This window comes from Solanum dulcamara, chromosome 8 (assembly GCF_947179165.1).
Source record: "Solanum dulcamara chromosome 8, daSolDulc1.2, whole genome shotgun sequence".
Taxonomy (NCBI): Eukaryota; Viridiplantae; Streptophyta; class Magnoliopsida; order Solanales; family Solanaceae; genus Solanum; species Solanum dulcamara.
This window is the reverse complement of record NC_077244.1, coordinates 49820168-49882009: the sequence shown is the minus strand read 5'-3', so window position 1 is coordinate 49882009 and position 61842 is coordinate 49820168. Positions and strand designations below refer to the sequence as shown.

The window sequence follows — 61842 nt, the reverse complement described above, 5'->3', positions numbered from 1 at the left end:
TTTAATTATTTCATATTATTTCATGTTTTATAGTTAGCTGATTTGTAGTCTTGTTTTTCTTAGTTAGTATGTATTAAAAATAGCTAGATTAGTGATAGAAATTCCTTATAGTTAGCATGTGTTAGGATTAATTAGCTAGCATGTGTTAGGATTATCTAATGAAAACACTTAGTTTTATTCATTATTTTTTCAAGTAGTTTTCCTTGACAATATAGGTTTTCATGTTTTCAAAATCTTCGTTTAACATAATGTAGATAATAAAATATGCTTAAGTTATATTTAGTTAGAACCTTCATGGTCTGATTGATTTGATTCTTTCTTTAAAATTGAGCTAGTTAGCATGTTGTTAGTCACTTCTAGGGTGTCCATCAATTTAATAACTCAAAATACCATGATATATTCCTTGAGTTAGTTTAAACTGAGTAAATGCTTATATAATTTTATTTTTGATATATGTGATATCAATTCGAGTCAATCTTTTGGATTTCATCCGTGCATATCATTGAGTTTTGAGTCTCCTATCATCTTGATCAAATGACTGAAAATTGATATATGGAAAAAAAGGTAATATCCATAATTTGAATATTGATATTGGGTTGTATACACAGAATACAAGCGGAAAACGGTGCCGTATACACTGATATACAGTGTGTATACAATTTTATGTAAAGAAATAATGTTATATACACTATATACAGTATATACGCAATGATATATAGTATGTGTAGGGGAAACAACACTGTATACAGTATTATATATACTTTATATACACTATATATAGTACGTATGTAGTGATATACAGTGGATACATGGGGTAAAACACTGTATACAATGTCATATACACTATATATATATACTATATACAGTATATATGCAGTGATATTCAGTAGATACAGGGGAAAAACACTATACATAGTGTATATACAGCAGCTACAAGGAATAAAAAATTGTATACAATATATATACAGTCTGATACACTGTGATATATAATGATATACAGTGATATACAGCATCTACAGGAAACAAACACGTGGTATATGGTGTATATATAATTCAATATAGTGTATATACAGCTGCGATTTATAATGGAATTGGGCTTAAGGCCCAAAATGTAGATGGCCCAATAACTTAGTCCAGGCGTACAGAAACTAAGTGTTGGACCAAATTTTCATACTTTATTCATTTATATTTAATTCGGGTTGTAATAATTTATTTATTTATTTATGTTTGTTTATACTAACGTAGAAGTTGATTAGTTTGATTTAACTTAATTGAATTCCCCTAAGGATAAACCAATTCATGTTAATTTATTCTTAAAATGATTTTCTACATTTACTTAGTCATTGATAAATTTTTACTTTTTTTATATATATGTACATGTATATTATAATCAAATGTTTAAGTTTTATCATTTTTTTTCTAAAATATAATTTCAAAGTCTTCATTTCCTTTTAAATTAATATTTTTCAAAGTTAGTCAAATAATTTTCAAATCGTTGGATAACTACATGTTAGCGGCTATTTTAGTACCCTTTTTCTCTAAATTTTTAAGACTTAATTCTGTTAGAGTCTTTTAAATTAAGTTTTCTTAATTTCTCTAAAAAATTAAGTGGCGACTCTTCTTTTACTAAAATTATTTTGTTTTTCTAAAGAGATGAAATTAATTTTAAACCACGTCCATTTTTCGACATAACAGAAATGACGACTCCGCTGGGGACTAATTAGGTTCTAATCATTAGATTTGACTAACCTACTTGACTAACTATTCGGGAATGTAATAACTAGTAATTTACTTTCTCTATTTGCTCCTTAAATGATTAAATCATAATTTGCTTTCTTTATTTGCACCTTATATGTTTATAATTACGAATATTGAACTGTCATCGCATACATAGCATAATTCCGCCACTTGACATTTTTTATTTTTTACTTAAACGATGGTTATGCGGGTCGCAACTATTGAATCCAAATGTTCTTAGGGGGTACCCTGGCGAAATGAGTTGGCCACTGGATGGTCAACGGTCGCTAACTTCCCCCAGCCCGAGTTGTCCGCTTGGATCACCAGTATACTGAAATAAAGCCCACTCTTAGTCCACCTAGCGTAGAGCGGAATCAAATCCTAATTTAGTGCATTTGCCTAAGACGACCCAATATCCAAGGCGTATTGGGCCAATTAGAAAGACCACCTTGAGTCCAAAATGGCCTTCGGCTTAAACGGACTATCATTCTTATGTGATTTATTTTGAAGGATGTATACGTCATTTGATAAACATTGTCCCTCGGGTTGGAAGTTTATTTTATTAGCTTAGTCAGAAAAAAAATCTTCACAAGTTGTTATTCTATCCAAAAGAGGTTGATTTTTGGAGATGTCAAGAAGTCAAAAATGAAAGATTTTTCACGAAGGCTTAGTTAGGAATGTACCCATGTGTGAGACTTATTATTTGTATCCCTTTTTCCCCCATTATGTATTCCCATTCAATTTATTTATAATATTTGTATAAATATAACTTTTGGGGAAATGAAATATTTCAAATGGTGTTATGCATCCTTCAAATCGTTAGGCCTACCCTTGGCACAAAAATGTTACATATCTGTTTAGGACACGCAATAATTGTTTACCTGTTATATGCTATAACTGTTTGAATGAATGTATCGCTTTACTTGAAGACATTCTATCCCACTCTTTTATATATATATATATATATATATATATACACATATATTTATTTATATTCCCAAAGCTCAAATATCAAGTCACTATCCAAAGTGCGGCCAAATTCTCTTAGAGTCTTTAGTTTTTCTACAAAATTTAAATTTCACTTTTAAGTCCTAAACTTACTCTCTCCTCTCAAAAATGATTGATTTGTCGGAGCTAGTCAAACTACATAGGGCCTGACATCTCTTTCTTAGGATACGTAGGCAACCTTTCGAGGTTTGACTTCTATCTTTAAAAGCTTGCTTTCTCCCTTCATATTTTACAAAGAGATACTGTCACGCCCCGGAAGGGTACCCTAGACGTAACCGGCACCCGAAGGCCATTTCTGACCTCCGAGCGACCCACTTGGTCCAGTCACACATTCATTCAATCACATTCTCTTAGCGGAAACTCAATTAATGAAATACTATTCGCAATATGAGGGCCGAAGGCCAAGTATTCATCAACTCAACAACAAATATAATAAGACTCCTCGAATTAACCGTTCAACCTCCCCACACTCCAGTCTATGAAGCCTCTATCCAAGTCTAAAAGGTGTCAATGAATGTACGAGTATGTAAAATGGCCGGATGAAACACATCAAACAAACATCGATATCAACTCAGGGACTCAACTCATACATGCATGACAACTCACTCAAGTGCCCTAAGTCTAACGAGATTAGTTTAGACGGGACTGACTCATAGGCATATAGCAACTTCACTCCAATGCCCTAAGTCTATCAAGAGATAGTTTAGATAGGACAACTCACAAGCCACTCAACTCAACTGACTCGGAGCACTATCAAGACCTAAATGAGAGTTTCTCTTATCTGACAACCATCACTCATGAGCCCGTGATAGTACAACAATCAGACACCGTTGCCACGTCCGTCCATACCTTGCCAGGGCATGACCGCCTCCCTAATCATGGATACCATCGATTAGTCAAGTCCTATCATTTCAGGACAATAAAATGGGAAACATCCGACTTTAACGGTTCAATCCCATGGGAAGCATCCGACATTAACGGTTCCATCCCTACCTATGTTGGCGGCGTAGTTTTTGGGGTTCGAGTATGGACTGTACTCTCACCCGCCTCGGTGCTCGATACTCCTCCCATGACTCCATGCTCATAAAACTCCTCCAGTCATCTCGAACAAGCCCTCACGGCTAGTTTCATGTGGTACATTGCCACCTCATCAACTCGGTTCTCATTTTAACTCAATTAAGCCTTATTTAGATAAGCATCTATGACATCTCCAAAAGACTCATCACAACTCTATGACTTTATCTCAACAACTTAAATAGAATAACATATTTAAGGAAATTGACTTAAGCAACATAATCATATGGCTAAAGAGATCAACAAAACATAATAACAAGTCATCTCCATCAACTCATACTAACCTTTGGGTTTTAGGAGTTTCTTAGCTCAACAACATCAACATGGATAACATCAACTAAATAGGGAACAAAACTCATTCAGGCATAAACCATACCAAGAAACTCTATTTTCATGAACATCTAACCTCAAATCAAGAGTAGGGCACATGGGTGTACTCAACCCATGTTTTAGATAGCCTTACATACCTTAGGGAAGACTTGAAGAAAACCTTGGTGTTGGGTCTTCAATGGAGGACTCAAATCTTGAAGCTCTTAGAACTCTTCTTGTTAGAAATGGAGAAGAAGAAGAAGAGAGAGAGAGAGAGAGGAACTCCTAGGGCTTTTTTCTAGAGAGAGAGTGGGGGCTGAAAAATGTGTTCCCAAATGACCAAGGGGAATACATATATAACTTGGGTAAGTTCCCAAATTACCCCTCGTCAAAAGTTCTGAAAATAGGCAAAAATGCACCTGGCGCGATAGTGGCGCGTCGCGCCATTGCAGCGCCAGGATGATTACGCCTAAAAACTGCACACCTCGTAGTGGCGCGCCGCGCCAAGGACCAAACAACTGAGGCACATTCTTGGCGCGATAGTGGCGCGTCGCGCCCTTACGGCGCCAAGGCCAATATTTTTTGGGTTCTGGAAATTGGCTTGAAAAACCCTGCACATCTTATAGTGGCGCGCCGCGCCAGAGCCCAAACTACTGAGGCATGTTTCTGGCGCGATAGGGGCGTGTCGCGCCACTGCGGCGCCAAGCCCAGTTTTCCAGAAATTGCAACCCAAGCCTGAAAATCTCTGCTGTGCTAGTTCATCTTAGGATCGCCATATCTTTCGACTCCAAACTCCAAAATTTACATTTTTGGTTGCGTTGGAAAGAAGACTCGATGACCTTTAATTTGATAGGTCGTGGGCCACCCAGATTGACGTCTCTCAAAAGATAGGGCCGTTAAAAGTCGACCCTTGTACGAACTTATCCTAAACTTAGCCACGACGGATCTTTTGGACCTAGCTTGGTCTTAGGGGTTCTTCATGACCCCACATCACCTCCAACACTCTTCAATTTCTCAGGGATTCATCTTAACTCAAGCACATACTTTGAAATAAATACGATTGACCCTACACGTGTACATGAAAGGTCTGAATCTTAGGGAAAATTTTTGAGGGGTATTACATTATCTCCCCCTTGGGATCATTCATCCTCGAATGACGAGAATTAAGAATAAACTCGGGGTGCGAATCACAATCAAAACTCAATCATCTAATCAATCCAATTCTCTATCAATTATCAAACAATACTCAAAATGCACAAATGAATTCAATGCCAAGGAAGTGGACATTACCTTCAACATTCTCCTCGGTAGGCACGAATAGATGTGGGTATTTCGATTTCATGGCTTCCTCCGCTTCCCATGTGGCCTCCTCAACAAATTGATTTCTCCATAGGACCTTGACTGAGGCGACCTCTTTGTTCCTCAATTTGCGAATTTGGCGATCAAAAATTTAGACCGGAACCTCTTCATAAGATAAACTATCCTTAATTCCAATGCTATCAATAGGGACCACCAACGAGGGATCACCCAAACACTTCTTCAACATCGAGACGTGGAATACCAGATGAATAGAGTCTAGCTCTGAGGGTAACTCCAACTCATAGGCAACACTCCCAATCCGCCTCAAAATTTGGTAAGGACCAATATATCGAGGACTAAGTTTCCCCTTCCTTCCAAACCTCATGACACCCTTCATGGGCGATACTTTCAAATACACCCAATCATGCACCTCGAACTCTAAGTCTCTCCTCCTCATGTCGGTGTAAGAATTTTGGCGGCTTTGGGCTGTCTTTAGCCTATCTTGAATAATTCTCACTTTCTCCATGGCTTGATGAACAAGGTCAGGCCCAATCAACTCGGTTTCACCAACTTCAAACCACTCAATGGGAGATCTACACCTCCTCCCATACAAAGCTTCATAAGGATCCATTTGAATGCTTTCATGATAGCTATCGTTGTATGCAAACTCTATGAGAGGTAAGTGATCATACCAATTTCCCTTGAAGTCAAGCACATATGCCCTCAACATATCTTCCAATGTCTGGATGGTGCGCTCTGCTTGGCCATCTGTCTGGGGATAGAAGGCTGTACTTAAGTTCACCTTCGAACCTAATCCCTTCTAAAAGGATTTCCAAAATTGGGAAGTGAATTGAGCTCCTCTGTCTGAGATGATAGACAAAGGGACCCCATGTAGTCTGACGATCTCTTGAATGTACAACTTTGCATAATCCTCTGCGGTGTCAATAGTCTTAACCGCCAAAAAGTGAGCTGATTTCGTCATTCTATCTACAATTACCCAAATGGAATCGTGTTGCTTTCGGGATTTCGGCAAGCCTGTGATAAAATCCATGTTGATCATCTCCCACTTCCACTCCGGAATTTCTATGGTTTGGGCTAAACCACATGGCCTTTGATGCTCAACCTTCACCTGTTGGCAATTCGGGCACTTGGAAACGAATTCTGTAATGTCTCTCTTCATCCCACTCCACCAATAGATTTCCCTCAAGTCATGATACATTTTTGTGGAGCCGGGATGGATAGAGTACCTGGAACTATGCGCTTCGGCCATAATCCTCTCTCGAACATTATCGACATCAGGTACACACAATCTATTTTGGTACCTCAACACACCATCTCCCCCTTTGGTGAAAACCATCACCCCTTGTTTGTGAACAACTTCCTTCAACCGGAGGAGGATGGTATCCTGATCTTGTTTCTCCTTTACCTCCTCTACAAGTGAGGATGTAGCCCCATCTCAAACGTTTACTCCACCTTCATTATTCTCTTTGATTCGAACTCCCAATCGGGCTAATCGATGTACCTCCTTCGCCAATTCCCTCGTCCCCTTCCCCACATGGGCAGTGCTACCCATGGACAACCTGCTAAGAGCATCAGCAACAATATTAGCTTTACCTAGATGGTAGATGATGCTCATGTAGTAGTCCTTGAGTAGCTCGAGCCATCGTCTTTGCCTAAGGTTGAGTTCCTTCTAGCTGAAGACATATTGTAAGCTCTTGTGATCGGTGAATATGTCAACATGCACTCCATACAAGTAGTGGCGCCAGATTTTAAGCGCAAACACCACAGCTGCCAGCTCAATGTCATGAATTGGATAATTTCGTTCATGAATCTTAAGTTGTCTCGAAGCATAGGCTATCACCTTCCCCCTCTGCATCAACACACAACCCAAGCCAATTCTGGATGCATCACAGTAGACCACAAAGCCATCTGTTCCATCGGGCAATGCTAAAATAGGAGCAGTGGTTAGCTTGGCCTTCAATTTCTAGAAACTCTCCTCACAAGCATCGGACCATTGGAACTTAGCCTTCTTTTGAGTCAGCCTAGTCAATGGTGATGATATGGATGAGAATCCCTCTACAAACCTTCGATAATAGCTGGCCAGACCCAAGAAGCTTCTTATCTCCGTCGGGGATGTGGGTCTGGGCCAATCCTTCACAACTTCAATCTTTTGAGCGTTAACCTGTATACCATCTCCAGATACAATGTGGTCTAGGAAGGCCACTGATGCAAGCCAAAATTCATATTTAGAGAACTTTGCATACAATACATGGCCTCTCAAAGTTTGTAAAACAACTCTAAGATGATAGGCGTGCTCCTCTTCATTCTTGGAGTAGACCAGAATATCATCTATGAATACAATCACAAACATGTCAAGATATGGTTTAAACACTCGGTTCATGAGATCTATAAAAGCTGCGGGGGCATTTGTCAACCCGAAGGACATGACCAAAAATTCAAAGTGGCCATAACGGGTCCGAAAAGCGGTTTTTAGAATATCATATTCCCTCACCTTCAACTGATGGTAGCCAGATCTCAAGTCTATCTTTGAGAAACACGTGGCACCCTGAAGTTGATCAAATAAGTCATCTATTCTGGGGAGAGGGTATTTGTTCTTTATGGTGACCTTATTCAGCTGCCTGTAGTCAATACACATCCTAAGGGACCCATCATTCTTTCGCACAAACAGGACCGGAGCACCCCATGGTGAGACACTTGGCCTAATAAACCCTTTATCTAACAAGTCTTTCAACTGTTCTTCTAACTTCTTCAGCTCGGCCGGAGCTATTCTATATGGAGGGATTGAGATAGGCTGGGTCTCAGGAAGAACATCAATCCCGAAGTCGATCTCCCTATCAGGAGGGACTCCAGGCAGGTCCTCAGGAAAAACGTCGAGAAACTCATTGACAATTGGAACCGACTCAAAGGATGGAGAGTCAACATTGCCATCTTTCACTCGGACAAGGTGATAGATACACCCTTTTGAGATTAGCTTCCTGGCCCTAAGGTAAGAAATAAACTTACCCTTAGGCATAACAAGACTACCCCTCCACTCTATGACAGCTTCATTCGGGAATTTGAACTTGACAACCTGAGTTCTACAATCAATAGAGGCGTAACAGACATAAAGCCAGTCCATGCCAAGGATCACGTCAAAATCAACCATGTCTAACTCAACTAGGTCGGCCAAGGTATCCCTGTGATAGATTGACATAGTGCAATCTCTATAGACTCTCTCAGCAAAGACAGAATCACCGATAGGAGTAGCTATACTAAAAGGCTCAAGGAGACATTCGGGAATTTTATTGAATTTACTAGCCACGTAAGGAGTCACAAAAGATAGTGTGGCACCCGGATCCATCAAAACATAGCAATCAAGAGAAGAGACTCGAATCATACCCGTCACGACGTTTGGAGAGTTCTTTTGATCTTGGCGACTACCCATGGCATATAAACGACTTATACCTCCGCTGGTGCCTGAAGTAGTGCCCCTCTGATTGCCTCTAGCCGACGGTACGGTGCAGAATGTTGGACTCTATTCCCCCCTATTGGACACTCCCTCTGAAAATGGTCCATTTAGCGGCATTTATAGCAACCAACCATTCCCGCTCTGCATTCTCCCAAGTGGAGCCTACCACACTTGCCACATGGTGGCTTCCCCCTCGAACCTTGACTTACACTGGCCTGGGATTGAGAACCCTGGGGTCTGAAATTCTGATGACTCTGTCCCTGCCGATCATACCTGTTCTGTGGCATAGGTGCGCTGGCGGTAGATGAGGCATAATTGGGAGGCCTCTTCTGGAAGAAGGACCTGTTGCCCTTGTTTTGCCTTTGTTCATTCTCATGGCCCGCTGATTTTGCCTTCTTGCTCAGGTGCTCTTCTCTGTCTTTTCTTTTCTCCTCCTCTACCTGCTGAGCATACACCATTAATCTGGAAAGATCCATATCCGAGATCAACAATGCTGCCTTACACTTCTTCTTCACGTGCCTCCCTAATCCGGAGACGAACTTTCTCATCTTTGACCTCACATCTGGAATAATTTCTGGAGCATACCTGGACAGCTGGATGAAATTCAGGCCATACTCCTTAACTGTCATACCCTCCTGCTTCAGATTCACAAATTCCTCCACTTTCGCTTCCCTCAACTCTCGAGGAAAGAAGTGGTCAAGAAAGGCTCCCTCAAATTCATCTCACCTGGCAGGTTTAGCATTCTCACCTGTACCTTGCTCCCATTGGTTATACCAGATATTTGCCACATCTTTGAGTTGATAAGACACCAACTCAACCCCCTCAATTTCCGTAGCATGCATAGCTTTCAGAATTTTCCACATCTCATCAATAAAATTTTGGGGATCTTTATCAACCTTAGAACCCGTGAATGCCGGCGGATTCATTCTCAGAAAGTCTCGAATTTTGGCGGCAGCAGACGGCTCTTGGGAACTAGAGCTAAGAGTCGGCGAACTCTGGTTACCATTTCGGGCAACCATTAATTGCGTGAGCATTGCAATCGCTCCTCTGAATTCTGCCTCTGATGTGGGTGCAGGCGGAGTAGCAAGCACTTGGGTTGCCTCCGCATACCTCGTAGGTCGGCCTCTAGCCCTTGCTGGGCGTACCTCCGACTGGGGAATCTCGGCGTTGTCAACGTTTCTCTGGCTAGCAGTGCGTTTAGGAGGCATTATCTGTAACGTACAAACGCACGAATTAGAAAGGAGTTTTATAGAGTTAAACTCTATCGCACGAAGTCAGAGTATGAAAGAAGTGAAATAATTCCTAATGTCCTATAGCCTCCTACTTATAAATGTGGTGCACAACACACCCATAAACAAGACTCTATTGGACACAGCTTCATAGACTCCCTAGGACACTTGAACTCTGGGCTCTGATACCATGTTTGTAACGCCCCGGGAAGGTACCCTGGACGTAACCGTCACCCGAAGGCCATTTCTGACCTCCGAGCGAACCACCTGGTCCAGTCACACATTCATTCAATCACATTCTCTTAGCGGAAACTCAATTAATGAAATACTATTCGCAATATGAGGGCCGAAGGCCAAGTATTCATCAATTCAACAACAAATATAATAAAATTCCTCTAATTAACCGTTCAACCTCCCCACGCTCCAGTCTATGAAGCCTCTATCCAAGTCTAAAAGGTGTCAATGACAAGTCCATGGCTACCAATAATCTAAATAAAGGAAATGACAATAAAACTGTACAAGAAGGCTCAATATCCTCCGGGAACTAGGAGGACTCACTAACAAGCTGGAAGTGTATGTGGATCTTCAATGGAGCACCGGTTGATGATCTCTAGTACCTGTCTCTGCATCATGAAATGATGCAGGCCAAATGGCGTCAGTACATGGAATGCACGAGTATGTAAAATGGCCGGATGAAACACATCAAACAAACATCAATATCAACTCAGGGACTCAACTCATACATGTATGACAACTCACTCAAGTGCCCTAAGTCTAACGAGATTAGTTTAGACGGGACTGACTCATAGGCATATAGCAACTTCACTCCAATGCCCTAAGTCTATCAAGAGATAGTTTAGATAGGACAACTCACAAGCCACTCAACTCAACTGACTCGGAGCACTATCAAGACCTAAATGAGAGTTTCTCTTATCTGACAACCATCACTCATGAGCCCGTGATAGTACAACAATCAGACACCGTTGCCACGTCCGTCCATACTTTGCCAGGGCATGAACGCCTCCCTAATCATGGATACCATCGATTAGTCAAGTCCTATCATTTCAGGACAATAAAATGGGAAACATCCGACTTTAACGGTTCAATCCCATGGGAAGCATCCGACTTTAACGGTTCCATCCCTACCTATGTTGGCGGCGTAGTTTCTGGGGTTTGAGTATGGACTGTACTCTCTCCCGCCTCGGTGCTCGATACTCCTCCTATGACTCTATACTCATAAAACTCCTCCAGTCATCTCGAACAAGCCCTCACGGCTAGTTTCATATGGTACATTGCCACCTCATCAACTCGGTTCTCATTTCAACTCAATCAAGCCTTATTTAGATAAGCATCTATGACATCTCCTAAAGACTCATCACAACTCTATGACTTTAGCTCAACAACTTAAATAGAATAACACATTTAAGGAAATTGACTTAAGCAACATAATCATATGGTTAAAGAGATCAACAAATCATAATAACAAGTCAGCTCCATCAACTCATACTAACCTTTGGGTTTTAGGAGTTTCCTAGGTCAACAACATCAACATGGATAGCATCAACTAAATAGGGGACAAAACTCATTCAGGCATAAACCATACCAAGAAACTCTATTTTCATGAACATCTAACCTCAAATCAAGAGTAGGGCACATGGGTGGACTCAACCCATGTTTTAGATAGCCTTACATACCTTAGGGAAGACTTGAAGAAAACCTTGGTGTTGGGTCTTCAATGGAGGACTCAAATCTTGAAGCTCTTGGAACTCTTCTTGTTGGAAATGGAGAAAAAGAAGAAGAGAGAGAGAGAGAGAGGAACTCGTAGGGTTTTTTTCTAGAGAGAGAGTGGGGGCTGAAAAATGTGTTCCCAAATGACCAAGGGGAATACATATATAACTTGGGTAAGTTCCCAAATTACCCCTCGTCAAAAGTTCTGAAAATAGGCAAAAATGCACCTGGCGCAATAGTGGCGCATCGCGCCATTGCAGCGCCAGGCTGATTATGCCTAAAACCTTCACACCTCGTAGTGGTGCGCTGCGCCAAGGACCAAACAACTGAGGCACATTCTTGGTGTGATAGTGGCGCGTCGCGCCCTTACGGCGCCAAGGTCAATATTTTCTATGTTCTGGAAATTGGCTTGAAAAACACTGCACATCTTATTGTGGCGCGCCGCGCCAGAGTCCAAACTATTGAGGCATGCTTTTGGCGTGATAGTGGCGCGTCGCGCCACTGCGGCGCCAAGCCCAGTTTTCTAGCAATTGCAACCCAGGCCTGAAAATCTCTGCTGTGCTAGTTCATCTTAGGATCACCATATCTTTCGACTCCAAACTCCAAAATTTACATTCTTGGTGGCGTTGGAAAGAAGACTCGACCGACCTTTAATTTGATAGGTCGTGGGCCACCCAAATTGATGTCTCTCAAAAGATAAGGTCGTTAAAAGTCAACCCTTATACGAACTCATCCTAAACTTAGCCACGACGGATCTTTTGGACCTAGCTTGGTCCTAGGGGTTCTTCATGACCCCACATCACCTCCAACACTCTTCAATTTCTCAGAGATTCATCTTAACTCAAGCACATACTTTGAAATAAATATGATTGACCCTACACATGTACAAGAAAGGTCTGAATCTTAGGGAAAAATTTTGAGGGGTATTACAGCTACCAAGATCAATAGACAACCGTGAAAGAGACAAGAAGATCTTGATTCAACGCAAGTCATATTTCTCGATACACTAAATCCTAAAATCAATAGGCAAATTCCTGTCTATTTTGTCATCTTTCAATACTCGTGGGTTATCTTGTCTTCAAACAAAGCAACTCTTATGTGTTTATCCTTTTCGGTATGATATTTTGCATTATCTCTTATGAATGCAGACTGACATATTTGCCTTTTGAGTTATTTTCTGTGCAGATATTTAAAATTGATCTGTGTTGATAATCTGGCCGAGTATCCATACTTCACGAGATCTAAAGTGCCTAAAGACTCCTTTCCCGATCGAAATTCGATAATAGTAAAAGAAAGATGACTGGAAATAATGAGGACACTGGGTTGACTGATATTGTTGTGACAGACCCTGTCATCGCTGAACAAAATGAGCTGATTGCACAGTTAGTGCAACAAATCGCCGAGATGAGAGTTGAGATACAAAAAAATCTAGAATTATCAAACCTGGCTATAGCCACCAACACGCCTGTTCCAGGCGATGGAAGGCCTCAAATTCATTTCACTTCTCCAAATTCAAGTACAAAACACGTTCAAAACTCATCCTCAAACCCTGCTCAAAATGCCTTCATCGTTGCTCTCACTGCCTCCAACCCTCATCATGCTTCCGCTTCCTACCAAGTACTACCTCACCCTCATAATACCAATCCCCAAAGCTTTCCTCCCCCATAAAACACCAACCCTCAAGCCTGTCGTCCCCTATAAAACCAAAATATTAACAATCCATAGACCTTTCCCCATCATCAAAATCAGCATACTAACCGTCAAACATTCCCCCAAAATTACCAAGTCCCTCAAAATACACCAAACCCTCCCATTGTTCCTCCTTTGCCTCAAAAGACAGCTTTTCAAATTCCAATCCCAAATGAGCCCTATACCAATGGTTTCGAACTTGATCACTATGAGGAACAAGAAAGGGAGTGGAGAACCAAAGAGGAAATAACTAAGCAGAGCATGAAAGAGGAAATTGTAAAAGCTATGAAGGAGTTTCACTGTACCCCGGATGTTGTTGATTTGAATTATGAAGATCTGTGTATCTATCCAGATCTGGACCTTCCAGAAGGGTTTAAAGTACCTAAATTTGATACTTTCAGTGGAACCGGGAATCCTTTAGCTCATTTGAGAGCATATTGTGATCAACTCGTAGGAGTTGGGAAGAACGAGGTGTTATTAATGTGACTCTTTAGCCGAAGCTTAAGCGGAGAGGCCTTGGAATGGTTTACTTCTCAAGAGATGAAACAGTGGCCAAATTGGAATGCTTTGGCTAAAGATTTCATCGAAAGATTTGCTTACAATGTGGAGATCGCTCCCAATCGTTATTTTTTAGAGAAAATCAAACAAAAGTCTACTGAAAGCCATCGAGAGTATGCCTACCGTTGGAGGAAAGAGGCTGCCAGAGTGAGACCTCCCATGACTGAAAAGGAGATTATTGAAGTCTTTGTACGTAATCAAGAGCCTGAGTACTATGACAGGATGTTGTTACTCGTAGGAGCAAAATTTGCTGAGGTAGTCAAAATTGGTGAGACCATCGAAGACGGTCTTAAGACCGGAAGGATTACCTATGTGGCTATCCAAACTAGTTCCTCAGTTTTGTTCAAAAAGAAAAAAGAAGATGTGTCATTTATTTCTCATGTGCCCGATAGAAGGATACGAAGATCACCCTATTTTAGCTCCAGAAAAACCTCACCCTCCGAGATCTATCCCCCATCTCCACAAAATCCCTACCCAATTTTTTACGTCCAACCGAGTTATCAGACTCCACCTCCTAATTACTTACCTCTGCACTATCAAAATGCTCTTCATGGCTACCAAACTCCACAATGCCCAAATTTTTGAACTCCCGCACCTTTCCGCCAAAATCGTCCTAGTTATCGTCATGTACCCCCACCCCCACAAAATAACTACAACCTTACCCAACCCAATTTTGAAAATAGGCCTGCTAGGATTTTTACTCCTCTAGTGGAAAGTCGGACTAAGCTGTTCTAAAGACTGAGAGATGCAGATATTATTCATCCCATTGCACCTAAATCGGCTGATACAAGCTCTAGATTCTTCAGAGCTGACCAAACATGTGCGTATCATTCGAATAGTATAGGGAAGATAATGAAACTTGTGTTAATTTGAAGCATAAGATTCAGGATTTGATTGATTGGGAGGTCGTCACTCTCTAAACCGCCACTCTCAATATTAATAATAACCCTCTGCTGAATCATGAAGGGTTGATATTAACATGATTAGAAGAGATTGGAATGTCGATAGTCCAAATCAAATCTGACAATCTTGAAAAGCCTTTTCCTCATGTGTGTCAGTCGTTTTCAGTGCGAGAGTCTGTCAATAATATTAGTCTAGGAGAAGGAGTCAGTGATGCTGTGATAATCGAGACATTAGACATACGAGATGCCAAGCCAAGAGAGCAAGTGCCTAATTGGTTCTACAATCCGCTCTTGATTCCTCACTCGTCTAGATAGATAAAGACGAATTTTATGAAAGCCGGTGGTAGTCTGAATACCCATGCTTTATGTCACTTTACCTTGTGACGCTTTAATTCTCCTCGTACTATTTTGAAAAGGCAAATTGGTCCATGACCATGGCCAAAGTTTATTTCTTTATTTCCAAATTAAAGTCTTCTTTATTATGAAAATTTGTTTTAATTTCTTTTAGTATCTTCCCTTGTAATTGCATCATTTACTTGTAATCGCTTCCATGTTTGTCTATTTTCAAAATTCTTTTTTTTAAACTACGTCTGACCTGAATTCTCAAGAATGAGATACGTAGGCGGCCTATGTCGGCCTCGGTCATTTTTATTTATTACTTTTTATTTCAAAATCTCCTATTTTTTATTTATCTCCCCCGGGGAACTATGTTTGACCTGATTCCTGCCTCAATGGGATACGTAGGCGCCATAATGGTTCGGTCATATCTCCCGTAAGTTCTCTATTTATAATAGAAGCTGGGACAAAATTTTTGAGAGGGATTCAAAAATTTCAAGGAAGATTTTTTTACAAAAGGAAACAAGACTGAAGTGCATCAAAAAGTAACTGGGACAGAATTTTTGATAGGATCTCAAAAATTCTACAGTTTTCTTATTGTTAATTTAATATTTACCGAGACATCTAACTGGGATAGATATTTTTGAAGATAACCTCAAAATTTTTATCTAATATCATCAAAAGGTTTTACTCAACTTCAAAGTTTAACGTTGGCCTCAAATGATCCCCGACATTGTTGAAAGGTCAATGTCAACCTCAATAATCTCTAGCATCATCAGAGTTCAGAGTCAAAACTTTCTAACTATGTCAGAATTTCCTAAGAATCCTTAAAAAAAATTGAACAAGATATCAAGCCTGCTCAAAGCTTCGAATCAAGGACGTTCATTTAAGTTATGCATGACATGACATCTGGCAGTGACCCTTTCCAAATTGCTTTTCAAAAAACTCATCTTTCTTAAAGCTTTTAATACATCAAATATTTTGCATGAATATATTTTAGTCTTATATCTACCGAGAAGTGGGGAATAAGAGCAAGCGATCAAAGATAGCAAGACAAGGAGAAAATAAATGGAGAATTCAACACAGATCAATTCATTCAAAACTAATAATTTTTCTGTGGATGCAGATTATAAAAGATCACCATATCCCTCTTTTCAGCAAGTACAAAGAAGTTAATAGAACAAAGAGTTTTCAAAGTGATAATTTTGTCACCAGGATTCATCAGACGAAAAAGAGACGTTCAAAAAATGAACAATGCCTCGTTCAAATCTCTAGAAAGCCATGAGCCACAATAAATATAGAGTGTTCGGAAATGAGCATGATATTCACACACTAATGTCAAAGTGATCAGGCACTTTGTACATATTTTCAAGAATTTTCCCTAAAGATTTTTGCTCAGTCGTTAGTTAAAACGACAATGTGTCTATTACTTGTTTTCTTTTGAGTGCAGGAAAACGCAAAGGAGCTACTTTCAATGCAAGCGTCCATAATGACGTCAAATTATATTCTCCATCCTCAAAGACGTCTAATGGGCACGTATAATGCCGCATACAATGATATAATGCAATATACAATGATATGATGTCATATACGATGATCTAATCCCATATATGATGATATTATTTTATTTATATTATATTATCGGAGGTGGTAATATCATTCCCAAGAGGGTCATTCATATTTTATTATTCGTATCATATTACCGGAGATGGTAATATCATTTGCCAAGAGGGCCATTCATATTTTATTATTCGTATTATATTACCGGAGGTGGTAATATCATTTGTCAAGAGGGTCATTCATATTTTATTATTCGTATTATATTACCGGAGGTGGTAATATCATTTGCCGAGAGGGCCATTCATTTTTATTATTTGTATTATATTATCGGAGGTGGTAATATCATTGTCAAGAGGGTCATTCATATTTTATTATTCATATTATATTATCGGAGGTGGTAATATCATTGCCAAGAGGGCCATTCATATTTTATTATTCGTATTATATTACCGGAGGTGGTAATATCATTTGTCAAGAGGGTCATTCATATTTTATTATTCGTATTATATTACCGGAGGTGGTAATACCATTTGTCAAGAGGGTCATTTATGTTATAATACCGTATATGATGATATAATGCCATATACGATGCCGTATACGATGTTATAATACCGTATACGATGATGTAATGCCGTATACGATGATATTATTTTCATATTATATTACCGAAGGTGGTAATATCATTGCCAAGAGGGACATCATTCATCATTCATCATTTATCATTGCCAAGAGGGCCATCATTCATCATTGCCAAGAGGGCCATCATTCATCATTCATCATTCATCATTGCCAAGAGGGCCATCATTTATCATATCATTGCCAAGAGGGCCATCATTTATCATTGCCAAGAGGGCCATCATTAGCGTGCCATTGCCGAAAGGCCATCTTCATATCGTGTCAATTTCAACATCATATCACATCCTATCATCTCATCGCATATGACATCAAAATTGAAACTATCTACACTCGAGGAATATATTATAAATCACATCAACTTAGGAAATACGTTTTGTTTGCTCTACGTCAAAACTGGAGGAGGTTGACATTCATACACAGTAATGACACCACCTTTTCATTTGAATTATATTTTATACTAATTAATTTTATCTCAGTCTTTGTCGAGAGCATCCAAAAGGATGAATTCTCAATTAAACCACAGGTGCAGACGACATCAAGAAGGATGCAGCACAACGTGGAACTTTTTCTTAGCAGCGAACTGAGGCATAGTCCGAAGAGGAGTATCAAACTCTTAAGACACGAGTTGGAAGGCGAATTCCACCACAATCAAATCACACCCCTATCAGAAGGCATTCAGATATTTCTTTGAGGTTTATCAGTTTCTATTTCGCATCCGAAAAAATTCGACTCTCACCATAAGCAATTTTTCAATCCGAGTGACAATGCGACGAGAACTATGGAAATTATGTCCTTGTAAGTTCTTAATTATGGGTGTGAAGCTAGCCACATTCATGGCTAAGAGGTTGCAAACCTCTTTTTCATACTCGATTCATTTGTCACTCCTCACAACCGAAGGTTATCTTAGCATAAGAGATTTCCTTTTCAACCGACCGAGTCGAACTACAAGCAGTCTGATTCCTAAGTTTAAGGATATGTAGGCGAGTTCGATATAGAAAACTCGACTGTACTCCAACAAACTTCCTCATCTCATTCTTAAGAATTCCGGTTTCTCTAATCGTGCCAAACCTCCTTTTGGAAAGCAGAAGATATGGCCGGTCAAAATTTGATTTGTTAATTTTCTTTGCCCAGAATCTCTTTCATCGACCCTACTCAAAAAAAGGGACAGCTGTTGACACCAAATTTTGACCATCTACAACGCATATTAGCTGTCAAATTTCTTTAAATTTTGAACATTTTGAAATAATTAGCTTTTATAAAAAAATAAAATATTTTCATGTTATTCTTCACTATTTTTATCTTTTTATAAATTTTAGTATAATGTACATATTTCTATATAGCTATATCTTTGATTATTATTTATGTAGTTATTCAAAAATCATCTCAAAAAGATTTTAATTTTTTTACTAAACAATGTTAGTTAGGTTAGTTTAATTATATTTTGCATTTTTGAATTTTTTTAGTTTTTTCTAAAAAAAAAAAAAGAAAAATCCTATTCTCCCACATCGAAAATCCTTGAGGGATTTGGGGTTTTTGAAGCCTACATAAAGGCTCATATTCTTGTTAAGAGAGGAAGAGGTGAGAGGTTTTTTTAACCATTCTAAAGTTAGAAATTTTCTTAACTTGATTAGGATTTTGGACTCTTGTCCCTAGCATAAAAGTTGTGAAAATTTCTAACTTTCAATCTATATTTTTCTTCAAGGAAAATAGGAGATTAGAGTCAAAATTTAGGCTAAGAACAGTGTTCTTAGAACATCGAACCCACGAAGGTTTGAGTCTAAATTTTTAATTTTTCTTTTTGTAGATTGGAGCTCCGTCGAGCTCCGTCAAGCTCTTGGGTGGTGGTGAAATCGTCTTCCACTCATTGTCTTCAGTCTCGCTGTCCGAAAAAAGGTAAAATCTTTTTTTAGCTTTATTTTATTTAATTATTTCATATTATTTCATGTTTTATAGTTAGCTGATTTGTAGTCTTGTTTTTCTTAGTTAGTATGTATTAAGAATAGCTAGATTAGTGATAGAAATTCCTTATAGTTAGCATGTGTTAGGATTATCTAATGAAAACACTTAGTTTTGTTCATTATTTTTTTCAAGTAGTTTTCCTTGACAATATAGGTTTTCATGTTTTCAAAATCTTCTTTTAACATAATGTAGATAATAAAATATGCTTAAGTTATATTTAGTTAGAACCTTCATGGTATAATTGATTTGATTCTTTCTTTAAAATTGAGCTAGTTAGCATGTTGTTAGTCACTTTTAGGGTGCCCATCAATTTAATAACTCAAAATACAATGATATATTCCTTGAGTTAGTTTAAACTGAGTAAATGCTTATATAATTTTATTTTTGATGCATGTGATATCAATTCGAGTCAATCTTTTGGACTTCATCCTTGCATATCGTTGAGTTTTGAGTCTCCTATCATCTTGATCAAATGACTAAAAATTGATACATGGAAAAAAAGGTAATATCCATAATTTGAATATTGATATTAGGTTGTATACACAAAATACAAGCGGAAAACAGTGTCGTATACACTGATATACAGTGTGTATACAATTTGATGTAAAGAAATAATGTTATATACACTGTATACAGTGTATACGCAATGATATATAGTATGTGCAGGGGAAACAACACTGTATACAGACTATGCAGAATTGAGATTTAAAGTTCCCGCACCAGGAATTCAACTGGTGCTGAACTTTGAAGAATTGAGATTTTCTCTTACGGGGGTTCAAAATTCATTTGGAACCCCGCGAACGCAAACAGACTATGCTACCTAACCAGAAATGATATTCCGGACTACATGGAATCGATAGATTTTCCAACGGAGGTCGTTTCATTTGAATGTTGAACAAAGTCAACACTTTCCAAAGAAAGTATATCATAACACACAAACAACCTAAAACTCTTTCTGAGCTCCCCGAGAACCGAACCAAAGGTCGTTCTAGACCAAACTCACATTCTAGAGCTAACCATACTGACAGAATTTTCATCCGAGTGCATTTACTTAAATATTGACCGAAGTCAAACTTTGCCAAAACTATAAAGTTAAAACAACAAATCGCACAAACTCAAAACTAAGACTTTAAATCCCAAACCAACCTTTCTTCTAGACCAAAATGAACCTTTCAGAGCTGATAGAACCATCAGAATTCTCATACGACACCTAAATCTCTGGGTGTTGACTAAAGTCAACTCTTTCAAACCTTAAGCCTCCAAAATGGCCAAACCACCTCAAACTTAACTAAACATCTTGGGGAGCGTGACACCCATCCCAACACCACATAAGAGCTATAAAACAGCTACAGAAAGGGGTAAAATGGTAAAAACATGTAAATGTACAAAAATGACCTTGGAGGTCATTACAATATCATCTACTAAAAGGACTTTAGTCCTCGAAAGTCAGGGAAGAAAGGTACCTGGTGGCTCAAAAAGATAAGGATATAGGGTCCGCATGTCCTGCTCAGTCTCCCAAGTAGCCTCCTCGACCGAACGAAGCCTCCACTAGACTTTCATCGATGGAATCTCCTTAGACCTCAAATTTATAACCTGGCTATCCAAAATAGTTACAGGCTCATCCTCAAAGGCCAAGGACTCATCAAACTGATCTGAATACCATAAAAGCACGTTAGACTCATCTGGGATGTACTGTCGCAGCATAGAAACATAGAACATAGGGTGAACACCTGAAAGTGCTCATAAGGTACCTCTCATACCCATTTGAAGATCTCAAAAAGGCCAATAAATTTGGGGCTAAGCTAACCCCTCCTCCCTAATCTCATCACGCCCTTCATAGGATACACTCGCAGGAATACCCGATCTTTAACCATAAACTCCAAAGGCCACACCCTTCGATTAGCATAACTCTTGTACCTACTCCAGGTAGTACGGATCCTCTCCTGAATCATACAAACTTTGTCCATCGACTCACGCAGCAAATCGGTGCCCCAAGGCCTAACCTCAAAGGCATCAAACCAGCCCATTGGGAACGACATCTCCTACCATACAATTCCTCAAAAGGTGCCGTCTTGATGCTTGAATGGTAGCTATTATTATATGCAAACTCTGCCAAAGCCAAGGACTGATCCCACTAACCCCTAAAATCAATAACACAGGTCCGTAGCATGTCCTCTAAGACCTGAATGGTCCTCTCTAATTGACTATTGGTTTGGGTGGAAAGCTATGTGGAGATCGACACGGGTACCCAACTCTCTCTATATAGAGCCTAGAAATGCAAAGTGAACTAAGTACCACTATCTTAAATGATAGATACTATCACCCCATGCAATCGGACCACCTCTCAAATGTAAATTTGAGCCAACTTCTATAAAGTATAGGTAGTCATGGTTGGTAAAAGGTAAGCAGACTTGGTCAATTGATCTACGATGACCCAAATAGAATCGAAACCTCAAGAGGTACGTGGTAAACCGATTACAAATTCCATAGCTATCCGCTCCCACTTCCACTCTAGAATTGTTAGTCGCTGGGTCAAACCACCTGGCCTCTAATGCTTGAACTTGACCCGCTGATAGTTCAAGCACCCAGCCACAAAAGATGCAATGTCTTGCTTCATCCCACACGACTAGTAATACTTCTGTAGGTCGCAATACATCTTTACTGTACCAGGATAAATAGAATATCTGAAACAACGGGCCTTCTCAAGGATGAGCCTGACTAGATCTCCAACTTTGGGAACATAAATATGACCCTCAATCCTCAAAATGCCCTCTGGATCTAAGGTCGCCTTTCTAGCCTCCCCACTGAGTACCTTATCATGAATTACCCTCAGTTTTGGGTCCTTAAACTACTATGCCCAAATATTCTCTATCAAGGAATACCTGACTTATACATAAGAAAGTACCCTGCCAAGATCAAAAATATCCAGACGAATCATCTGTTACCTAAGGACTGAATGTTTGAAGCTAAAGGTTTCTCCTTAACTGATAAGAATGTCAATCTCTCTATACTCACCGCCTTTATGTTGAAAGCAACTGCTACTACATTTTCCTTGCTCGGGTGATAGAGAATAGTAACGTCATAGTCTTTAAGCAATTCCAACCACCTGACTTTCTCAAATTAAGGTCTTTCTGGCTGAATATGTACTGAAGACTACGGTGGTAAATGTAGATCTCAGAATGGTCTCCATACAAGTAATACCTCCAAATCTTTAATGCGAAGACTACCGCCGTCAACTCTAAATTATGTGTGGGGTAGTTCCGCTATGCGCTGCCTAGAAGCATATACAATAATTCTACCCTACTACATCAGAACGCAACCCAAGCCAACACCTAAAACATCATACTACACTGTAAATCACTAGTCCTAGACAAGAAGAGTAAGAATCAGAGTTGAAGTCAACAAGTCTTTGAGTTTCAGGAAGCACGCCTCACACTATTCAGACCACTAGAAAGGAATTTTTTTTGAGTCAATCTGATCAATGGCGCTGCAATAGAAGAGAAACCCTCTATAAATTGTCTGTAATATCCTTCCAACCCAGTGAAACTAAGAACCACAATTAGAGAAGTTGTCCTAGCCCAATCACGAATTGTCGCTATCTTCATCAGAACTACCATAATCCCATCATTGGACACCACATGCCCTAGGAATTCCATAGACTCTAGCCAAAATTCACACTTAGTGAATTTGGCATACAACAATTGATCCCGCAAGGTCTGAAGCACTATCCTTAGGTGTTGCTCATACTGATCTGTGCTCATAGAGTAGATAGAATGTCATTAATGAATACAATGACAAAGGAATTCAATTAGGGCCGGAACACACGGTTTATCAAAACCATAAATGTTGCGGGAGTATTAGTCAACCCAAAAGACATGACTAAGAACTCAAAGTGCCCGTATCAAGTCTTGAAAGTAGTCTAAGGAATATCTGACTCCCTACTCCTCAACTAGTGATACCCTAGCCTCAAGTCTATCTTAGAGAACACTACTGCCCCTTTGAGTTGGTCAAATAAGTCATCAATCCACGGCATTGGATACCTATTCTTGATGGTGACCTTATTTAGGTGCCTATAATAAATACACATATACAAGGTACCATCCTTCTTGTTCACGAAAAGAACAAGATCACCCCAGGGAGACACACTGGCCTGATAAACCCCTTACTCAAGAGGTCCTGGAGCTGCACCTTAAGCTCTCTTAACTCAAATAGAGCTATCTGATATGGTGGAATAAAGATTGGTTGTGTACCCGACTCAATATCAATACTGAAATCAATATCACGCTCAAGACAAAGACTAGGTAGATTAGTGAAAAATACATCAGGGATCTCTCAGACCACTGAAACAGAATCAATAGAAGGAGTGTCAGCACTAGTGTCATAGACATAAGCAAAATAGGCTAGACACCCCTTTCCCACTAACCGCTGGGCCCTGAGGGAAGATATCACACCACACGGTACATGACTAACTATATCTACCTACACAACCGGAGGAATACCATGCATACACTAGGTAACGGTGTTGGAGAAGAAATCCAAAACCGTATGGTGGGTAGACAACCAATCCATGCCTAGAATCAAGTCAAAGTCTACCATATCTAGCACAATCAAGTCCTCTCTAGTATCATACCCCATGACATTCACCATACAAGATTGATACACTTGATCCACTACTAAAGAATCACCTACAGGGGTAGTTACAGACATAGGCACATGCAATGGCTTACATAAAATATCCCATCGAGTAGCATAACGAGCAGACACATATGAGTCAGTGGACCCCAGATCAAATAAATTATAGGCAGGTTGATGAGAGACAAAGATCGTACATGTAATAACGACATTCAACGTCTCCTCCTCTAGCCTACCTGGAAAAATATACATGTTAATGCGTCCACCTTTACCACCTATACACTATCTTTGGGCGGCTGAATTGAGGCCCTTGGGGCCTAAACTTGCTGACTCGGTAGAGCCTACTGACTCTGGCATCTGCAATTTCTTATAGTAGGGCACTCCCTTGAAAAGTAGCCTATCACACCGCACTCATAGCACGATCCTCTCAATCAACCTTCCTAAGATGTCCCAGTTGAACCTAAATAGCCACTATGGCCTGAATACCCAGAAATATAGCCCCGATAAGACTGACCCAAAGTCTGGTCTCTCTGATCGCCGGCAGCTGCTGATCCATCGTGGGTAAGTTGTAAGATTGCCTGAACCGGTCTATTAGGTAGATACTGCCATGTGACTGGCGTTCACTAAAACTACCTTAGCGGTGAGGCCTCTTGTCCCTACCTCTGTAGGTCTCACGAAGTATAGCCTTAATAGTAAAGGCATGATCTACCTTTTTCAAGAACAAACAGCCTCCGATACAACTATCTTCTCTATAGCCAACCTCAAAGGAATAAATAGCCCTTTGACAAACCAGCGTACCCGCTCCTTCTCTTTCGTCATAATCATGGTAGCATACTTAGAGTGCTTATGGATTAGAGACTCATACTTTGTGACTGTCATCGATCCCTACGCCACCGCTGTAAACTCATCTCTCAACCTCTCCCTCAAACTACGGGGTACATACTTCTCCAAGAAAGCCTCAGAGAACTGGGTCTATTTTATCAATGGTGATCCCGCAGGTTTGCAGCTAAGATAGGAACTCCAACACTGCTTTGCTGGTCCTTCCAGCTGGAAAGTAGTGTAATTAACCCCTAGTGACTTAGCTAATCCGAGGTGATGCAACCTCTCCTAGAAACTAACTAGAAACTTGTTGGCATCCTCGTTTGCGGCACCTAAGAACCTGGATGGGCCAATTTGATAAATGTGCCCAACATCTTCTGATCCTCTGTAGTTATAACCGACCTAGCTTCCATGTGATGAAAAACTGTAGGAATAGGCTGAATCACCGGACGAGCTGTAGTAGAAGGCTGTAGAACTAGGGTCTGATCATACTATGCCCTAGCCTGACCTAATGTTTTTGTCTCTCCTCGTACCTGAGGTCCACCTGATGTGCTAGAAAGGTTCCCTGCTTGGGACATACCCTTTATGAAATGGAGGATCCGGGCTAGAGTATCCTCTAACACTGGTGTGTCCACAAATCTGGGTGGGTGCTGGGTTAGATCCTCCTTCGCTGGCTAATGCTCGAACTGCTCAACTTCAATGTCTGGCTGTAGTACAGGTATTGTGTCCTGAGCTCGACCCTGAGCTGGGGCTCTATCTGCAAGCATAGGGGTCCTCATCCATACCGAGAAGATCTCATCCTCTCCATATGAGAAAAAGTGAAACAAATAGGATTTAGAGGTGTTCATTATCATTAGCGCACGATCAGACCCAAGAATAGTGACTTAATTCATAACAATGTCCTATAGCCTCCCCAAGATTGGTTATGAACTTCATCATATCGATCTACGGGACTCTACTAGACACTTGCTCTTGTAATGGTGAGATCGGTGAACCTAAGCTCTGATACAACTCTGTCACGACCCAAATCTGGGTGGTGATAGCACCTATTATAACCCCCGAGTAGGCAAGCCAAACCTAACTAATGTAGAAGCCAAATCTCATTTAATATAAATATTTAATAACATAAGAAGATGGAAGCAAGAAGAATATATCAAAAGAAAAGTAGGGCCAGGGTATAGATATGTAAATACGATACAAATTATACAAAAGACCAGATAGTGGCCAATAATGACGAACTGACACTAGATCAATGCCGGACCTGGTGTCACCTATATAGGAGATACTAAATACAAAAGCTAGCAATGTATAAATATACAATACAAATCTGACTATCCAAAAGTACAAGTGTAAGTCGGTAAAAAAGAGGGAAAGTAGCAAGTCTCTGAACACCGGGAGCTCACCACAATCTGAATCTAACATCACTATAGATGATCAGGTGCGCGATGGGGGTGGCTCGAACTGGTAGCTGCATCAAAAATATACAAAAGTGCAGTATGAGTACCAAAATACAGGGTACTCAGTAGGAATCATAGGCCTGTTGAGCTCAAAAATAATAAATATATAATAAGCAGTATGATGATACCACTAATAATAAGAGAGAAGCATAAAACAACAGTTACGAGAGAAGGGGTACGAGAAGAATCATAAAGTAAATGAGTAAATCCCAACCAAATAGGTAATCATATTAATAATCTCAAGGCACAAAATACCAGAGAAAAGCGTATGAAATAGTAGATATTGATCAATATTTCCTCAAAAGTTCCATGGGATGCCAGAAATTTGCACCTCGAGCTTCTCAATAATAATAATAATAACCTGAATATGTATTAATGGGCTACCCAAAATTCACACCTCGAGCTTCTCAATAATAATAATAATAATAATAATAATAATAATTCGAGTATGTGTCAACGGGCCGCCCGGAATGCACCCCTTGAGCTTTTCAATAAAAATAATAATAACAACAATAACAACAACAACCCGAATATGAATCAATGGGCCGCCCGAAATTCACACCTCGAGCTTCTCAATATGAAATGCCATAAACACAATACCACCAATATTTCTACCCTTATTCATCACCTAAAAGTCTAAATTTCATCATTTTATTCTTTCTTTAAGAAGGGTTTTTGACACCGGCGAGACAAAATCAATACAAGTTGTATGTCAAATAATATATCACTCAAGCCGAATAAAAATAATCTCATCAAGGAAACCAAATCATTAACCCGAGACTCTGGTGTACCGAAAATACAGCCTCAGACCCAACATTTTAATATCAAAGGCAAACAAGACACAATTATAAGCTAAAATTCACAACAAGTGGCAACCGAAATCAAGCAAGTCAAATCATGACATCCTGAGTCCAAATCACCTTAAAGTGAGTTTTAAGGATTATAAGCGATATAAAACAAGTCAAGATATCACCTAGACTAAGGACCCAACGATTAAAACCCCACCTAGTCATAAATGATGATCATCGACTCCAAATTGCTCAATGAGATGACAACACTTAAATCAATAACCTAATCATGCATTACTACTTATACCAATTCTAACCGAGCCAAGTCTAACAAGAGTAAATCATAACCTACCTCAAATCGAAACTGCACCCGAACTGCTAAACTTGAGCTTTTCTTATTTGTGCCACCTCCAAATGATTTCACTCTATCAAATCATCAAAGAACATATCAAAACAAAGCCAACGATACCCATATTATTATAATTAAAATTAAATCTAAAATTGGGTCAAAATTTGACATTGGGACCCATAGACAAAATCAAAAAACTAACTCTGTCACAAGGTCCCAAATAGCTCAAGGAACTTGTGCCCTAAAAATGGACACATTCCAAGTACTATAAGAGCTCAAAACAACCCCACTAATTTCAATCCCTAAATTAGCTAAAAATGCAAAGAAACAATGAATATAAGCAAAACTTACAAGGTTTTAAGGACGAAAAAGGGTCTCAGAACGTCCCCGCAAAAATTTCCAACACACCAGAGAAAGAATTATCAAAAATGGTAAAGAGAAGCTCACAAAATCCAAAAGTACTAAGTCCCAAAATGGGACTTAACTGCTGGAAACGGGCCTTTTAATTCACTGAAGCTAGTGAATTTATTCATCGCCATTGCAAGCTCCACTTAACCCATCGCGATCGCGATGGTCAATTGTCATGACCCAACCTCGTAGGCCGCGACTGGGGTCCAACCTGGACCCCCATATACATACCTATCAACTATAGTCAAACCGAACTATGAACCATGTGATAACATCTATAAGAACCCCAATGGGTCATAACATTTTGATATACATATAGCCCCTTTCATTTATCCCCTGAGAGGTTGTCACTAATCCTATCGTGAAGGGACATGCAAGCCGATAAGGCTGTCATTTCATATTAATATTTACAACACATCAAATAGATACAGCTGAACAAACCTTACATACAACCCACATACACATGTCTACAGACCTCTAAAAGTGTCAACTGTATCATATGGCGGGACAAGGACCCTGTCGTACCCCTGAATAAATGAACATATACACTAAAAGATCAGTACCAACTATCTAGGCTAGACACAATAGAGCTCTTCCCACAATTGCTGACTAGAAATCCTAAGCTGGCGGATCTCCAAAATGTGTATTTGTACTTGCAGGCATGAAATGCAGCCCCCCGAAAAGAGGGGGTCAGTACGATATATGTACAGAGTATGTAAAGCATAAAATACCACAAAGAGATTACAACTGACATAGGGAATACAAGGGACAAGTATAATAATTAATAAATCATTGTACCTGAATCTTATAAAATGGAGTCATGTGTATCATCATCATATACCGTACCCGGCCCGTTGTGGGACTCAGTGTTACAAATGTGTCATCATGTCATCATATGTATATATATACATACCGTATCCAGCCCTTTAGTGAGGGACTCGGTGAAGGGAGTAGTGTATATTTATACCGTACCCGACCCATTATGGGACTCGGTCTCATAACCATGTCATCACATTATCATATATCATACCCGACCCTCTAGCAAGAGACTCGATGAATAATCATATCTTCATATCATCGTATATATATATATCATACCCACCCCAGGACTTGGTGAAAATATAGTGAAGCTATGCACGATTAACATACCCATCTCATTATGAAACTCGGTGGAAGATGTATTAACAGCATGCATGAGTAGAGTAGTGAGAAACCATATGCAAGTTAAATCATCATCTGAGACTCCATGAAATAGTCAAGTGAACCGTCACTTGAAGATCAGGGTAGTAATTGTCTTAAGTACCCTCTAAAGGTCATTAGGGATCATATCAAGTGGAGCCTCAGGCATCATAGACGTGCATCAAGATAATGCTACACAGCTTATGCAATCAGAGACATTTATCATCATAGAGCCCTTAGGAATAGGAGCTTACGCATCCGATCACTACTCACCATATAGAAGGCTCGAGGGTAGTAGTTCAACTACTTTAAGACTTTTAACATTCAAAAGTTGATACGAGTCACGAGTTATACTCGGAACTTGTGAATGGAATTACCCTAAAAGAGCATATTACATTTCACTTATATCTAAGATATGCCGAAAGAAAAGAAGGGACAGGCTTTACATACTTACTACTTTCATTCATATAGAAGACTTGAGAGGCAATAACTCAATTATTGTAGGAATTCTAACATCAAGAAGTAGATAAGAGGCATGAATCATACTCATAGCTTTATGACTAGAATTTTCCCCATATTTCATATACAAACCACTTATGGCTAAGACATGCCAAGAGAAAAGAAGGATAGCTTTACATACCATTATGGATCAACCGTAACCAAGCTCGCTTCGTTACTTCTTTAACCTAATTAACACAAAAGTAACACTATTATGAATAGACTTTAACTTGATCATACTTCTAGACTAGTATGTCGATTAGTTAAGAAGTTAACGGAAATCAGTAAGCACCTCCCCTATACTTGCCCTATCCAAATTTCCAAGTAACCTCCGAGTAGTACAATAACAACCAACAGCCATATACAACTAAATTACTTCAATACTACTCAATACAAAGCTCCAATCTTAACCACACGGAAAGAAGTATGATGTGGATGCAAATGGCAGCACCTATACTCATTCTTAATCACATTTCTAGCCCTTCAACATGTACAATTTACCTTCAAATACCACACCACAATAACAACAATACTAGCCAAATTTTAAGCCAATTAGAACGGCTTAAAAACAGCCCCTACATGATTTTCCACATCCTTCAGTCGTAACATGCATAATTTCATATTTCCCATCCATATTTACACATCCGTAACATGTTTAAACCCTTACTCAAACATGTGAAAATGGAATCAAGCCATACCTTAACAAATGAGCTTCCGAAATTTGCCTAAAGTTGTAGGTTCCCATTGACCTTCCTTGCTACCCCAATAAGTAGTTTACGCTATTAAACCCCATTACTTAATCGAAGAATACCTTAGATAATTAATTTACGGATTAAAATTTGAAACCTAACCTTAGAGCAGCTAGGGCTGAACTTGCCATAGTTTTGGAACTCTCATTCTTTCTCCATTTGTTTCTACGTTTAAGTGCAGCAAAAGGATGAACTAAGACTTAGTTCTTAGTTATTCTTGACTTTTATACCTCATCTTTGAAGGTGATATATGTCATCCCCTAAGGGTGACACGTGTCCAGCCCTTACACGTGGCCCGCTTTAAGAGCGACATGTATCCAGCCATGCGTTCACTCCACTGCTGCCATGTGGTGGGGTGGGGTCTACCCTAGCAGGTGCATCACCTACTTACTCTAAGTAGGTGCATCACCTACTTCAAGTAGGTGCATCATCTGCTTGCTTATTTTCGAGGGTTCGTAATCTCATCTTACTTTAAGAACCTATTTAATCTTTGCTACTTAAGCTCGACAGTACTCAAGTAGCTTAATTGTGTAAGACATCCAAGTCGGAAGCTTACGCAAGTAGGTCGATTACCACGACTCACTACTTGGCCTCCAACTCCTTTCACATCCTTCCAAACCTATTTCCAATCGTCACTACTCAAATAGAGCTAGCTTATGAAAAATTTAGGGCGGCCTCATCCTCCCTTCCTTAGAATTATTTGATAGCGTCATGGATAACATGGATCACATGGTAGCTTTAGATAAACTAAATAAATATTCCCATGTACCAAAATTGCGGGGTATAACATCAATCATGAGATCGCGAGGCCCAGGGTCTCAAACCTTCGCCATCAAGGACACCTGTGTTACGAATGCGAAGAGCAAAAGTTCCTGTACCAACATTTCAGTTGGTTCAGAACTTTGGAGAATTGAGATTTTCTCTAACGGGAGTCCAAAATTCATTCGGAACCCTGCAAACGCAAATAAACTATGCTACCTAACCAGAAATGGCATTTCAGACTCAATGGAATTGATAGATTTTCCAACGGAGGTCGTTTCGTTGGAATATTGACCAAAGTCAATACTTTTTACAGAAAGTATATCAAAATGCATAAATGACCTAAAACTCATTTCGAGCACCTCGAGAACTGAATGAAAAGTTATTCTAGACAAAACTCAGCATTTTCGAGCTAACTGCGCTGACGATATTTTCATCCTAGCGCGTTTACTCAAAATGTTGACCAAAGTCAAACTTGGCTAAAACTTTAAAGTTAAAATAACAAATCGCACAAATTCAAAATGAAGACTCCAAAACACAAACCAACCTTCCTTCTAGACCAAAATGGACCTTCTAGAGCTGATGGAACCATCAAAATTCTCATACGATGCACAAATCTCCGGATATTTACAAACCTTAAGCCTCAAAAATGGCCAAACCACATCAAAACTCAACCGAACATCATGGGGAGCGTTCCACCCATCCCCACACCATATAAGAGATATAAAGAAGCTATGGAAAGGGGTAAAACAATAAAAATACACAAAAGTACAAAAATGACCTTGGAGGTTATTGGAATAGTCAATCTACATTATATTCAGCAATGAGAACAAATTTATAACTATTCAATTGAGAAAACCTAACCTACCTGGGCGCCAAACAGTTGTAGAAGGATTATAGCATGATTTCTGACTTCCGTATTGAGAAACTATGGAGACGAGCCTGAAATCCATGGGTTGTAGTCTTCCTCACGCTAGGAATCTTTTTTTGCCTTCTCTTCAAGCTTAGAACAGCCTCTTGGGTGTTTCTGGTGTAACCCTCATCTATTTTGACACTTAGAAGAATGAGGTAATTAAAATATGCCATTTTTAACTTTTGTCCCATCGAATCCCGCTCCAGCGGCCCAACACGGATAGTGATCAGTAAAATGGGCATAACCTTTTACTATGAACTACAAATGAGGCAAACTTGGCGGCATTGAAAAGACTCATAGACCTTTAATTTGATAAGTTATGGGCCATCTAATGCATTATAGGCTGAAAGATATGGTCATTTGAAGTTGATTCTAGTTTGAACTCAAGTCCAGAACTAAATTGGAAAGACACTTTCAACTCAACTTTGAGATAGGAGCATAGTATGACTTTATTTCACAACTAATGCACTCACATACCAAGGAATTAATCCTAGTCTTATGAAAAAAGAGATTCATATATCGTTACCGCATATATTTTTAGTAACGACGGGCTAGGTCGTTACTGAAAGAATCTAAACAGGGCATAACAAGGCTAGTTAAATTAAGAGGGTTAAGATTACTATTTTCCACCCGTCTAGCACCATTTTTCATCTGGTGATTTTCATATGTTTACTTCTTTGTACTTCGAACCCCCTTCACATTAATTTCGGCTCCACTACTAGTTCTATTACCATCATAAGAAACGAAATTTAAGTCTAACTCAACTCACAAAATTAACTCATAAAAGGAGAAATGTCCAAGACCATAAAAGAAGATCTACCACTAGAAAATATAAATTAGCGATGGATAAAAGTTCGTAGCTAAATAATTAAAATTTCTTGTTATTTTTATTTAGCTATGGATTAACAATGGATTATAAATAAAATTCAATTAACTAAGAATATTTTAGTGACAGATTAGCTGGAGATTATCGATAAATTTTGTAACTAATTATTTAATATTTACTATTGATCATAAATTATAATTTCTTCTATTAATGTGGGACTTAACAAAGCTGAACTGGGATATTAACAAACAAAAGTTAAACATATGTGGAACAAATATAATTAAACATTGGCAGAGATAATTAAATATGTGTGAACCAGCATGTCTGATTTGCTTTTGTGTAGCGGCCGCGCGAATGAGAATTTTTTAGAATGTTTTGAGGAAAGCCCACAAGACATGGAGTTTAATGAAATGTCCCTGAGACTACCACAAAAAAAGGATAACAATTAGTTTATCCTACTTTACTTTTTAGTTTGTTTTAAAAAACATTGTATTATTTCTTTTTAAATAATTTTTTAATTTAATTTTTTCACACAACATATTTAATATCATAAAATTTGCATACTTTTAATTTAAGAACACCAGATTTAAATATATTTTTTATTTTTTAAAATTTGTCTTCAGTCAAATCATGACAAACTAACGGAAATGAAGAGAGTACTTCTTTTGTTTTAGTTATGTGTTTTACTCTTTTTTTTAAAAAAATATCTCTTACTAAAGAATGCCATTTTTTAAAATAAAAATTACAATACATTTGAAACTCTAATATCCTATCAAACATATTTAAGATTATAAGTTCCAAAATTATTTTTTTATATCATACCCATCTTTAATTTAAAACTAAAAAAGTCAAAAAATTCTTCACTTTTTAAGTTATATGTCCAATCAAACAAACACACCTGAAATGAAAGGGCGGGTCAAAAAACTATTGTACGAATGGTGTAGTTCAGTCTCGCACAAATTTGCGAATCCGCTCTGTCTCATCAGGAAGGACAGCCATGGCATGTCTGGACAACTGGTAGAAACGAGTCTCATACTCAGCAACTATAAGACCCTCCTACCTCAAAGTCCCGCACCATAATCGGCCCTCTTCCTTTACACTCCAAGGGATGAAACGGTCATAAAAGGCACTTGCAAACTCATCCCAAGTCATCTAGGGTGACCCAACTGACCTGGAACTCGTATACACTCTCCACCACTCTATGGCTGATCCACGTAACTAGAGTGTAGTATAACGAACTCCGTGAGTCTCAGCTAACCCTACTGCCTTTAACAACTCTCGACACATGGTCAAGAACTCTGTGCATCCTCAGTCTTCCCACCCTGAAATTGTGGTGGGTCCATTTTTCAGAACCTCTCATATCGGCGTTGCTCGTCGTCAGTCAACATGACTACAGGTGCACCCTGGGTTCCCCCTACCTGTACTCCATCCTCATCCACTCTAGGGCCCGTAGGTGGCTGGCCCACCGGATCTTGAACAACTAGAATCTGATGCTGCCCTAGAGTCTGAGCCTCTGCTCTAGTCTGAGAACCCTCGGGTGTACCATTCGCCCTCACACTTTGATTAAATCCTTCGATCGCATCCAATACTCACATCAAAGTGGCCTGAAGCAATGGTGTAGTAGCAAGCTCTAGAGGGACATGTTCCTCTCTAGCATCAATCTGTGGATCAGGAGAAGTCTCTCTAACATGACCTCTAGTTGGTGCCGCTCCTCGGATATGACCTCTGCCTGCCGCCACACCCCGACCACGGACTCTAGCTTGACCTTTATCTCTACCCCTAGTTGGGGTCCCAACATCAACCTCAGGGAGTGCCTCCCTTTCTCTACCTCTAGCCGTAGTTCTGGTCCTAGCCATCTGTCATAAGGAACACGCGAAAATTCAGTACCAATACAACACGCACGATACAAAGTGAAAGAACAAAGGGAAAATTTCCTAAAATTCTTCATAGCCTCTTGAAGATAAGTACAGACGTCTCTGTACTGATCCTCAAGACTCTACTTAGATTCGGCTTATATACACGTGAGACCTATGAACCTGGAGCTCTGATACCATTTTATCACGATCCAAATCCGGGTGTGATGGCACTCATCTCAACCCACCGAGACAAGTCAGCCTAATACCCAATGGAAAGTAGATGCGGAAGAAAATAAAATAAATCAAAATTTAACTTAATAAAAAACACATAAAACAAACTCAAATTCCCCTAAGATTGATTGTCATGTGTACAAGCCACTAATACATTACTGAAGTACGAAAGAAAATACAGTCACAATATCTTTGTCTCTAGAATAGGACTAAAAGATATTAAAGGAGTAAGAGGTGTCCGCTAGATGGATGTAACAGCTACCTCAACACTCGAGATGATAGCCTCGAATGTGGTATAAAATGCGAGAAGATCAAGCAGGTTCGGGATCACAACCTACAAAAGTGTAGAAGCAAGGGGTGAGTACCAAACAACATGATACTCAGCAAGTGGACAACTAAAACTAAGCAAAGCTTAATAGATACAAGTACTCATGTCATCCCAATCAAACCTCCTCAACTACAATCTGCATAAAACCAGCCCAACTCTATACTCTACACAGTAATAATAATACAGTCCACGAATACTCATCAATAGTCTTATCAAGTGAATCATATCAAATCAAGTTCAACGTATACAAAGCACTAAGTGGTAAACACGAATTCACAAATATCAACAAAATGCGATGCAATGCAATGAGATGATGCATATCTGTTCTATCGGTACACATCCACTGAATTATAGTCCGGAACTCATGGGGGACATTTCTATCCATGTCACCTTCCACAGAGCGTGTGGTTCGACCTCTTTATTTCATAATATCTGCCACGAAGCGTGTGGACTAACCCCTTTGTTTTATATCATTTTCAGTCTCAGCACAGTATGTCAGAACCAATGCAATCAATTCATGTTCATATGATTCACGATAATAACATGAAAACAACAATAATTGTTTCCTATCTCACATCAACATAGTCATTTCACATGTCCAAAATAAACTCATAATCATAATATATCAATTCCACCAATACATATCATTAGATCACCATTTTATACGCTTCATCTCCATTTTTAAGGACAATCATACAGTCAATAACCCAGTCCAATTCTCATTACTCCCCAGTACACATAACACAAAAATACAAGCATCTACAAGCTTAAACTGAGATTTAGAAATTTACTTGCCTCAATTAAATTGAATAATCACTTTAAAACTTAAGTCTTTCGTAACTCTTCCGAACGATCAAAATCTGTTCAAATACATAATTTTCATAAGAATACAAATTCAATGACACCCATATTGCTATATTTATTTTCGGATAAAAAATTGGGTCAAAAAGTCATCCCGAGTCATTGAAGTCAAATCTGAAAGAAATTTTCAACAAGTCTCTCTTCTTTTTTTTTTTTGGGGGGGGGGGGCAGATAAATAAAATGGAATACTATGAAATAGATGGCGGACTCAATTCATCAGGAACTGGAAGGATGATATCTCTCTCAGAAAAAAGGGAAGGAAGTCAGAGACTCCCTTTTTTGGCTTAAGGGCTGCTCGCCCGCCGAATCGGGGCACCACTTGGTATTCCAAGTTCGTTAGTAATCGTTTACGGTGGGTGGATAAGCAGGAGGGGATCCCTGTGGTTAATCAATGTTGAGTCAACAATCATCGAGAGGGGTACCACCAAGCGAGATCGAGTCTCCGCAAAGTCATAAGACAATGTATGGGGGCTGACGCCTGCCCAGTGCCGGAAGGTCAAGGAAGTTGGTGACTATTTCGTCTCTTATACTTGCTGTTGTCACCTTTCAAACCAAGCTCTTGTGCCTGCTTTAGCTTGCCGGAGGCCGCAACATAAATCGGTGATCTTCGGCGTTCAGAACCAGTCTTGAAGTGAATGAATTATAAAGAAGTAAGGAAATGGAATTCATACAGGCAGTTCATGGATAGTATAAACATTAGGCTCTTTTTCTTTATTTATTGAATTTTCTCATATTTTTCCTTCTATATCTTATATAGACTTTTAGCGTCGGCAAAAGAAAAGGAAGGAAAATCCATAGACCGACCCCATCATCTCCACCCCGTAGGAACTACGAGATCACCCCAAGGACGTCATTTATTGATGGATTTTTTGGGATTTTTCTTTCTTAGAATTGGAAGAAAAAGATTGAAATGCAAAAAAGCTAAACATCTTTTTTCTTTCGCGCGAGAAGGAAAGCACTTTTGGGGGATGGCCCAATTTCTCTTCTTTCTTTTTGATTTCAGTTTTTTTTTTCAGGGATCAAAATGGGACACCAAAAGAATTGACTGCTGAGCCGTATGAGGTAAGAATTATTCAATTTATTTTGTTGCAGACTCTTCCCCACGCCTATTTCTTCTCCAACCAGTCAAGTGGTTGAACGCCCCTCTGACCACGATTCTGAAAGAAAAGATTGGTCGTACAGTCGTTAGCAAAAGAGTTGCCTGCTTGTGACACATAGGGCTTGCTTTTCGTGATTACTATGAAATAGACAAGTTGATTCTATTTCGACTCTTCCTTAGAGAAAGACGATCGGAGACTCTTTCTGCCTTTGTCGAACTGCCTTGACGCCTTCGTAGATTCAGTAGATTCATATGCGTCCGCCTGTATCCGCAGATATGAATCACTCAAACGACCTTTCTAGCCGCATCTGAGCTGGCCGTATTTGACACCTCTATCTCTTACGGCTAGTGCACTATTTGAGATAGTGGAAAGGGGGTGTAGCAACTTTACGAAGATCCCATTCTATTCCGGAAGCTCGTAGCATTGCCATCCACACCAAAATAAATAGAGTTTTCCGAAAAAACCTGCTAGTGGAGGAAGACCGCCTTGGTATCGTGTTCATACCGTTGTATTGAATGATCCTTGCTTATACTTATAAAAGTGACCTCATCCTCGGCCGAATATTTTTTTGGAAATTTTTAGAAGAATGGGAAAGTTGTTCATTTTAAATATTCAATTTAAATAAGTCGTATCGGCCGGCTCGTAGATCTAAAAGGATCCATCCATAGGCATGACCGGATATCGTTTGTCCACAAACAAAATTTATGTTCACTCATGATAAAATAAACTCACATGTCAAATTTCAGCTAAATCGGATCGTTATTCGACCCCCAAATCAAGATTTTATGTGAATAACCCTAGGGTCATATTTTCTTATTTCAGCGTTATTTCTCCACCAATATACCCTAAAAATATGTTTATAATCACATAAAAATTTAATGAAAAGGATGAGAATAATTATCTTGACGCTTTGGAATGAAAATTCCTATTTTTCTCCTCCTTTATTTTTCTTTTCCCCTTTCTTTTCTTTCTTCCTCCGTATTTTTTTCAGCTTCTGTGTTCGTCGCTGTTCTCCTTTTTTTTTCTTTCTCAAACTAATTATGTATTAAAATTTACAAACCCTACTAACCTATTTTAATAAATATAAGAAAAGTGGTATATGGTATTAAATAAATTAACACTTTATCCCACCAATTAAATTAATTCTCTAAAATTATCCCTCAACTAATTAACTGAAGTTACCGAAAGGTCCAAAATTTTCAATTTAAATTTACCAAAAGGGTCTTCTATAAAAGGAGGATGACTCATTCTAAAAATTACCTAAATGGTCATTACAAGGATAAGGAGGACAAAAACACATCTCTTAAGAATCAATTTAAGCTTCAAAAAATTCACGACACTTGAATTATGAGCCTAAATTTTTTCGAAGAGGTCAGGGTCGGGCACCCATGACACTTGGGTTATTAGTATTTGCTTACTGCTTAGTATTGCAAAAATTTCAACTCTTTTTCTATAGACAATAAAGGAAATACATCAACCAAATGAGAATGCTCCACTTGAGCCCTATAGTACGCTATTTGCGGGATCTTGTATGGACTTAGCTGACGTGTTTTTCCTTTTAACGCGTCATTGAGGTACAACCTTTTCTTCTTATTTCATGACTTTGGGCCATGATGACAATCGCCATGATGACTTGTCCTAGGCCTTAACCCCATTCCCCTCGATGATCTTTCAACAACCTCTCTAGATAAGCCTTTTGTTAGTGGATCCGATACGTTATCTCTTGACTTTACGTAGTCAATAGTGATAACACCACTAGAGAGTAGTTGTCTAACAGTATTGTGTCGTCGTCGAATGTGACGCGATTTTCCGTTATACATAACGCTTCCTGCCCTCCCTATTTCCGCTTGGATATCACAATGTATACATATGGGTGCCAAAGGTTTGGGCCAAAATGGAATATCTTCCAAAAAAATTCGAAGCCATTCAGCTTTTTCACCAGCCTTGTCTAAAGCTATAAATTCAGACTCCATTGTAGAGCGGGTGATGCATGTCTATTTTGATGATTTCCAAGACACTGCTCCTCCACCAATGGTGAAAATATATCCACTTGTGGATTTAACTTCAAATGATCCGGTGATCCAGTTTGAATCACTATATCCCTTAATTACTGCGGGATATTTATTATAATGCAAAGCATAGTTTTGGGTGTGTTTCAAATAACTCAAGACTCGTTTCATTGCCAGCCAATGAGTTTGATTGGGATTATTCGTGAATCGACTCAACTTGCTAATAGCACATGCTATATCTGGTCATGTACAATTCATAATATACATCAGACTTCCCAAAACTCGTGCATAGTCCAATTGTGAGTCACTTTTACCTTCATTCTTTTGAAGTGCAAAACTTACATCAATTGGAGTTTTTGCAACATTAAAATTTAAATACTTGAACTTATCAAGTATGTTTTCAATATAGTGTGACTGTGATAATGCTAGACCTTGTGGAGTTTTATGGATCCTAATTCCTAAGATCAAATGAGCAATCCCTAAGTCTTTCATGTCAAATTTGCTTGCAAGCATACGCTTAGTAGTATTTATATCGGCAATGTCTTTACTCATTATCAACATGTCATCAACATATAAACAAATAATGACTTCATGATTTGGAGTATTTTTAATGTAAACACATTTGTCACACTCATTAATCTTAAATTCATTTGCCAATATTGTTTGGTCAAATTTCGCATGCCATTGTTTAGGTGCTTGTTTAAGTCCATAAAGTGACTTAAAAAGTTTGTACACTTTCTTTTCTTTACCTGGAACTACGAAACCCTTAGGTTGTTCCATGTAAATTTCTTCCTCCAATTCTCCATTTAAGAAAGTCGTCTTAATATCCATTTGATGGATTTCAAGACCATATACAGTTACAAGTGCCACTAACACCCGAATAGATGTTATCCTTGTTACCGGAGAGTATGTGTCAAAGTAATCAAGGCCTTCTTTTTGTCTATAACCTTTGACCACAAGTCTTGCCTTATATTTATCAATAGTGCCATCAGCTTTCATTTTCCTTTTAAAAATCCATTTTGATCCTAAAGGTTTATTTCCAGGAGGAAGATCAACCAATTCTCATGTATGGTTATTCAAAATTGATTGAATCTCACTATTGATTGCCTCTTTCCAAAATGCTGAATCAGAAGAAGACATTGCAGCTTTAAATGTTTGAGGCTCATTTTCAAGCAAGAATGTCACAAAATCTGGTCCAAAGGAAGTAGATATCCCTTGACGTTTGCTACACCTTGGATCCTCTTCGGTTGGCTTACTTTTCTTTGGTTCTTCTCGCGATCGTTTAGATCTTTCACTTGAGGACTCCCATTTAGTTTTATACGGATAAATATTTTTAAAGAATTCAGCATTATCTGATTCAATTACCGTATTAACATGAATTTTAGGATTGTTCGATTTGTGAACCAAAAATCGATAAGCTTTGCTGTTTGTAGCATAGCCAATAAAAACACAATCCACGGTCTTTGGTTCGATTTTTACCCTTTTGGGCAAAGGAACTTGGACTTTTGCTAAACACCCCACACTTTAAAATATTTCAGGTTGGGTTTTCTTTCTTTCCATAATTAATATGGAATAGTTTGTGTTTTGTTGTGGGGCACTCTATTGAGTATTCGATTAGCTGTAAGGATAGCTTCCCCCCATAAGTTCTGCGGCAAACTGGAACTTATTAATAAAGCATTCATCATTTCTTTTAAGGTTCGATTTTTCCTTTCCGCAATTCCATTTGATTATGGTGTGTAAGGGGCAGTAGTTTGATGAATAATTCCATATTCTAAACATATCTCTTCAAAAGGAGATTCGTATTCTTCACCCCTATCACTTCTAATCATTTTTATCCTTTTATTCAATTGATTTTCCACTTCGTTCTTGTATTGCTTAAATGCATCAATTGCTTCATCCTTACTATTAAGTAGATACACATAATAATATCGAGTGCAATCATCAATAAAAGTTATAAAATACTTTTTCCCACCACGAGTTGGTGTAGACTTCATATCACAAATGTCTGTGTGAATCAATTCTAAGGGACTAGAAATCCTTTCAATAGATTTATAAGGATGCTTAGCATACTTAGATTCAACACATGCTTGATATTTTGATTTATTGCAATCAAAATTAGGCAATATATTTAAATTAATCAGTTTTTGCAAGGTTTTATGATTGACATGTCCTAAACGTGAATGCCATAAATTATTTGACTCAAGTAAGTAAGAAGAAGCTTGAATTTTATTATCATCAACAACCATTACATTTAGTTTGAAAAGACCCTCAGTGAGGTAGCCTTTTCCTAGATACATTTCAATCTTACTAACAACTACTTTATCTGAAACTAGAACACACTTGAATCCATTCTTGATAAGAAGACCGACAGACACCAAATTCTTTCGCATTTCTAGAACATGATAAACTTTGTTCAGCGTCACCACCTTGCCGGATGTCATTTTCAGAAATACTCTCCCATATCCTTCAACCTTAGCAGTTGCAGAATTTCCCATATAGATCGTCGCATCAGGTGCTGCAGGGGAATAAGTAGAGAAGGCTTCTCGGACTGCACACACATGCGAAGTAGCTCCCGAATCAAGCCACCATTCTTTGGGATTACCTACTAGGTTGCATTCTGATAGCATTGCACACAGATCATCGATACCTTCTTTATTTTCCACCATATTGGCTTGTCCCTTTCTCTTGTCCTTTTTCGGAAGACGACAATCTGGAGCTTTGTGGCCAACTTTTCCACAATTATAACAATTGCCCTTGAATTTTTTCTTGTTCTGCTCCTGATTCTTTCCAAAAGGTTGCTTCATTTTCTTATTCTTTGGAGCAGCATCTTCAACGATGTTTGCTCCCATAATCGTTGAATTTCCACGTGACTTCTTTTTTGCTATTTTGTTATCTTCCTCAATCTTGAGATGAATCACAAGATCTTCCAACTTCATTTTCTTACGCTTGTGCTTTAGATAATTTTTGAAATCTCTCTACGAAAGAGGCAACTTTTCTATCATCACAGCCACTTGAAATGCTTCATTAACTACCATACCTTCAGCAATAAGGTCATGAAAAATAAGTTGTAGTTCTTGAACTTGGGTTCCAACAGTTCTGCTATCTATCATTTTATAGTCTAGGAACTTAGCAACCAAATTTTTTTTCAAGCATGGGTCTTCAGTCTTGTACTTCTTCTCAAGTGCATCCCACAATTCTTTAGAAGTTTTCACAGCACTGTAGACATTGTACAAATCATCATCCAAAGCACTTAGGATGTAGCCCTTACATAGAAAATCCGCCTGTGTCCATATCTCAATAATCATAATTTTTTCATTGGCCGGCATATCAGCAGCGGGCACAGGAGGGTCTTCGTTGGTGAACTTCTGTATACCAAGAGTGGTAAGCCAAAAGAACACTATTTGCTGCCATCCTTTGAAGTTGGCTCCAGAAAAATTTCCTGATTTTTCTATCAGTGGCACAGAAGTGCGGCTTATTGCAGAAACAGTCACAGAAGTAGTAGTAGTATCACTTGTCATTTCTTTTCACTGTCAAAATAGACAAACTGTCTTAATATTTCAAATTATCAGACCTTTTACAAAAAACAACGATGAAGTTTTTATACACTTCAAATCGTTGTACAAGTATGAACTTTAATATTCCAACGAAGTTTTTATACTCTTCAAGTCAGAATATTTATTTTATACGGAGTAGAAAACCACACATGTTTTAGTCTCCAAAAATAGAATATAGTTTAATCAGAAAAACAAAAATAACAGTAATTTCCTTAAGATTGTTAGAAAACTGTATTGGAAAATATTAAACAGTAACAAAAACTTCTGAAAGTAATAAAGACAGAATCTGGAATGAATCTGAAAATAATAACAGTATATGAAAAATTATTGTAAGAAGAAAATCGAGCCCACTGAATACACAGTGTGTCCTTAAGGAAATTATTCCCCTCAAAGTACCCGAGGTTTTGAAATCTTTCCTCCCATGATAGAACGATTTACTCACCAAAGTAGAGGTACTGTAAATTTTGGTGACTGCGAACCACTTGAAGGCAGTATATCACACGATTTTAGGAAGTGCAGAAAGAAGAAGAAGATGTTATTTCAAAAATTTCGTATGGAACATTCTGAGGATTAAGAGACATATATAGACTATTTGCACCTTTTAAGAAAAGACACCTGTTGGAAAAAGATTTGTCTGTTGAGAAAAGGTTTGCAATTTTTCGGACAAGGTTGCAACCTTTCAAAAATTTATTGAAAAAACGGAGGAAAATATTTTTTTAAATGAATTCGGGAAAAAAATGGGTCGCGAGTCACGGGTCAAGATTTTTTCACTTAATTAATTAAATAAATAAATAATATTAATTAATTAAAAATTTAAAAAAATTTGATCCAAAAAGATTATCAATTGACCGAATCCAAATCCGTAGCCGAAGTCGAGCAACGACGGCAGCGCGAGGGGAGACCTCTTCTTGACCCTTTAGCAACATGAAAGAGTGCTTCTACTTTTAAGTAGGAGACTTTTCATTTCCACCACCTATGTGGGACCAAAGCTTATTTCAAAAAGCAAGAGAGAACAAATCATTTCTCCCTCCACTTCTTTTCCCTCAATTTTCCATTCAAACTATCTATTAAACCCAACAACAACAACTGGGTTACGCAAACCACATAGACGGATAAAAGAAAAACAAGAGAATGCAGCAGCAACCAAAAAGCAAAAAGTTCATTGAGTTCAACTTTTGAACTTTATCAGAGTTGAACTAGACTACTATCCGTCAAAATATACACAATAAGAAAACCTAGTTTCATCGTCAGTCTCATATAGATCTTAAAAGCACATTCCAACAAAAATGCTCTGGAAATATTTGTTTCCCTGTTCACAGGAAGCACTAGATACAAGGGGAAAAAATGAGGAAAAGAATGATACACCTCGTCGGAAATATGGAACAGGTAAAAATTGATAAGGATTTGATCGGTCTCTAATAATACCTAAGACCTTTGGCAACCTCAAAGAAGTGAGCAACATTCTCCTCAGGTGTACCTACTTTGATGCCATGTCCAAGGTTCAAAATATGTTTCCCTTTACCAGCTTTCTTCACTGTATCATTAATCCGGTTGGTAATAAATTCCTTCGAGCCAAAAAGCACTCCAGGATCCACATTACCTTGTATAGCCACATTAGGACCCAGTCGTTTCCTACCATCAGCCATATCAACTGTCCAGTCCAAACTGATTACATCTACTCCTGTCAAGGGTAGTCTCTCAAGCAAGCCACCTGATCCACTTGCATAGAGAATCAGCGGGAGATCAGGATGGGTTAGTTTCACTGCATCAACTATCTGTTTTAAGTATGGCAAACTGAACTCCTCAAAATCGACTGGGCTTAGCTCTGTGGCCCATGAATCAAAGATCTGAACTGCTTGAGCTCCATTGTCAGCTTGGTAACGGATATATTTAGCCATTGAGGTTGCAAATATTTGAAGCAGCGAATGAAGGACCTGTGTTACAAAGTTGAAAACATTAAAACATAAATTGGCAGATCATAAGCTAGTAACATCATGTTTAAAAGCTGAATTGATACAGGTATATTGTTCAATTGATAACAATTATAATCCATGTTTCCAATGATATAACCTCATGAAGAATAGATACTGTGTGTATTAACATGTATATCATGTCTCTTTTTCTTTTCCCAGGCGGGATGGTGTGGAGAATGGATGTGCAGGGTCGTTTTAACATGTTAAGCAAATTCTCAACAGAAAAAAGGCTAATTTCTTAAAACAGCTAGGTATCCATAAAGACTGCATTCAGCCCCCTCAGGTTTAAAAACAATGCATCCTGTTATTGCAAAAAATCTACAGGTATTACTGTTATTGGCTTCCAGCAGAAAAGAAAAGAAATGAAGCAACTGAAATCTAAACCTCACACAAGCAACTAGACAAACAAAAATGCCCCAAGTGCGATTTCCCGTTGCTGCTCCTTATTTTCATCGCTTATCATTTTTTTAGTTCACATTCTAGGAATCAAAACTTATTTTTCCCTAAGATAGAACGTGCTCCATGCCTCCTAATATTTTTTAATTTTGGTTCAAGTAGAATATAATGTAACATATTTAGTGCTCTCTGACAAGAGAATGGGTTAACAAACGAAAGTGTCTTTAAATTTCCTTTGTTCATTATTTTTCCTTTGGGTGATTTCCTAATGCATTTACTTAGTTACAAGCTTGAAGAGTGGGGTCTGCATTCTTCACCTTGTGAGTTTGCAAAGGGGAAAAAGATACATCGACTGTCTTTGACAAAATAAGCAAAATATTTCCACTTTCTCAAACTTTAAGGAGCTGAGTGGCAGCTTGCCAAACCATAGAAATGCGAAGTGAAAACTACAGAAAGCAAAGAACACAACAATATATTACCTATCTTTAGAAACCAACAAACCAACCTCAGGTGATTTTTCTTGAGTGGTAATGGAACAACCGCTCACCCTACCATTTGCATTAACAAGGAAAAGAAAGAAAAGAAAAAACCCAAAGAAATGATGCTTCCATGCCGATTGAGTACATCAGTTATCAAATCACCAGTGAAAGAATTCAAATATCTACCCCTCCCTATTCCTCAACAGGAAAAAGTGTAACAGCAAATAGGATCAGGATCTACAAATCTTGGACTCTCCAAATCCAAAAATGGAACTGCTTTTGAGAGAAACTCCAACTAATAGATGGTTGACTTAAATCATGCACTAAATCAAAATCTAAGAGAATGTGAAGTATCCATCAACATTTCTTGAACTTTCCTAATACTGGAAGCAGGACAACGGAAAATAAGATTCAACCACAAGATCAGGATTGGAAACATAATATATTCCAACTAATTAAAAATCTATGATTGTCACCGCAGGGCCAAGTAGCATAGAGTAGCATCAGTAAATTACCTTGGGCTCCGCAAAAGCTAATCTCTTAATTTTTGTAAAGTTCTTAGAGGAACCACCTTCAACCACATATGATGCCAAGGTAAATGGTGCCCCAACGAAACCCAGAACTGCTGCATGATTATTGACCTAGCATAGCAAAGACAAACTCTAATATAATTAACATGATAGCACAACAGGTGATAGTAAGTTAGTAACAGCAATAAGAGTGTTAACATTGTGGAATTTAAGCAAAGCCCTGAAGTTTTTTATTATTCCATTTCAATTTTATGGCATTTCTTCCAGTTCAGGGTGTCCCAGAAGGGTCGACACTATTCAATTTATATACAACTTTCACAATTTTCAGGAATGCAAATAAATTTGATGTGACATGTTCTCTATCAAATTAATTTTTCAACCAATTCTTAATACTTTATTACACTATCACTAATCAATACTGATAGTTTTAATCAGTACTATCACTAATCAAAATATAAGCCACTGCGTCTTAAACTCCATATCCAGTGTACTAATGGATGAAATAAACTTTTAAATCTTTTGCAAGGATTTCATGACAGAAGGAGATAGCAAAGATGTTGAATCTTTCAGTCAAGAGACTCTAAACTAATCATAGTTTGTATGTGCAGTACAGGTGTCTATAATACCATAAACTATAAAGAAAATGTGGGCATGGTGCAGTCTAAGTTCCTGTACTTTGAAGTTCTTAGACTACAAATATAAGCAGTTTTTACATTTTCCGAACATGATATACACAAATTTTCAGAAGGATGCAATAAGCGTTTCCTCGTTTGACTGTTTGAGGATAACAAAATCACTCCATGTAAGGCTTATTTCCCTCTGGTATTTCAACCAAAAAAGGGAAAATGGTCTTAACAAATAACCTCCAGAGTAACAAAATAGACACAAAACCCAGACCTCTTTCCGCAAAATTGTTAATGCTTCTCCAACATATGGAACTGATTCTTCAGGAATGAATTCTCTAACTTTCTCAACATCAGAAAGTGTTGTCGGTGGATCAAATATGACAGGACCCTTCCCCTTTATAATGTCAAAAGGGATGTTCATTCCAGAGAGAGGAGTAAGAATATCTGAAAACAAAATGACCTGCAAACATGAGAAAAAAAACATTAAGAGCGAACCAATAATCATCAATAGAGCTAAAAACAGTAGCTTGAGAATAAAAACATCAATAAATGGGGATTCTTCTTAGGTAAAAAGTAAAAAGAATGAAACGCCAAACAATATACACAACACCAACACATGCTAAGATAGGACTGCAGAGTTTCTCACCCCATCAGGCTGGAATACTTTCCATGGCTGCAGAGAAATTTCTACCACAAGATCTACATTTTCAGATCTCTCACGAAAGGATGGGTGCTTCTCACATAAGATTTGATAACTCTACACAAAAGAAAAGGTGAATAATAAGATGCAAAATACAAAGATCTGAAAAATCAAGCATCAGTAAAGATAAATCCACCTAATCAAGCTACAAAACTCTTAACATAGAATCAAAAAACCAACGCAGCAGAACTAGAGCATTGGAACTTCTCAAGCTTTATGATCACTGAAAATCCATGTATTCCTAGTTGAAGTGCGTTGAAACATCCAACAAATAGGATTTACAAGTTCCAAACTTTTCTTTTCACCAGCCTTTATTTCTCGTATTTCAAACAAAGCAGAAAGAATTTAGTCATTCCATCCCCGTGCAAGTAGCTGATCAGTAATGGAAATGCATATCAGGTGCATCAATTAGAAGGCATATGAGAATTAATGTCTTCCCATACAGACAGTGTTTGAGTTTTTTATTCATAGCCATTTATGCGAATTATTCTCTTTAACAAAATACATCATCTCTTGCAGTTCCAATAACATAAGTCAAATTGGTAACACAGAATGTAGTTAATATTTTGCAGATTAGAAGTTCAGGATTTACAAAAAGTAAAATTGAACTATAAACCTGCCTTCATGTACCTCCCTGCTTGTCTCATAAGCCAAACAGGAGGCCTTTCTACCTCTTTACCCCGAACAGCATCAAGCAACAAAGGTTCTGTTGCATTAATAGCTTTCGGTTCAGCAACAGTTCCTGGATTAAAAGCACACCAATCACATGACCATGTAGAAAATAGAATAGAAATCTATTTTTAAAAATGGGAAAATCGAGAAGGCTTCAAGTCATGACAGATAAGCACAATAAACCTAACTTGTGCTAAAATAACACAAGAGACACTACCCACAGATTCAGAAGCAAGGACAATCTAAAGAATATGTAGGTTTATCTTCAATAGCTCAATGTTCAAGAATAGGATAATGCTCATTCATTTAGCTCGTTACAGAAAAATTACAAAAATATATTAGGTGATGCATATGCTCAATTCTCATTAAGTTTGACAAATATGTAATTTTCATCCGAGTTGAACATGTAATCACCAAAAACATGGAACAAGCAGCTTTAGATGTGTATGCAATACTTCTTTCTGTCTTTCGTCTGAGAGAATAGGTTATAATGCACTATAGTCCTTTAAACTATTGGTTACCTAGCAATTTTCCCTTAAGCTAATTTGCTAGCATCTTCCTATTACTCTCACTTTGTGATAGCCCCATGGACGTTAAATCGAACATAAGTCCTTTGGGAGTGCACTGAGGGTAAACATGGCAAGCCATTTCTATAAGGGTGTCATTCAGGGTGGGAATATCTGAAATCAGAACTTATTAAATATAGAAAAACAGCATCCATTTTTAAAAAGTAAAAATGAAAGTAATACACATAAATTGAAACGGAGGGAGAATTTTCTTGATCAAGTAAATAAAAATTGTAGTTAGTATGTATATACCACCGTATAATGACACTTAAATTTCGACAAAAAGCCCCTATATGCTTGAATTTAGTGGAGAACAAGTACCAGATTAGGTTTTATCTATTGTGGAATTAGACTTTGTGTATTAGTTATTTATTTTAAAGGCACAAACTTTGACATCTTCTTTGTAACTGTTTTTTTAGAAGTTTTATGCCATTGTTTGCTCCATATGTGATTATTTTTCTTTGGTTGTATAAGACTAGGCTTACGTTTTGTTGTTTAACTAGAATTGCAAAAATAAATTATCAACTACACATATATCCCATATCAAAAGGGACTTTGCTATATGAATCCTCAGTTTCCATATTGTTCAATTCATTCCAGTGCTAAATAGTTAGTCTTTTATGGAAAATCAGGGATTCTTTATCTCTAATCTCACAAATATCCCTGCAGTGACAAAAGTAAAACTAATCTCTGACAAACACTAAACTTAATGTAAGTTTAATGTCACACTTAAGTCCTAATTTCATCAAGTTGGTATTGCCTATATGAATCATTTGTTTCCTTTGTATTCTGTTCTTAGCTAAGACCAAATTCATTGGGAGAGATAATTTGTTTCCCAGTCTTGTAGCCCTTCCAATTATCATTGTGTCACAACTATGAACAGCTGCATTTAGAAGTAAACATAAGACTAGGATAAACCATCTTAAGCTACTTCAAAAAATTCCTGGTTAAAAGAAAAAAGCAGGAAACTAAAGTGATCAAACAAGAGAAAAAAGGAGGAGAAAATACCAAGTAAAATAATGTAAGAGAAATTTCTAAGTAATAGTTAATTTTCGCCTAAAGAACAAATAGGTTTTCTTCAGTTTCAGTCAATTGATTATAACCAAATTTTAGGACAACCAATGCCTTGCACCATTTTGACGAATATTCAGAAGCATATGTTATCATACGAAAAAAAAAGCTTAAAGTAATTGAAAGAAATTAGTACATATAGATATTAGCAATCAGAAAAAAAAAGGGCATTGATCTGGTGAAACTAAGTTGCATTGTAAGATTGAATAATATAAGAGTAGTAACTAGCAAGTCAAAGCGGTTACCTCCGACGGAACAAGAGATTCTGGGCTTGAAATTATAGCGAGAAGAAGAAGGAAATGCAGATTTAGATGAAATTGAGAAAGAGGAGAGTGAGCTGTAAATACAAGACATGATTTCCGAGGGTTTCTAGATGAAATTGCTTTGCATTTGAAACAGTTGATAAACTGGGTTTTGGGCGAAAGGAGAAAAAGATAAAAAGGAAACTGGAGTAGTTGACAAAGGAGATAACTTTGTAAAGATAAGATGGCAGGAAAATCTGTATGGGTCTTCATTTTTCTCTTTCGCTGGCTCCACTTTTATTGCTCCTCGTGGGTGTTGTTCGGTATGGATGGATTATTTATTAAAATTATAATTAAATTAATTTAATTAGTTTTTAAATATTTAAAATCATAACAAAATCAAGTAAAATAATAATTATCGGTTTGATTATTGTTGGTTTAGTTTGGTTTGATTCGGTTTTTAGTTTATGACTAACCGGGATAATTCAAATATTTTTTCTATATATTCTTCAAATTTCTTATGAAGTTTTTTTTTTTCTCACGGCCCACAAGGGCTAACTTTGTTGCATATTGAGGGAAAGACATGCTGATGAAAAGCTAATATTACACATATAAATAATTATAAATTTTATGTATATAATTATCGGTTTGGTTCGGTTATTTATTCGGTTATTTTTTACTATAACCAAACCAAATATTATCGGTTTTTCAAATTTAAAACCAAACCAAATCAAATGTCTGTCTTTTTATTCGATTTAGTTAAATTTTCGATTTGATTTTGATTTTAACCAAAACTGTGAACAGCCCTATTGCTCCTTCTTCTTTCCCTATTTCATTTTATTAGTTACTAGTTTTTAGGAAAAATGGTTCATAACACATAAAATATTACGGGGTATAAAATCGATTCAAAAATTGTTTTAAACCGTAAATTGAGTTAAATCGGGAAAAAAAATGATTAGTGATTTGATTTGATTTGATTTGGTATTGAAAGAAAAAATCCGGCTATACTTCGATTGGTTTGGTTTAAACTAAAAACAGTCAATCTGAGACTAAACTAACCCGATATTATATATAATTTTTAAAATTTATTTTATACATAAAAATATTTATTTTGATATAATTTATAAATATTTCTTTTGCTTTTTCATAGTTTTTATCTTTTAACATATTATTTCAAGTTTGAAACTTAGAATTTGAGTGGTTATAGTCCATAGATATTACTAACTCTAATAAAACTCAAATCAAAATCAAATCAATACTAATACTAACCAAAAAAATATTTAACACTGAGAATGACAATAATGTTGAATATTTAGTCTTTAGTTTACATTGGTTTAGTCAATTAAAATATATAATCTAATTTTTTTTTAATATTTAGTCATGTAATTAATACTTATTAGACTTATTTTAGCATGATTTAGTACTTTTAAATTATGATCATTTTTATTATCACATATTAATTTATAATATTTATTTATTTTCTTAAGATACACATTAAATAGTTGTATTTTGGCATTAAAAAAACATTTGAAGCACAAGTTAATTGTATGTTAGTATGAATACTTTATTGAAAAAATTCGAACAACAAACAACAACATACCCAGAGAAATTCCACAAGTGGGAGGAAAAAAATCGAAAAATCCGAAAATTCAAAAAAATCCGAGGTTGAAAATTTTGAATTTTATTAGTATGGTTTGATTTATAGATTTAAAAATCAGACACAAATGATTTGATTTGGTATTTAAAAAAATCCAAATCAACCTGATCATTAGAGATGGTCATGGTTATGGTTAAAAAATCAAACTAAATCGTAATCCAAATCAAACAGATTAAAAAATTGATATTTAATTTAGTTTGGTTAGATCAGATTTTAAATTTTGAAAACCGATATTATTTGATTTGGTTTTGATTTTACTAAAAATGAACCACAAAAATAACCAAATAGAATCAAGAAATTATATTGTAACACCCCCCGAAGTCCCTAGCCTGAACTAACTCTAGAAAATCAGAGAAATTGCATTAGGAGCGGACCATGAGACCCTTCACGGGACGTACTCCTCTTCATGAACCATGGAAAGGTACCGTGGTGGTGTCAATGATTAGAGAAATAAGGGTAAGGGTCCACAAAGGGCTCTATTGCCCATGGTACTGTTATACCCCGAAAATTCTTTTAAGCTAAGACCTAAGCCATTCTTCTTATGCGTATATGCCCGAGCCCGATGACTCCTAATTGTACACATGTCTTAGGATCAATTCCTAAGTATTTGAAGTGTATTAGAGGTGAATAAGGGTCACAAGGAACCTCTAGTACTAAGTCGAGTTTAAATATCTCTTACCAATTGAGTTTTCGTAAAAGATTATATAAGGATCAACTTCAAACGACCATAACTTTCAGAATATTAAGAGTTAGGTGGCTCATAACCTATCAAATTAAAGTTCTTTGAGTCCTCTTTCCAACACCACTATATTTGCCTCATTCCTAGTTCAGAGTAAAAAGTTATGACTATTTTACCAAAGACTATCGCTACAGCAGTTTGGGGCTTGGCACGGTGCGCCAGCAGAGTGCCTGAAACTAGCTGCAGTTGTTTGGGTGATGGCACGGTGGGCCATTATCGCTCCAGCAGGCCCCTATACCTATTTTTAGATTTTTTTCTTGAGGAAGGACATTTTGAACTTTTCCCCACCCTTCCCAAACCTAACCTATTACGTTTTGAGACTAAAAATCTGCCTCCTAGGGGTATTTTCTTCTCATTCACCATTAAAACCTTGGAGAGAAGATATTAGACGGAAGAAGAAGAAGAGTTAGGTTTTAAGCCATTCCTTCAAGTCTTGATTTTCTTCGATTTCCAAGTACATAAGGCCAACTAAAACATGTATTATATTCTTCCATGTGGCCCATAGACGTGTTTGATAGAATTGTGAAAGACTTGAACCTTCCATGAATGTTTTCTTGAATTTTTCCTAAATTCTTGAATATTTTTTACATATAATTAATTGATGGATGATTCTCATGACTTGAATTCTTGAACAAATACTTACATATTTTATTTCATAAAACCCTAGTTATATTTTGATCATACCTGAATGTCTCTACTTAATGATTTAGTCTAGAACCTTGAATTGTGAGTGTTTGATGTGAATGAGATATGAATGTGATGATAGTCTTAACAAATTTGAGGGCCTTTTGCATTTTCATGACTTGGACCCAAATGATTGAACCTTACTAAATGTTATCATAAATAATTGTCCCAACTACTCTTAAATAAATGATTAGGAATGACTGAATAATTAATTGGTTGAAAAGATTGATTGGACAAAAAGAATGAACTGAGAAGAGTCCATATGAGACTTATTGATCGGCTGATTGGGATTGATTGTCTTATGAGCATTGAGTCTTGGGAGGATTATCGAGCATCGAATTGAGTAAGAGTAAATAACAATTTGAACTCAATAACTACTTACACAAACGCAGGAGAGGATTGAATCGTTAAAGTCGGATGTTTCCCTACTTTATTGTCCTAAAAATATAAGACTTGATTGATTGATTGGATCTATGATTGGATGATTTGTCCTTTACCCTGGCAAAGTATTGGACGGTTGTGGAAACAACAACGAGCTTGTTGTACAATCACTAGCTCACAAGTGATTGTTTTTGGATAAGAGAAACTTCCAGATATGTCTTGATAATACTCTAGTGATTGGATTGGATTGCTTATGATTGGTCTATGTCTAAACCTTATTCTTACTTTAGACTTATGATATCTTGATTGAGATCCTCATCTTTCTAATTTGAGATATCTTAACTGATATTATCCTACCATGATGCATGTTTTATTCTGCCATATAACAATACTCGTACATTACATGTACTGACGTCATTTAAACCTGCATCGTTTCATGATGCCGAAACAGGTTCTAGAGATCATCAACAGGCGAACCGTTAAGGATCTATTCATAGTCAACTAATTAGTGAGTCCTCCCCTGTATTTAGAGGATACCACTTATGTTATTCTTGCTTTGAGTTTAGTCTTTTCATTTTTATTTGAGATAGCCATGAACCCTTCATTGACATCACTTAGACAATAATGATTGAGGCTTTATAGACTAGATAGAAATGGGTTGATTGAGTATTTCTATTCTTTGAATTTTTCTTGTCAAACTATTCTTATGACATAGATTGGAGTTGGATTTGTTGGCTTATGGCCTTTATTCCTTGAGTTAGATTGTTGATTGAATTTTTCCACTTATTTATCTCGCTATTTTAAGTCTTTTGCTAATTGAATGGGTCTGTGATCAGGCCAAGTGGTTCGCTTGGGAGTTCATAATAGTTTCTGAGTACTGGCCACGTCTAGGGTACCCTCCCGGAGTATGACAAACTTAGTATCATAGCACAGAGTTCAAGAGTCCTAGAGAGTCTATGAAGACGTGTCTAGTAGAGTCTTGCTTATAGGTGTGTTGTGCACTACACTTATAATCAGGAGGCTATAGGACATTAGGAATTGTTCACTTTTTCATATTCTGAGTTCGTGCGATAGAGTTTAAAAATCTAAGGAATCTCTTCTAATTCTTGCACTCGCGTGTTGGTTTCAAATCATGCCTCCAAGAAGAGCGTCCAAACAAGCTAGGGGTAGAGGACACCTTGTCAGACAGAACTTTGATCAGCCTAGCAACAAGTGTTTGAGGGACAAAGAGGAGTTGTTCCTGCAGCACAACCCCTACAGGTTGTTATCACCAATGCTGAGCTCGGCCAGGCCATCCAAACCTTGGCATAGGAAGTGATAGCCTTAGTGGCTAGGCAGGGAGTAGGCAGACAATATGCTACAGAGACATCTAGGATCCATGAGTTCTTAAGGATGAACCCGCCTGAGTTTATAAGGTCAACACCTAATGAAGATCCAGAGAACTATATAAATGAGCTCCAGAGAGGAGTTTAGGAGCAAGAGGGCTAAGACATTTAGCCATGAGGTTGGTAAGATAGGAAATGGGAATGGAAACCGTTTTCAGACAGAGCCATCTAGTCGAGTCCATCATCTGCTAGTGCACCTGCACCCAAGATCAAAAATAAATAGGGGTCCAAAAACTTCAGAGCGCAGGATTCTCAGTCACAAGCTAGTATGACTCAAGGTTCTAGAGGTAGGACACCATGTGGCAAGTGTGGCAAAGTTCACTAGGGAGAATATCGTGAGAAAGGTAATGGGTGCTACAAGTGTGTCCAAGTGGGTAACTTTCAGATAGACTGTCCGAAGTGGGCCAGCATAGCCTAATCTTCTGCTCCAGCACCACTAGTTCGAGGAAATTAGAGGGATACTACTTCAGGTACAAGCGGGGGTTCAAACCATTTGTATGCCATGGGTAGTTTCCAAGATCAAGAAAACTCACCAGATGTTGTCACTGGCATGTTTCAAGTCTCTTATTTTGATTGTTATGCTTTATTGGATCCAGGTGCCACCTTGTCATTTGTAATCCCTTATGTGGCTAATAAGTTTGATAAAATCCTTGAGTCTTTTCTTGAGACTTTTAGTGTGTCTCCTCCTATTGGTGAGTCTGTCTTAGTTGACAGGGTCTATAGGGATTATACTGTGTCAATCTATCACAGGGATACCATAGCCGACTTAGTTGAGTTGGATATGGTTGATTTTGATGTGATTCTTGGCAAGGATTGGCTTTATGCCTATTATGCCTCTATTGATTATAGGATTCAGATTGTTAAGTTCCAATTCCCGAATGAGCCTGTCTTAGAGTGGAAGGGTAATCTTGTGGTGCCTAAGGATAGATTTATTTCCCACTTTAAGGCCAAAGAGTTAATCTCAAAAGGGTGTATTTACCACATAGTGCGAGTGAAAGATGATAGTGTTGAATCTCCATTCCTTGAGTCAGTTCCGATTGTTAATGAGTTTCTTGAAGTCTTTCCTAAGGATCTACCCAGAGTCCCTCCTGATAGAGAGATCAACTTTGGGATTGATGTGCTTCCTGATACGCAGCCTATCTCTATTCCGTCATATAGAATGACTCCTGCCGAGTTGAAAGAATTGAAAGAATAGTTGAAGGACTTATTAGATAAATGATTCATTAGGCCGAGTGTCTCACCTTGGGGAGCTCCCATCCTATTTGTGCAAAAGAAAGATGGGTCCCTTAGAATTTGCATTAATTACTAGAAACTAAATAAGGTCACCATAAAAAAATAGTATCCTTTCCCTAGAATAGATGATTTGTTTGACCAACTTCAGGGTGCTACTTCTTTCTCAAAGATAGACTTAAGATCAGGTTACTATCAGTTGAAATAAAGAGAGTGTGATATCCCAAAGACAACTTTTCATACTTGTTATGGCCATTTTGAGTTCTTAGTCATGTCCTTTGGATTGACTAATGCACTTGCATCCTTTATGGATCTCATAAATCGAGTGTTTAAGCCGTATCTTGATATGTTCGTGATTGTCTTCATTTATGATATTCTGGTCTACTCTAAGAATGAGGAAGAGCATGCCTATCATCTTAGAGTTGTCCTCTAGTCTCTGAAAGACAAGGAATTATATGCAAAGTTCTCCAAATGTGAATTCTGGCTGGCATCAGTGGCTTTCCTAGGCCACATTATATCTGGAGATGGTATTCAGGTTGATACTTACAAAATTGAGACAGTGAAGAATTGGCCTGCACCCACATCTCCAACTGATATAAAAAACTTTTTGGGTTTGGCTAGTTATTACCGAAGGTTTATAGAGGGATTCTTATCCATATCATTACCATTGACTAAGCTGACTAAAAAAAGGCTAAGTTCTAGTGGTCTGATGCTTGTGAGGAGAGTTTTCAAAAATTGAAGACCAAGATGACCACCGCTACTATTTTGACTTTGCCTAATGGAAAAGAGGATTTTGTAATCTATTGTGATGCATCTAGAGTTGGGTTGGGCTGTGTGTTGATACAGAGGGGAAAAGTGATAAATTATGCTTCGTGACAACTTAAGATTCATGAGAGAAATTACCCAACTCATGACCTCGAACTGGCAACTGTGGTATTTGCTCTTAAAAGTTGGCGCCACTATTTGTGTCCAGTGCATGTGGATGTATTCACGGACCACAAGAGACTGGAATATATATTCAATCAGAAGGAGCTTAACCTATAGCAAAGTAGATGGCTAGAGTTGCTCAAGAATTATGATATGATCATTCTCTACCACCCAGGTAAAGCTAATGTTGTTGTGAATTCTCTTAGCAGGTTGTCTATGGGTAGCACTGCCCATATAGAGGAGGGAAAGAAAGAATTGGCTAAAGAGGTGCATATATTGGCTCGATTGGGAGTTCAGTTTGAGGAAAATAATGAAAGTGGATTTAATGTTCGAAATGGGTTTGCATTATCCCTTGTGGCAGAGGTGTAATAGAGGCAAGACCAAGATCCTGTTCTTCTTCAGCTGAAGAAAATTGTTCATAAACAGAAGATGATGATTTTCTCTAATGGGGGGGATGGTGTGTTGAGGTACCAAAATAGATTGTGTGTTCCGAATGTTGATGATGTTCCATAAAGGATTATAGCCGAAGCGCATAGTTCTAGATACTCTATTCATCCTGGTTCTACAAAGATGTACCATGACTTGAGAGAAGTCTATTGGTGGAGTGGAATAAAGAGAGATATTTCTGAATTTATTTCTAAGTGCCAAATTTTCAACTTGTTAAAGTTGAGCATCAAAGCACATGTGATTTGTCATAGAACTTTGACATCCTTGAATGGAAGGAGGAAATGATCAATATGGACTTCATCACAGGTTTGTTGAGGTCCCGAAAGCAGCATGATTCAATTTGGGTTATTATGGATAGAATGACCAAATCAACCCATTTCTTGCCATTAAGACGACAAACACCACAGAGGATTATGCCAAATTATATATCCGGAAGATTGTCAGATTGCATGGGGTTCCCTTGTCTATCATCTAAGATAGAGGAGATCAATTTACTTCCCAGTTTTGGGGATCTTTTTAGAAAGGACATGGTTCAAAGGTGAATCTTAGTACAACTTTTCATCCTTAAACAGATGGTCAGGCAAAGCGCACCATTTAGACATTGGAGGATATGTTGAGGGCATGTGTACTTTACTTCAAAGGTAATTGGGAGGATCATTTACCTCTCATTGAGTTTTCATACAACAATAGCTATCATGCAAGTATTCATATGGCTCCCTATGAAGCTTTGTATGGGAGGAGATGTAGATCACCAATTGGGTAGTTTGAAGTTAGTGAAGCTGAGTTGATTGAGCCTCATTTTGTTAACCAAGCTATGGAGAAGGTAAAGGTAATTCGAGAGAGACTGAAGACAGCCCAAATCCACCAGAAATCTTACACCGATGTGAGAAGGAGAGACTTAGAGTTTGAGGTAGATGATTGGACGTACTTGAAAGTGTCACCCATAAAGGGTTTCATGAGACTTGGGAAGAAGAAAAAGCTTAGTCCCCGATACATTGGTCCTTACCAGATTATGAGAAAGATTGAGAGTATCGCTTATGAATTGGAGTTACCTTATGAGTCAGCCACCATTCATTTGGTATTTCACATCTCGATGTTCAAGACATGCTTGGGAGATCCTTCATTGGTAGTTCCTACAGATAGTACTGGAGTTAAGGATACTTTGTCCTATAAAGAGATTTTGGTCCAAATTCTTGATCGTCAGGTTCCCAAATTAAGGACTAAAGAGATTACCTCAGTCAATGTCTTATGGAGGAATCAATTTGTGGAAAAAGCCACATGGGAATTTGAGGAATATATGAAAGCCAAATATCCGCATCAATTCATGCGTATCAATGAAAATGTTGAAGGTAATGTCCTTTTTCTTGACTTGAATTGGTATGACCATCTTTGAGTTTGAATAGTTTACTATTTTGAGCATTTGATTAGTTGAATGATTGAGTCTTGATTGTTATTCGTGTCTCGAGTTCATCCTTGGTTTACTCATCATTCAAGGAAGAATGATCACAAGGAGGAGATATTTTTATACCCTAAAAATTCTTTTAAGCTATGACCCGAGCCATTTTTCTTATGCGTATAAGCCTGAGCCCGATGATTCCTAGTTAAGCATATGTCTTAGGATCGATTCCGAAGTATTTGAACTGTATTAGAGGTGAATTAGGGTCACGAGGAACCTTTAGTACTAAGTTGAGTACAAATATCCCTTACTGATTGAGTTTTTGCGTAAAATTATCTAAGGGTCAAATTCAAATGACCATAACTTTCAGAATATTAAGAGTTAGGTGGCCGATGACTTATCAAATTAAATTTATTTGAGTTCTCTTTCCAATACCACCAAGTATTCTTTATTCCAAGTTCGGAGTAAAAGATTATGGCCATTTTACCTAAGACTATCGCTGTAGCAGTTTGGGGCTTGGCGCGGCGTGATAGCAGAGCGCGCCACTATTGCGTCAGTAGGCCCCTTGACCCATTTTTTAGACTTTTTCTTGAGGAAGGGATTTTCTTCCTATTCACCCTTAGAACATTGGAGAGAAGAGATTAGAGAGATGAAAAAGAAGAGATAGGTTTTCCACCATTCCTTCAAGTATTAATTTCCTTCGATTTCCAGGTACGCAAGGCTAACTAAAACATGAATTGTTTTATAAAATGTGCCCCATAGACGTGTTTGATAGAATTGTGAAAGACTTGAACCTTTCATGAATGTTTTCTTGAATATTTTCTAAACTCTTGAATATTTTTTACATATTATTAATTGATGGATGATTCTCATGACTTGAATTCTTGAACAAATACTTACATATTTTATTTCATAAGACCCTAGTTATATTTTGATCATAACTGAATGTCTATACTTAAATATTTAGTCTAGAGCCTGGAATTGTGAGTGCTTGAATGTGAATGAGATACGAAAGTGATGATAATCTTAACAAATTTGAGGGTCTTTTTCATTTTCATAGCTTGGAACCAAATGATTGAACACAACTAAATGTTTTCATAAATGATTGTCCCACTACTCTTAAATAAATGATTGGGAATGACTAGATAATTGATTGGTTGAAAGGATTGATTGGATAGAACTAATGGACTGAAAAGAGTCCATATGAGACTTATTGATTGGTTAATTGGGATTGATTTTCTTATGAGCATTGAGTCTTAGGAGGAGTATCGAGCACCGAATTGAGTAAGAGTAAATAACAACTCGAACTCAATAACTACGTAGCCAAATGTAGAAGAGGATTAAATCGTTAAAGTGGGATGTTTCCCTACTTTATTGTCCTCAACTGATAGGACTTGATTGATTGATTGGATCCCTGATTGGATGAATTTGTCCATTACCCTAGCAAAGTGTTGGACGGTTGTGGAAATAACAACAAGTTTGTTATAGGATCACTGGCTCATAAGTGATTGGTTTTGGATAAGAGAAACTTCCAGATAGGTCTTGATAGTCATCTAGTGATTGGATTGGATTTCTTATGATTGTTCTATGTCTAAACCTTATTCTTACTTTAGACTTATGACATCTTGATTGAGTTCCTCATCTTTCTGATTTGAGATATCTGAACTGATATGATCCTACCATGATGCATGCTTCATTCTTCCATATTACATACTCATACATTCTACATACTGACATCCATTTGGACCTGCATCATTTCATGATGCAGAGACAAGTTCTAGAAATCATAAACAAGCGTACCGTTATAGATTTATTCATATTCAGGTTATTGGTGAGTCTTCCCCTGCATTCAGAGGATGCCACTTATGTTATTCTTACTTTGAGTTTAGTCTTTTCATTTTGATTTGAGGTAGACATGAACCTGTCATTGGCACCACTTAGACAGTAATGATTGAGGCTTCATAGAATAGATAGAGATGGGTGGATTGAGTATTTCTATTCTTTGAATTGTTCTTGTCAGATTATTCTTATGACATAGATTAGAGTTAGATTTGTTGTCAATGGCCTTTATTCGTTGTGTTAGATTGTTGATTGAATTTGCCAATTTATTTATCTTATTATTTTAAGTCTTACGCTAATTAAATTAATTAACGGATGTGTGATCAGGTTAAGTGGTTTTCTTAGGAGCCCATAATGATTTCTGAGTGTCAGTCACGTCTAGAGTACCCTCTCGAGGCGTGATAGGTGCATACCACAGACCATGAAGCCGTCCATGAACTTGAACCTCATGACCCTTAAGGTAGGCAAGGACATTGTGGGAGGACCACAACCTGTAGTGAGCCCCACAAACTGTGGTGGTCAATATGAGCCACCTCTCCTAACCTAGTGTAAGTTTCAGGACCATGGCCATCACCACGGACTGTGATGAGCTTCACGGGTTGTAGTGGCCTTTCATGAAAGTGCCTGACTCAATTTTAGTGAAAGACATTCAGGTCTTTTCCCATATTTTTCCAACTTAACCCTACACGTTTAGAGACCCAAAATTAGTCCCTTAACTTACCCAAAAGGGTTTTTCCTCTCATTAATGCGTAATAATGTTTTGAGAGAAGCGATCAGAGAGAAGAAAGAAGCTAGGTTTTAAGGTTTTCAAGCAATCACTTTGAATTTCGATCATTCTTTCGATTTTCAGGTATGTAAGATTAATCACAATGTTGGACTAGGTTCGTCCTCGTTTTCTACATCTTTATTCAGTCAAGATTGAGTTTGAGTTGAGTTTTGATCCCGTTTAATTGAGTTCCTTAGTTATATATATATATATATATATATATATATATATATATATATATATATATATGATTCCCATAATTTGAGTTCTTAAATTAATGTTCATGATCTCATTGCCATGAACTCCAATTGAGTTGGTGATTAATGC

At 37.8% G+C, this 61842-nt stretch overlaps 2 protein-coding genes across 2 annotated transcripts; both read right to left on the bottom strand.

The window, feature by feature from the left end:
- Positions 1-21041: 21041 nt before the first annotated feature.
- Positions 21042-21532, bottom strand: LOC129899931 (uncharacterized). The gene is made up of 2 exons (XM_055974927.1): positions 21353-21532; positions 21042-21185 (listed from the first exon to the last, which is right to left on the bottom strand). Exons 1-2 carry the CDS (start codon positions 21530-21532, stop codon positions 21042-21044), a joined length of 324 nt encoding a protein of 107 aa, XP_055830902.1.
- A 22496-nt stretch (positions 21533-44028) lies between these two features.
- LOC129899172 (uroporphyrinogen decarboxylase, chloroplastic) lies at positions 44029-50343 on the bottom strand. The gene is made up of 6 exons (XM_055974015.1): positions 50068-50343; positions 48134-48255; positions 47460-47570; positions 47085-47273; positions 46173-46298; positions 44029-44743 (listed from the first exon to the last, which is right to left on the bottom strand). The coding sequence occupies exons 1-6, from the start codon at positions 50174-50176 to the stop codon at positions 44225-44227; spliced, it is 1176 nt and encodes a 391-aa protein (XP_055829990.1). The 5' UTR covers positions 50177-50343; the 3' UTR covers positions 44029-44224.
- Between the last annotated feature and the right edge of the window lie 11499 nt (positions 50344-61842).

Coding starts and splice junctions, on each gene's coding strand:
- LOC129899172 (XM_055974015.1), bottom strand. CDS start 50,176: ATGTCTTGTATTTACAGCTCACTCTCCTCTTTCTCAATTTCATCTAAA. Junction 47,274..47,459: donor AAGTATTCCAGCCTGATGGG/GTGAGAAACTCT, acceptor TCATGTTTGCAG/GTCATTTTGTTTTCAGATAT. Junction 44,744..46,172: donor TAGCTTTTGCGGAGCCCAAG/GTAATTTACTGA, acceptor TTTGTAACACAG/GTCCTTCATTCGCTGCTTCA.
- LOC129899931 (XM_055974927.1), bottom strand. CDS start 21,532: ATGTCGTTCCCAATGGGCTGGTTTGATGCCTTTGAGGTTAGGCCTTGG. Junction 21,186..21,352: donor AGTTTATGGTTAAAGATCGG/GTATTCCTGCGA, acceptor ATGCTGCGACAG/TACATCCCAGATGAGTCTAA.